Raw genomic sequence first — 63,747 nt, forward strand, 5'->3', positions numbered from 1 at the left:
CTCTGGGCCTGGGCGCTGTCCCTCAGCTCTTCAGCTCAAGGCTAGCGCTCTACCACTTGAGCCACAGCGCCACTTCCGGTTTTTCTTTTTGCTTATGTGGTGCTGAGGAATCGAACCCAGGGCGTCATGCATGCAAGGCAAGCACTCTACCACTGAGCCACCTTCCCAGCCCGATCCGATCCGGTCTTTCTTAGGTGGATGCTGGAGGCAGGCCCAGGCCTCAGGGCCCCGGGCCCGGCCCCTCCCCCTCCCGGACCGTGCGGTCGCCTTGTGTCGCGTGTCGCGGCTCCGCACCAGACTTCGGCCACCAGCCTAGCCGGGCTTCAGGTGCCACCACCCAGGGCGCCCGGGGTCCCGGACCTCAGAGCCGGGCAGGGAGGGGGGAGGGGAAGGGGCGCGCTCCCGGGGAGGGGAGGGGCGCGCTCCCTGGGAGGGGAGGGGCGCGCTCCCTGGGAGGGGAGGGGGGAGCGCGCGCCCGGGGAGGGGAGAGGGAGGGGTGCGCGCGCCCGGGGAGGGGGAGGGTGCGCGCGCCCGGCCGGGGCCGAGGGGAGCTCCGGGTCTGCGGAGCCACTCGTGGGGCCGCGGCGACCCCTCCCCGGGCCCGGCTGCCGGCCCCGTCTCCGCGCGGCGCGGGGCACCAGCGAGTCGTCCCGCGGCACCGGCCCGAGGACCGAGGCGGAACTGGGGATGAATGAAGGAGTGAGCGGCGGGCGGGGTCCGGTCCCGCGCTTCCCTGCCCCGAGGGCGGGGCCAGGCCGGGGCGTGGCCACCCGGGCCCCGCCCCCGCGCCGCGCCGCGCGGGCTCGCGGGTTCGCAGCCGCCGGCTGAGGTCAGAGGAGGCGGGCGGCGCGTCCGAGCCGGGCGCCTGCGCGAGCCGGGGCCGCGCCGGACGCAGCAGCCGCGGGCCGGGCGCCGGGAGCCCGGGGAGGCGAGCGAGCCAGCGGCGGCCGAGCCGGCGACAGCCGCGGCCCCGCGCCGCGCGGCCCGGCCGGCATGGAGCCGGAGTGCCGCGTGCTCTCCATCCAGAGCCACGTCGTCCGCGGCTACGTGGGCAACCGGGCGGCCACGTTCCCGCTGCAGGTACGCGCGCCGCGCCTTACGTAACCCGCCCCGGCCCGAGCCGTGACCTTGGCGCGGCCCCGCGCTCCCGCCGGGCCGCCGACCCCGGGGTGGGGGTGGGGGCGCAGACCCCGGGGGGGTGGGGGTGGGCGCAGACCCCGGGGTGGGGGTGGGGGCGCAGACCCCGGGGGGGTGGGGGGCGCAGACCCCGGGGTGGGGGTGGGGGGCGCAGACCCCGGGGGGGGTGGGGGTGGGCGCAGACCCCGGGGTGGGGGGTGGGCGCAGACCCCGGGGTGGGGGGTGGGGGGCGCAGACCCCGGGGGGGGTGGGGGTGGGCGCAGACCCCGGGGTGGGGGTGGGGGCGCAGACCCCGGGGGGGGGTGGGGGGCGCAGACCCCGGGGTGGGGGGGTGGGGGGCGCAGACCCCGGGGGGGGTGGGGGTGGGCGCAGACCCCGGGGTGGGGGTGGGCGCAGACCCCGGGGTGGGGGTGGGGGCGCAGACCCCGGGGTGGGGGTGGGGGGGCGCAGACCCCGGGGGGGGTGGGGGGCGCAGACCCCGGGGGGGGGTGGGGGGGCGCAGACCCCGGGGGGAGGTGGGGGGCGCAGACCCCGGGGGGGGGCGCAGACCCCGGGGGGGGGCGCAGACCCCGGGGGGGTGGGGGGCGCAGACCCCGGAGGGGTGGGGGGGCGCAGACCCCGGGGGGGGGCGCAGACCCCGGGGGGGTGGGGGGCGCAGACCCCGGGGGGGGTGGGGGGGGCGCAGACCCCGGGGTGGGGGGTGGGCGCAGACCCCGGGGGGGGTGGGGGACGCAGACCCCGGGGGGGGTGGGGGGGACGCAGACCCGGGGGGGGGGGGGACGGAGCCGGGCCGGCGACCCCGAGGGGGGGGGTGTCGAGGCGCCCGGGCGGAGCGGCGCGGGCTCGCGGACCCCGCCCCGCGGCCCGGGGAGGACCCGAGGTCGGCCCGGCGCGCTCACCTGCGGGGCCCAGGTTCGGCCGCGTCCCTCCCACCCGGGGGCGGGAGGTGGGGGGACCCGCTCGGCCGACGGTTCTTGGGGGCGGTCGGTGGGGGCGACGGCGCAGCCCCCAGCATCCTGCCAGGTGGCTCCATCCTTTCCGGGCCGCGGATCCTCCCTCCTGCCCACGGCTGGGGGCCCGGGCGGGGCCGAGGCTGGCTGGGGCTCGTGGGCCTTGAGGCCAGGAGAGGACCTGGGTAGGCGGTGTCCGGCCGGAGGCGGTGTCCCTTGCCTGGCTGGCTAGCGGGAAGCCTGGCTGGGCCTGGCTAGCAGGTGGCAGGGTCCTCCAGCAGGGGAGGGGAGGCGGCCGGTGTGGCAGGGCCTGGACCCCTGTTCCACGTGCCCCGTTGCTGAGCCGCGCCCAGGAGAGGTGAAGAGGGGCCACCTGGCACGGTGGGCCCGCCAGACACCTGCGGGTGGAAGGAAGGAGGAAGGACGGGGGCTGAGTCTGAGCAGAGTCTGAGGGCTTGTCCTGTGGCTGACACACCTGGCAGTAGAGCACAGAGGTGTGGGTGGAAAGTCCAAAGGTGCAGGGGACAGGGAGGGGGTGGGGAGCGTCTGGCAGGGTCACTAAGGTGAGGGTCCAGGGGTCCCGGAGCAGTACAGCCTGAGCGGCCTCCTGTCTTGGGCCGAGGCACAGTGCTCCTGAGGCCTCTGTCCTGGCCCTCCTCCCCACACCACTCCTGCGGCTCCTCTTCCTCCTTCACTGGATAAACTGTCCCCTCCTCCACTTCCCTGGAAGCTCCCGGCAGGATCCTCTGTTCCTAAATTACCAGGCAGCTGCTCTCAGCTTCCACACCAAGAATGAGGACAGGGTGTCCAGCTGTTGGAGGGAAGGGGGCTCCCCAGCCCCATCTGGGGAGGTAGGTGCCTCTTAGGACCAAGGCTTCCACGGGCTAGTGGAGGCCTCTCCTCGAAGGTCCAGAGCTTCTAGTGGGGACCTCGGTGTGGGGGTGGGTTAGTTCACTTTTTGTTGTTGTTGGTGGTGGTGGTGGTGGTCATGGGGCTTGAACTCTGGGCCTGGGCACTGTCCCTTAGCCCTTCAGCTCAAGGCTAACACTCTACCACTTGAACCACAGCACCACTTCCGGTTTTCTGGTGGTTAATAAGAGTCTCACAGACTTTTGTGCCAGGGCTGGCTTTGAACCATGACCCACAGATCTCAGCCTCCTGAGTAGCTAGGATTACAGGCATGAGTCACAGGCGCCTGGCCCCAAGCTTATATTCTTAATTTTGATTCACACTGTACACCATGGACATCGCAAGTCTTGTCCACATAGCTGAATATAAGGAAAGAAAAGTTAGAAAAGGGCCCCAAAGGTTTTTTCCTAACATTGCTCTGGGAGACCAGGGGTGAGAGGTCGCTTGTGAGGACGGTGTCCAGAGGTGATGTCATGAGGCGAGCATCCTCTTGTCCTGGAACTCCAGCTAGGGATTGGAGAGTGCAGAGGAGTCCCATCCTTAGTCCTGGGTGTGGCAGGTGCCCGTGGCTGGGGAGAGTGGTTGGCTGTGGCATGGAACAGATTTGCGCCTCAGGACAGTTGGTCCACGGTCTCCTGCTCGGTGCTCCAGCCCAGCCAGCCTCACTGTTTATTTGTTTGTTTGCTTTTTTGGGGGGGCCAGTCGTGGGGCCTGAACTCTGGGCCCAGGCACTGTCCCTCAGCTCTTCAGCTCAAGGCGAGTGCTCTACCACTTGAGCCACAGCGCCACTTCTGGCTTTTTTTCTTTTTGCTTATGTGGTGCTGGGGAGTCGAACTCAGGGCCTCAGGCATGCAAGGCGAGCGCTCTACCACTGAGCCACCTTCCCAGCCCCAGGCCTCACTGTTTTTGTGCAGCCTCCTTCCCTGGGCCAAGAAAAATGTACAAAGAGAAGATTGCAGAACCTTCACACTGTTTTGGGTTTTTGTTTCTGGGCCAGAATCCAAGGAGCATTTTAGTATTGAGGGGAACCTCTGCATCTGATCAGAGCTGGCAGGCGGCCGCAGGCAGGTGGCGGGGGCGTGAGGCTGATGCGCGCGGTGGGGCATGCTGTGGTCTTCATGGCCTCCTTCCCTGTCCCACAGACGGGGCTGAGTCCAGGACACCAACTAGGCTTCTGAGTGCAAGGACCTCCAGCTGTTCCGGGCCTGCATAGTAGAGTGTAGAAAAACAGGGCTGAAGCCAAGAAGCCCTGCTGCCTCTCCTCCCAGACTCCACCAGGCTCTTGTATTTTTTTTTTTCAGTCTTTTATTTTTTGTGTTTTGGAACTAGGGCTTGAACTCAGATCAGGGCCTTTTGATCTCAAAGTCTCTCGGATCTGACTGCCGGACTTGTTCAAGTCGCTAAGATTATAGACACAAACCACTACTGCCCACATTCCCCCTTTCGTTTGTCTGCCATGCTGGAGATTAAGCCCACTGCCTCTTTGCCCTTAGCCGCACGTTCCTCTCGCCCACTTCCGGAAATGAGTCCTCCAGGACCGGGTTTTGAATGTCCTGAGTCTCGTGGGTGTCTGCAGAGCCTTGCTGGTGTGTTGACTCTGCAGCTCCTGTGTTTGCAGCCCCTGCCCGGTGGCAGAGATGGCAGGGTGCCCAGGCCAGCCCCCAGCCCTGCTTGTGCTCTGCGGCTTGCCAGGGTGGTAAAGACATGGTGTGCCAAACTCGGGACATGTTAGAATGTCACCACCGTGCTGCAGACTGGCTGCCTTCAAACACAGTTATTCTCTGCTCATCTGAGACCCCAAGTCTGGGACCTGGAGTTCAGCAGGGCCCTGCTTCCTCCAGAGGCCAATCCTTCCTGCCTCTTCCCTCTTCCGGTAGTCCCTAGCCGTCCCCAGGCTCCTAGCTGCATGGCTCCTCTCTGCCGCTTGACCTGCTCCCCTGTCTGCCTTCCTTCTGCCCTTGCTCCTAAGGCTTCTTGTCAGGAAATCCAGGGTCTACATAGAAAATCCAGGACGATCTCATCTTGAAATCTTTATTAACTTATTTGCAGCCACAAAGACCTTTTCTCCAAATACAGGCATGTTTACGAGTTCCCTGGGCAGGCCTGCCATGTCCGCTGTGGGTCAGAAGAACCTTCGGAGAAGGTCGACAGTGGCCCAGTGTAGGGTGCAGTGAGAGCCTGGGTCTGGTGACCTCAGGGTGACTATTCTGGAGGGGCGGGGCGGCCTGGCCGTCCGTCTTGCCGTGGCTCCTGGGCCTCCAGCCAAGCTGGGTCTCCGGAGGGTGGTCGTGGGCCTCCTTGCCAGCGCCTGTCCTCTGGGGCAGATGAGCCAGACCTGTGCCTTCAGCTGGGCCTGTGGACCTCTGGAGCCCTGCCCCAGGCACGGGCGTCTCAGACATGTGTGACTTCCGTGACCCTCGGGGAGTGACGGTGCCACACGCTCACCCACCGTCCTCCACCAACATTGACTTTGAGAGTCTAACCTCAAAACCGAAACAGCAGGGCCACACCGTGGGACACCCCTGCCGTACTGGCCCCCGGAGGCTATACGGTGGACAGATAGCTTGGTTGGTTTAGGGCCTGTGGTCCAGACGGTGGTCCAGGCCTGGAAACATTGATCTGGCTTAGACTCTCCTTTGAGAAGGAACAAAACTGCTTCTACCCTTGACCTTTCCAACTCTGAGCTGGAAGTGGCATTTGTCTTGTGGCTCCTTGAGTTTGGGGTGAAGTTCTGTTTGTAGTCTTTAGCTGCTAAGGAGAGTGTTTGAATCTTATTTTTCTCATCTGCTTCCCCTCCCTCTGGCCTGGACTGTGTCTGTGTGTGTAATCACAAATATGAGCACGCATGTGTGTGAGTACTGGTGAGCATGTGTACGTGCGTGGTTGTATGTAAGCGTGACTGGACATACATGTGGGTGAGCGTGTGTCCTGTGTGAGTGTGTGCAAGTATGACTGCCAGTGCATATGTGTGGTGGGCACTGTGCATGCGCCGTTGTGTGTGCAAGCCTGAGTGTGGGCACGCTTCACGTCAGCGTGCGTGAGCATTGTACAGGTGTAGTGATGTGGTGCTTGTCACTCTGCCCAAGCTCGGCGTGCGGTGGAGGGGCTGAGGGCTACGCCTGCAGAGCCGCGTGCTCAGCCTGCTGACAGCCATGTGCAGCCGTGTGCGGCCTGCATGCACCTCGCGAAGCCTCTGGTGTGCGGTCCTGGGCCAAGAGTGGGTGGGGGCGTCCACCCCCCCTCTCCAGGAAGTAGAGGCGGCGAGGAGGCCAGCCACAGCACAGTGCCGAGGCCTCCGGCCCCTCCCTGCCCACCCACAGCGGCCTCCCCATTCCCGGCTACCCCGGGCCCCATGGGATTCCAAGCTGGGGCCAGCCTGTGCACCCTGCGCCTGTCCTTCCCTCGAGGGCTGTCCTCGCCCTCCTGTCCCATCCCCTTTCTCGGGAAAGCCATCTCCTCGACAACTCCACCGAGGAAGCTGTGGAGGGGTCAGGCCAGCCCTCCTGGCCAGCTTCTGAGGTGGCGAGGCTCAGGGGACCCCAGCTCCTGGCGGGATGCCTGCCGAGGGACAGGAGGGGGACTCACATGGGGGTGGCTCCCCGCCCCGCAGCCCCCACGCAGCTGTTTGCCCTGAAGCACAGGACCCAGGACAGGAGCTGGATGGGCAGCTGACCAGCCTGGCTGTCCGTGACCCTCCATAGCCTGGAGAGTCTGCAGAAGGCCTGACTGTGGTCACAGCTGCCCACGGCCGGGAGCGGGGCAGGACCCCCTCTCCTAGGCATGGCGGAGCAGACCACGCAGCTCTGCTCAGCAGCTGGGAACGGCCTGCCTGGCCCTGCCTCCTGACAGCGAGTGCGTGGGTCAGAAGAGGCCCGGGTGCACCCTTGGGGTGCTGTGGGGCTTGGGGTGAGCCATGCGTGGGGGCCGTGTCTAGGTGGAAGTGCGCCTTGGAGCTCAGGTGTGGGAAGAGGCGGATCGCAGAGCTGCCGGGTGCTGTGGCTGGAGGCAGCGGGAGGGGCTGGGGCCCTGAGCTTGCCTGCGGTGCTGCCCAGCACATCCCAAATGCTGACTGGCCTCCTGTGGAGGAGACTAAAGCGGAAGCCAGGGTGCGGATGCTTCCGGGTGGGGACCCCTCTGGGGTCATGTCCAGACCTTCTCTCTGCCCCTGGATGCTTCGAGCAAGGGTGGCCTGGCTGGGTGGAGGAACCATACTGGAATATTCCAGAGCTCTCCCACTCCAGCTGTTGAGTCACTCGGCCTCCCCCAGTTGGGAGGATCCTCAGCCTCGGATGCTCGGATGCTCTGCGCAGGGGCTGATGATGCTCAAGGCAGGCGGGCGGGCAGGCTCCGCTGGGGACGGGAGAGGGGGCCGCGGTGGCTGCAGGGCGTGCGGGAGGAAGGGGGTGGCAGGAGAAGGAGGGGTGGAGAGCTTCCCGCGTCCCTGCTTCTGCTCCCACCGCTGGGCCTCCTGCTTCCCTGGGCTCCTCCTGCACAAAGGCAGGGGCCAGGAGCTTTTCCTGTGGTCACTCTGCCTCTGCTTTGACCACCTGGGGTGCTGCAGTCTGAGCAGCTTCCTTCCTCTGAGAGGTGTTTTCTAGGTGCATTCTCCTAGGGGTCTGACTCCCCCCACACCGCCACCCCCAACTCATGCCTCTTGCCAGGCAATCTTCACGGGGGAGGCACAGGCCAAGACCCAGGAATGGCTCCCAGTTCACGGCTATCACCCAGCAGCGCCTGGCCCTGAGGGGTGCACCTCTCAGCAGGGCAGCCTCTGGCTGTCACGGACAGCTGAGATTTACCTAGCCCACGTGGGGCCTGAACTCCGGGCCTGGGCACTGTCGCTGAGCTCTTCAGCTCAAGGTCAGCTCAAGGCTAGTGCTCTTGAGCCACACTGCCACTTCTGTTTTTCTGATGGTTAATTGGAGGTTAAGAGTGGGGAGGGCTGGTGCTGGGAAGGTGGCTCAGTGGTAGAGCGCTTGCCTCGCATGCATGAGGCCCTGGGTTTGATTCCTCATCACCACATAAACAGAAAAAAGCTGTAAGTGGTGCTGTGGCTCAAGTAGTAGAGTGCTAGCCTTGAGCTAAAGAGCTGAGGGACAGTGCCCAGGCCAGAGTTCAGGCCCCATGACCAAAAAAAAAGGTCTCATGGCCGTTCCTGCCAGGGCTGGCTTTGACCCACCCTGGCTTTGATCTCAGCCTCCTGTGCTGCTAGGATTACAGGCGTGAGCCAACCGCATCTGGCTCCAGCAGACTTCTTGACTGGGGCACCCATTGTTCTGTAGTAAGTGTGGTCTGAGGGTCTTAGCCGGGCTTGGCATGCATTCAGGCCTGTGGGCAGTGGGGAGCCCTGAGCCCCAAGAACCCTACACAGGGCCAGGAACAGTACAGCGGAAGTCAGAGGCAAGGTTTCCTTTCCTCCCTCTCTTCTGCTCCCACTTCCATTTTTTCTGAGACCGGGTCTCAGAATGTAACCCAGGCTGACTCTGAATTCATGATCCTGCTGCCCCCATCTCCTGAGCATTGGCATTATAGGCGAGCACCACCACACCCAGCTCCAAGACAAAGTGTTTAGTAGGGTGTGGAGCTCTGAAAGGATGCAGTGCCCCTGGGCCTGTAGGGAATGTGAAGAACAGGATCCAAGATGCCAGGCAGATGAGAAGGGAGGCTCTCCTGAGAGCATCGAGACAGGTGTTAGTGGTCTGGGAGCCTGACTGACTGCAGATAGCGACCCCGTGGAGATGAGAGTGGACAGCTGCCTCCTGGGCTGAGAGGAGGAGCGGGGAGGGCCAGCTTTTGGGAGGTGTAGGAAGTGAGTAGCAAGCCGGGCGCCGGTGGCTCACGCCTGTCACCCTAGCTACTCAGGAGACTGAGATCTGAGGATCGAGGTTCAAAGCCAGCCCAGGCAGGAAAGTCCACGAAACTCTTACCTCCAATAAACCACTAGAAAACCGGAAGTGGTGCTGTGGCTCAAGTGGTAGAGCACTCGCCTTGAGCTGAAGAGCTGAGGGACAGCGCCCAGACCCAGCGTTCAAGCCCCATGACAGACAAAAAAAAAAAAAGAAAGTGAGCAGCCGCTCACTTGGGATTCGTGCTCAGGGTGCTGTGCTGTTAGTGGGCGTGGACAGGGGTCTGGGCCTCATCGCACGGGGTGATGGTAGCATGAAGGCCAGCTACGGAAGGGGGGTAAAGTCAACCGGCAACAGGAAGATCAGCCCACAGGCAGGGGCACGGGACGGGTGGCATATTTACCTGTCCTCTTGGCAGAACTCTGTCCTGGCCAAGACAACCAGTTCTTTTTCCTTTTTTTTTTTAATTATTTTTTTTTGGTGCTGGTGCTGGAACTTGGACTCAATGCCTGAGCTTTATGCCTTAGCTTCTTCACTCAAAGCTGGTCCTTTGAGTGAAACGCTGCTCCACCTCTGTCTTTTTGGTCAGTAATTGAAGATCAGTCTCACAGACTTTCCTGCCCAGGCTGGCTTTGAACCATGATCCTCACACCTCAGCCTCCTGAGTAGCTAGGATTACAAAGCTACTAGTACCCAGCTTTCCCTTTTTTTTTCTTTCTTTTTCTTTCTCTTTCTCTTTTCCTTTTAGTTTTTTTTTTTTTTTTTTTTTGTGGTTCATGGGCCTTGAACTCTGGGCCTGGGCGCTGTCCCTCAGCTCTTCAGCTCAGTGCAAGCACTCTACCACTTGAGCTACAGTGCCACTTCCAGTTTTCTGAGTGGTTTATTGGAGATAAAGAGTCTCACATACTTTCCTGCTCCAGCTGGCTTTGAACCAGGATCCTCAGACCTCAGCCTCCTGAGTAGCTAGGATTACAGGTGTGAGTCACCAGCACCCAGCTTTCTTTTTCTTTTTGGTTGGTTGTGGGGGTTGAACTCAGGGCATGGGTGCTATCCTTGAGGTTTTTTGTTCAAGGTTAATGCTCTACCACTTTGACACAGCAGCATTTCCAGTTATCTGATGGCTAACTGGAGATAAGTCTCACAGAGGTTTTGAAACATGATCCTCAGATCTCAGCCTCCTGAGTAGCTAGGATTATAGGCGTGAGCCACAGTGCTGGGCTTCTGTCTCTGCTTCTTGAGTGCTGACGTCTTGCTTACAGATGTGTACTGCGTGTCTGGTTATGTAGCTTTGGACCAAGAGCCTGTGGTGTGCTGGTTGTTGGGGGCAGCATGAGGGAGGGGTGTCTGGTACTTGTGCCAGTTTCTCTGGCGTGGACACTTTCACTGTGGCAGGACGGCGCTGTTGGCTTGGAGGCAATGTTCTGTCACCGCCACCATGCAGTGTCCCACCACACAGTCAGACAGAACCCTCAAGGACATAGAGAATGGAGAGGCTAGTAATTAGGAGATGGCAGGTTGGACTACTAATGATATTTCCTTTTGAAGTAATTAGAACTGTGAGTTTTATGGCTCGGTGACGCATGTTAAATTGGCCGCACGATTGCCTTCCTCACGCGGTCTCCTCCATTTTCAAGCAGCTGCCGTTCATGAGCCCTGCTTCCCTTTCCCCTTTCCAATGTCCTCTTTTGCCCACAGCCCGAGCAGAGGCTGCTCTCAGAGGCTCCCAGGTGGAACGCATGGGGATAACCCCGTAGGCCGGCGTGTGCTCACACCCTAGGTTTTACCCTACTGGAAGGGGCACAAAGTGAGCAAGGACCCAGGGGACTACTCAGAGTCCTGCCTGCCACCGGGCCCCCAGGGCACTTCAGGTGATTCTCCTGCAAGACAATACACAGACTGAGCTCCTGCCCAGGTGGCCCAAGAGTGGCTCGTGACTGCCAAGGGGCAGGGAGGTCTCTGCCCTGGCTACTGGGCGGCTGCTCTCTCTCTCTCTCTCTCTCTCTCTCTCTCTCTCTCTCTCTCTCATGTGTGAGTGTGTGTGTGTGTGTGTGTGTCCGTGTCCGACCCGAGCCACCACTCTAGTTTGTCTCTTTGTCCCTGGGGGCGAGGGCAGGGGACAAGGTGTGTGAGGCAGCAGAGTGCTGGCCAAAGCTGGACTGGGTCATTAGGAAGCAGCTAGTTAATGGAGTTTGGCTGTTCAGCCAGGTGTGGGAGGAGAGACGAGGCCGTGTAAGAACACAAAGGTATTTTTGGAGGTGGTAACGGATGGATCCAAGTGCCGGCTTTGACAGGTACCCATGGATGAAGGAGAGGAGGCGGGCTCCACAGGCCTGTCAGGTGTGATGCAGGATTCTGGGAGGACCGGCCCACCGTAAAGAGGGTTCACCTGCCATGAGGGAGGCCCCATCCCTGCCCGGGTTCTGAAGAAGGGCACAGGGTGGGGGAAGAGGCGTTCTTCCCAGGGGAGAAGTGATTGGGAGCACCCGGAGCCTTCCCTTCCCCCACCCTCCTCCCTCCACCCCCCCCCCCCACTCCCCCCCACCGGTGCCCTGAGGGAGCTGCTGGTGGGCAGACAAGCCCGTCCTGCTACCGAGTACAGGAGTGTGGGTTTTGCTAGGGACGAGAGTTCAGGGACAGCAGGCTCCTTCTGGGGCCCAGGGGCCCACCGCGGAGCTCAGCCCGGCCATGCCTTGCAAATGCAGCTTGGTGGATAAGTGGATGCTAGAAATGCTGAAACTAGCATGTGACACTTATTAATCAGCCAGGATTTGAAATGGAGATGCCGGCCCAGAGGCTCTGCGCCGTCATTTAAAAGCAGAAAATAGCAACTTCCTCCTCGGGTACACTTGCCAGTTTCAGAGGATTAATTATCTACCCAAGCAGAAAGAGCAGAGCACAATATCTTGGCAGGATTTCCAAGATTTGTGCCATCATTGCTTTATAGACCTGTTTCATCAGACTTGAGTGGAGTTGAAGGAGTTTATGATATTGTGAGTGGTATGGGGTGGAGAAATAAGGCAAAAACCGTTTGTACACGTTTGGCTTCAGAGCTAGTTTGCGTTCTGTTACTATGGTCATAATACCGCTGTAACATTTTTGAATACAAATCCTAAGCAAACAGCTCCATTGAAGTAGCACAGAGTAGACACCACCATGAGGCAGAGTCCAATGTGACCAGCTCTGGGTCAGCTGCCTTCCTGCCACCACGCCAGATTTTGTGTGTGTGTGTGTGTGTCTGTCTGTCTGTCTGTCTGTGTGTCGCGGGGGGAGGGGGGGGAAGGTGGCCCTGGGGCTGGGGCTCAGGGCCTCGGCTCTGTCTCGGGAGCGTGGGGGACCCTGGGGCCGGGGCTCAGGGCCTCAGTGCTGTGTCTGTGCATTTTGCTTAAGACTTGCACTGCCATCTGGCTTTTTGGTGTCTCACAGGCTGGCTGATGCTCAGATCTCAGCCTCCTGAGCAGCTGGGATGCAGGCGTAGGTGCTGGCGCCCGGCCTGCCGTACCACATGCCATCTTGTCGTCCCTGTGCCTCGCTCTGTCCCGTGACCTCCGGCCCTGCCGCGTCTTGCTCTGCCTCTCTGCCCCCTCTGGGAAGTGTGGGGGTGAGGTGGCTCACTTCCTCTCCGCCCCTGGGTAGGCCTCCAGAACTGTGTGCTGTGAGGCCTCTTTTCTGCTTCCCAGAGCTCCTTGCCGTCTCTCACCTTGCTTCCTTGCTTCCTGTCCCGGGTTTTCAGGGGAGGGTCTCAGTTCCTTCCTGCCTCCTGGCGGTCCTGGCGTTGGTCCTACCAGACTTTCTAGCTCCTCCCTTCCTCCCCGCCCCACACCCTGTGGGCAGGTCTTCTCTAGGCCAGCAGTGGATGGAGTGAGTGACCGTTGGACCCTGGGACCCTGGCTCCCACGCCGTGCCTGCCGGTGCCTGTCACACACGGTTGAGCTCTGCGCTGCTGCCCTTGGACGGCCCAGGCTGTGCGAGTGAACTTTGTCGGTTCACCTGAGGCCTTGCTGGGGGAGGCAGGGACAGAGGGGCGACCCTTCAGCCCCCAGGGGAGGGTTGGGCTTGGGCATGGCCGTTGGCAGAATGGGGAGCAGAGCAGATGGAGAAAGGAGGTCCTCCCTGGCAGATGCCAGCCGGGACGGAGCCGGGTGAGGGGCCAGCTTCCAGGAAGGCGGTGGGAGCAGGGGGTCCCTCGCGGGCAGGACGTCACTGTGGCGATGGTGGCAGCAACTCCGGGGGAGGATGGCAGGACAGCCGTGAGTGGAGGGGGGCCCGGGAGGTGGCTGGCTGGTTCACACCGGTCCAGGTGGCCGGGCCGCGTACGGGGCAGCCCTCAGTGAATTCCACGCCCCGCCCAGTCTCCCCAGGGCGCTCGGTCCCCAGTCAGGTCCCATGTGGGGCCTTGCCCGTGGCTCTCGGCGGGGGGCGGGTCTGGACTCAGTGTCCGGACAGATCCTGGGGGAGCCCACTGAGGGCCCCCGGCCTCGTGCGGGGCGATGGCGGCCTCCAGGGCTTGGGCGCTCCCTCCTGCATCGCCAGCCGTCCTCCATTCTCCTGAGAGTGCACGAGCGCGCCGCCCTCTGGCTTCCGAAGAGCCCTCCTGACCTTGGGCCCTCACACGAGGCCCAGGACCCGGGGCTGGAGGTTTGGCTCTGGGCTGTGGGGGTCTGGGGGCTGCTGGAGTGGCTCCCTGGGCCGTGTGGCGGGCCTCGTACCCCTGGTCCCCACCGCGCTGTCCTGGTGGAATGGGCCAGTGGCCGGCCCGCAGCCTCCCAGGGGCAGTGGGAGCAGCTGCCCCCGACGGAGGGGTGCGAGGATCGGGGCGAGAGCTGCCACGCTCCAGCCGCGCCACGGAAGGAAGGCGATAGGATCTGTAGCTCTGAATCTCGTCCTGTCCGTTGCCTTGCACTGAGTGAACAGCTGAAGCTGGGGCTCCCCAGCGGCGGAGTCCCCCCTCCCGCACCCCCGGCCGCCCACCAGGGCCACTGAGAGGCTGGCTCAGTGGCAGGCCTTTGGCAGCCCTGCTGGTTTCCAGGGAGACCTCGGGCCCTGGAGTGGGGCCGGCTTCCTCCCAGCTGACCCAGGAGGAGGTGGAGCTGGCCGCCTGCTGCCCAGCAGCGCGCTGCAACCCGGTGTGGGGCTTGCAACATCTACGGCCCGAGGCCCGGCTCAGGGAGTCTCAACAATCATGGCGTTATTTCCTGGAGCACTTCAACTCGGTGGGGTCTCCAGAACCATCCATGAGCCCTCAGTGAATCCCAGAAAGCTGGGCCAGGGCTCTGTATGGCCCCTTGGGCTGGTTCTTCCTTACATAAAGAACAGGGGGGACACCCAGCAAGTACAAGTGTCCAGTGGCCTGTTTCAGTGTGCCGGCCAGGAGCCTGCTGCCCCTCCCCCAGCTGGTGCCCAGGCATCTCTGGGCACCTGCAGTGAGTTTGTGGGGCAGCAGATCAGAGCTCTTAATCCTGTCCCTGCCATTTGTCTGCAGGTTTTGGGATTTGAAATCGATGCTGTGAACTCTGTCCAGTTTTCAAACCACACAGGTAAGGCCTTGGGGCAGCAGTAGGGCAGGACTGAGGTGGCGTTGGGAGCCGTGCTGCCGGCAGCCGGAAGCCAGGGATTTGACACTGCATGCCGCGGTGCGTGGCTCTGGGTCACCTGTGGGGCATGGACTCTGGGGTGTGGCTCTGCTGCGCTGCTCTGGAGCTGTGTGACTCAGGACAAGTTTCAGGACCGCTCTGCCTCCGTTTCCTCTTGGGCAAAGCAGAGTGGACACCCCCACACCTGTGGAAGGTCGTGGGTTCAGCAGGCAGACCTCACAGAGTGCTGGCGATGCCGAGCTGCATCCCATGGTGACGCGCCCGCCACACCCAGGGTGACACGTGGGCCTGGGCAGAGTCCCCCGCAGTCATCCCCTGGTGAGCTGGCAGCTGGAGCCTGACACCAGTGCCACGGGGAGGGGGCTTGCATGTGACCGTCTGGCCCCTAGGGACCCCAGGACCTGCTGCTCAGCGCTGAGGGCAAGGGACTCAGAAGCCCTGGAGTTTTCCAAGGCGAGGATTGGTTCCCTTGCCTGCCCACGGCCTTCGGAGCCCACTGCACGTGGACTGCAGCCAGGCCCCCTGTGGCAGGAGAGCAAAGCCCCTGGTTCCTTTGAAGCTCCCTGCAGCCCTGTCCTGTCCTGACATTCTCCCGAACCTGAGGAATCAGGGAGCAGCCACAGCCTGCTGCGGGCCTTCCAGTGGTTTCTTGGAGGAGGCTACGCGTGGCATGCGTGAGGAGGGTGCAGGTGGCCCTGTGCGGGTTCGGGGTGCTCTGATGAAAAGTGCCAGGAGGCAGAGTCTGCAGCCACCAGAACTGCTGTCTTTTGCCACCATGGGTTTTTCTTTTTCTTTTTCTTTTTTTCTGGTCAGTCGTGAGGCTTGATCTCTGGACCTAGGTGCTGTCCCTGAGCGCTTCAGCTCAAGGCTAGTGCTCTACCACTTCACAGCACCACTTCCGGTTTTCTGGTGGTTCATTGGAGATAAGAGTCTCATGGACTTTCCTGGATGTTCTGTCTGGGCTGGCTTTGAACCGTGATCCTCAGATCTCAGCCTCCCAATTAGCTAGGATGACAGGCGTGAGTCACCAGCGCCTGGCTACCACCCTGGGTTTTAGAAACATTTGTTTACATTCAAGTAAGCAGCACGCCAGTGGCTTGAGCACTAAGTGGTGGGTCGCGCGTATTTCTGAGGACTGTATCTGCTCACCGCACTCCAGGACGGGTGTGGCTTCCAGGCATTGCCTTTCGGCCCCATGTGGTCTTCTCTCTGGCTCAAGCTTTGATCTGTGACTTGCTGTTACTGCACGTTAATGAGCTTGTTGGGGAGAGGGGTGGGTCAGGGACGGGATGAGGCTCTACCTGCTGGGGCACAGTGACCTCCTTCCCCACGACCCGTCCTGAGGACACAGGCTCCCCAGAGGTGCTGAGTACCCACTGAACTGGATTAATCCATCAGGAGGTTGCATGGAAGGTGTAAGCCTCTGGTCCCCCCAGTGCCCTAGGGCAGGTCCGCTTAGACAGGTTGGAGGCCACTGAAGCACATTCCTGAATGACCTCGTGCATGCCTTGGCCAGCCCAGGAAGAAAGCCATCCACCTGCCAGCCTCAGGAGCGGGCAGTGTCACCGGGAGCCTGTGGCCATGCGTAGCAAGGCCTGCATGACCTGTTTCCCGACAGGCTATGCTCACTGGAAGGGCCACGTGCTGAACTCCCAGGAGCTCCACGATCTGTACGAAGGTCTGAAGCTGAACAACGTGAATAAGTATGACTACGTGCTCACAGGTGAGGGGCCCGGGCCCCAGGCCCTGAGACCTCTCAGCCTGGGTGGGGTCAGAGCCCCCTCCCTGGTCAGTGCCCGGTCCCTGCCTCCTGTGGGAAGAGGCTGCGTGTGCCACCCCTGGTGGTCTGGAGGCCTGTCACAGGGTGCCAGGCTTAGACCACGGGTGTTCCAGGGCTGCAGCCCTGAGAGGGGCAGGTGGAAAGGGCTCAAGACGGGTGACCCATTATCACTGGCACATGAGTTTCATTTGTCATATTTCTGTGTGATCTGTGGTGTGTGTCCTGAGACTTGAACTCAGAGCCTAAGTGCTGTCCTGGGCATGTTTGCTCAAGACTAGCACTCTACCACTTGAGCTACAACTCCACTTCCGGAGTTGTTGGAGATAAGAGTCTCATGAGCTGGGTGCTGCTGGCTCACGCCTGTCATCCTAGCTACTTAGGAGACAGAGATCTGAGGATCATGGTTCAAAGCCAGCCCAGGCAGGAAAATCTGTGAGACTCTTATCTCCAATTAACCACCTGAAATCCAGAAGTTGTGCTGTGACTTGAGTATAGTGCTCACCTTGAGCTGAAGAGCTGAGGAACAGCACCCACGCCCAGAGTTCAAGCCCCACAACTCCCCCCAGAGTTCAAGCCCCACAACTCCCCCCCCCAAAAAAAAAAAAAAAAAAAAAAGTCTCATGGACTTACTTGCCCAGGCTGGATATTTTTTTTCTTTTTTTTTGGGTCCGGTTGTGGGGCCTGAACTCTGGGCCTGGGCGCTGTCCCTCAGCTCTTCAGCTCAAGGCTAGCACTCTACCACTTGAGCCACAGTGCCACTTCCCAGCTTTTTTTCTTTTTGCTTATGTGGTGCTGAGGAATTGAACCCAAGGCCTCATGCATGCAAGGCAAGCGCTCTACCACTGAGCCACCTTCCCAGCCCCAGGCTGGATATTCTTATTTGAAAACTTTTGTTTTTATTCTTTGTTCCAGTACTGGGGCTTGGACCAGGGCCTGGGTGTTATCCCTGAGCTGCTTTTGCTCAAGCTAGTGCTCTACTACTTGAGCCACAACTCTAGTCTGGCTTTTTCCTGTAGTTTAGTGGAATAAGAGTCTCATGGAAGCCAGGCGCCGGTGGCTTATGCTTGTAATCCTAGCTGTCTATTTAGGAGACTGAGATATGAGGATCGTGGTTCAAAGCCAGCCTGGGCAGGAAAGGCCATGAGACTCTTATCTCCAATGAACCACCAGAAAACCGGAAGTGGTGCTGTGGCTCAAGTGGTAGAGCCTTCACCTTGAGCTAAATAGCTGAGGGACAGCGCTCAGGCCCAGAGTTCAAGCCCTATGACCAACAACAACAAGAAGTCTCATGGACTTTCCTGCCCAGACTGGCTTTGAACAGTGATCCTCACATCTCAGCCTCCTGAGTAGCTAGGACTGCAGGTGTGAGCTACTAGCGCCCAGATAAAAACAATCTCTATGGAAAAATAAAGAAAAAACAGACCCTTTACCAATCACTCATGAGTTCATTCCTTGGGAACCACTGGTCACGTGTCACAACTGTAGACTGGTTGGGCAGGCCTGCCTTGGCAGCTGGTGTCTGTCCATCTGTGTCCCTCACCTGGGCAGCCGGGTGCTGTTGCTGCTGTGGCTGTAGGAGGTGGGTGAAGACCCGTTTGGAACATGCCTGGGTTTCTCTCCCCAAGGTTACACAAGGGACAAGTCCTTCCTGGCCACTGTGGTGGACATTGTGCGGGAGCTGAAGCAGCAGAACTCCAGGCTGGTGTACGGTGAGTCCTGGACTGCTCTGGGCCCAAGGAGGGGCGGCTCCGCCCCTTCCTGTCCTGGTCACCTCCCACCTTCCTGCTCCGCCCCCCCTGACTGGGCCTCCAGGGAGGAGCCTTCCAGGCTCCACAAGGAGCTCACATGGGTGTGTGAGATGTAGGCTGCAGGTGCTGACCACATGGGCCCTTAGGGCAGGGCCGGCGTGGGGAGGAGCACGGGTCTGGGTTAGCTATACGTGCCAACTCTAGGGCACTGGAGCAGCAGCAGCATTGGCAGTTCTGCACACCCAGGCCCTCACCTGGCACAGGTCTCCTGAGCATGCACACAGAGTCCCGGCCTGCTGGCCAGTGGCAGACCCGACCCACCCTCTGGGGACTCACACCCGACCCACCCTCTGGGGGACTCACACCCGACCCACCCTCTGGGGGATTCACACCTGACCCACCCTCTGGGGACTCACACCCGATCCACCCTCTGGAGGACTCACACCCGGCCCACCCTCTGGGGGACTCACACCTGACCCACCCTCTGGGGGACTCACACCCAGCCCACCCTCTGGAGGACTCACACCCAGCCCACCCTCTGGAGGACTCACACCCAACCCACCCTCTGGGGACTCACACCCGGCCCACCCTCTGGGGACTTACACCCAGCTCACCTTCTGGGGACTCACACCCGGCCCACCCTCTGGGGACTCACACCCGACCCACCCTCTGGGGACTCACACCCGGCCCACCCTCTGGGGACTCACACCTGACTCACCCTCTGGGGGACTCACACCCGACCCACCCTTTGGGGACTCACACCCGAACCACCCTCTGGGGACTCACACCCGATCCACCCTCTGGGGACTCACACCCGATCCACCCTCTGGAGGACTCACACCCGGCCCACCCTCTGGGGGACTCACACCCGACCCACCCTCTGGGGACTCACACCCGGCCCACCCTCTGGGGGACTCACACCTGACCCACCCTCTGGGGGACTCACACCCGACCCACCCTCTTGGGGACTCACACCCGAACCACCCTCTGGGGGACTCACACCCGACCCACCCTCTGGGGGACTCACACCTGACCCACCCTCTGGGGACTCACACCCGGCTCACCTTCTGGGGACTCACACCCGGCCCACCCTCTGGGGGAATCACACCCGGCCCACCCTCTGGGGGAATCACACCCGGCTCACCCTCTGGGGACTCACACCCGGCCCACCCTCTGGGGACTCACACCCGGCTCACCTTCTGGGGACTCACACCCAGCCCACCCTCTGGGGACTCACACCAGGCCCACCCTCTGGGGGAATCACACCCGGCTCACCCTCTGGGGACTCACACCTGGCCCACCCTCTGGGGACCCACACCCGGCTCACCCTCTGGGGACTCACACCCGGCTCACCCTCTAGGGACTTACACCTGACCCACCCTCTGGGGGAATCACACCCTGCCCACCCTCTGGGGACTCACACCTGGTCTACCCTTGGGACTCACACCCTTTGGGGGACATATACCTTCTGGGGGGCTCACACCTGAAGGAATGTGCTTGCACCATGGTAGACACTGAGGCCTGGCTTTGGTGTGTGTTCAGCGAGGCCTGAGCAGCCTGGCTTGCTTGGGCGACCTGGGACGTGCCATTTCAGACACAGGCATGAGCGCTAAGTCCACAGAAAGCAACCAGGAGAACCAGTCACCTTAGAGAAAGAAATGCACGTGGCCGGGAATGAGACCAAGGAAAATGGCTTGCCATTTGTTCTCTGCTCTGTATGTGGTGATCAAAGCCAGTGGCTCACACCTGCAGTCCCAGCCAGAGCTTCTGCCTGGGGAGAAGAAGACATTTGGCTATGAATGGTAGTGCTGGTTATATGGCATGGGAGTACTGGGTTCATGTGCATAAGAAAGACTCAAATGAGCTGGGGCTGGCAGCTCACACCCGTCAGCTACTCAGGAGGCTGAGAGCTGAGGATCATAGTTCAAAGCCAGCCCAGGCAGGAAAGACCATGAGACTTATTTTTTTCGGTCATGGGGCTTGAACTCTGGGCCTGGGCACTGTCCCTCAGCTCTTCAGCTCAAGGCTAGCGCTCTACTGCTTGAGCCATTTCCAGTTTTCTGGTGGTTTATTGGAATAAGAGTCTCACAGACTTTCCTGCCCAGGTTGGCTTTGAACCACAATCCTCAGATCTCAGCCTCTGAGTAACTAGGATTACAGGTGTGAGCCACCAGCACCCGGCTTCCATGAGACTCATCTCCCAAGAAAACTGGAAGTTGCACTGTGGCTCAAGTGGTAGAGCACTAGCCTTGAGCTGAAGAGCTGAAGAGCTGAGGGACAGCGCCCAGAGTTTATGCCCCACGACTGGCAACAAAAAAAAAAAGGCTGAAATGGCCAAGTTCCTGTTGCCTGTTCTGCACGTCACGTGGAGGTCGGCGGGAGGGCCGCTGCTGACCAGGCCTTGTGTCTCTGCAGTGTGTGATCCCGTGATGGGGGACAAGTGGAGCGGCGAAGGATACATGGTGAGTCTTCCCTGCTGTCGTGACTCGCACGCACAGCTGTGCTGGACCCCGGAAGTAGGGCCCTCCCCCGCTTGCCGGCCAGGCTCCCGCCGGGGCTGGCCAGCTCCTCTGGTAGGAAGGGGAGGCCGGCCTCGCCAGGCCTTGTGCAGCTGTGCCATGGACACAGACAGTGGGTCCGTGGGTATGACCGTGTCAGCAACATTTCTGCGTGGAATTTGCAATCATTTTCACGTTACCTTTGGTCTGATGGTTTCCTTCCTGACTACTTAGACATGCGAAAATCGCAACGAGCTCACAAGAACAGCCTTCCAAGTTCAAGACCCAAACGGCTCTAGCGTGTACCTCCATTGGTGTTGTGTGACCTGTCCGATCGCTCGCTGTGAATGCCTGGGTGTGGAAGGTGGCGGGGCTTGGGGTACCCCAGCGCTGGACAGGCCCGGGCCCTCTGCCCTGCTTGGTCAGCATCTGAGGCTGGTGGCAGTGGACGCCCACCCATGCCAGATGGCTGGCTTCCTCAGAGGCTACCTTCCCATCCGCTTTCTTTTTTTTCTTTTCATTTTTGTCGGTCGTGAGGCTTGAACTCTGGGCCTGGGCACTGTCCCTGAGCTCTTCAAGAGCTCTTGAAGAGCTCAGGGAGAGCCCTCTGCCACTTGAGCCACAGCACCACTTCTGGCTTTCTGGTGGTTTATTGGAGATAAGTCTCCTGGACTTTCCTGCCTGGGCTGGCTTTGAGCCTCAATCCTCAGCTCTCAGCCTCCTGAGTGGCTAGGCTGACGGGCATGGGCCGCCGGCGCCCGGCTTCCGTCCACCCACTTTCTCTGTTTGCTGGAAGGCACTTTTCATAGGCCCACCCCTCCTTTCTTGCTGTTGCTCACTGCAGCGTGCTCAACTGACCCAAGCAGAAGATCTGAGGCTCTGTCCACGTGAGGGTGTTAGCAGGCCCGTCCTGGTTTTCTTCAGGTTGCTTTAGTCCTGGGAGCCCAGGCCAGTTTGGACCTGAGATAATGTGCTGGACTCTGGTGACAGAAACGCTGCCTCTTGGGGCTCTAGGAAAAAGCATGACTGGCTCCTCCCTCCAGACAAGCGTGGATTTCACGCTTGCAATGCTGGAGGTCACACCAGAGCCCTACAGTGCTAGGCAAGCATGCTGCCGCTGACGCCCCAGCCCCCAAAGTCAGTCCTGGGGCTTGAACTCAAGGCCTGAGCGCTGTCCCTAATGCTTCTTTTTGCTCAAGGCTAGCGCTCTACCCCTTGAGCCACTGCTCCACTTCTGGCTTTTTCTGTGTATGTGATACTGAGGAATCGAACCCAGGGCTTCATGCGTGCTAAGCAAGCGATCTACCACTGAGCCGCCTTCCCAGATTTTTTTTTAGTGTATGTTAGTGCTGTCCTAGAGCTCAGAGCTTCCTGCCCGAGGGTGGCTTTTTCACTTAAGGCTAGTTCTCATCACCTGCTCCTCCCGTCCAGTCTTGGATACACTGGCACATAGCCCTGACCTGGGTAGAGAGAGGAAGTCACCTGCGAGTCAGATTCCTAGAGCCAGATGGGCACCCAGCACCCCCGGCCGGGGATGCGCCCTCTGTCCCGGTCACTTCCCCCGCTTCCTGACTGCCGCCCTCCCTCCCTCCCTCCCTTGGTCTTCCAGTCTGTTGACCCACGAACTGAGGTTTTTGATCTCAAACACCCTTCTGCCCGGGCCTGAGTGAAGCCTTGTGCCATCCCTTCCCCCATCTCCACCTCAGGACCCGTGGTGACCCCTGGGCTCCCGTGCCTGCCCCAGTTGTCCCCACAGACCCTAGCTGGGATCCGCCCCGAGTGCTTTGGGTCGAGCCTCCTCTGCCCTTGCTGTGTGGTGACCTTTCCTGCCTTCTCCTCTGCTCTCCAGTACGTTCCAGAGGACCTCCTTCCAGTGTACAGGGAGAAAGTGGTGCCGGTGGCAGACATCATAACTCCCAACCAGTTCGAGGCTGAGTAAGTAACTCAGCACCCGCGCATCAGCCTGGCACCCACATTCTCCACCTGTCCCCACCCCCACCAGGCCTCAGCCAGGCTGCGGGGGGCTGGCCTCGCCTCTAGGAGGCAGCAGAGCTGACAGCTGGCTGGGACTTGTGAGGACTGGGCACGCGAGGGAGAAGGAGGCGTCCTGGCCCTCCAGGGCATGCGGGGCCGGAGCGCCTGGCGACAGGCTGCCATGCTGTGGCTGGGGAAGCCCTGGGAAACGGGGGCGCAGAGCAGGAGGTCGCCCTGCCGCTCAGCACGAGAGGTGCACGCCGTGCGGGCCCCAGACTCTAGGCTTTTTGGCAGCTGGGATTCCTTGAACTGGGTCCATCTCAACTTGGGGACCCTGAGCCGTTGGTGGCCTCCTGGGCGAATGGCACGTATTCACAGTCCTCGGAATTCTGTGGCACGCTCAATTGGCTGGTGCTGGGTGCTGCGGTGTGGGTGGCAGATTCTGCCCTGCTGTTCTCCACCCTTCTCACCACAATTTAGGCCTCCCCAACCCCTGTCCTGTGCAACATTTCCCTTTAAACCCACTCTTACCCCCCCCCCCCCCAGGTCCCCTGGGCCCCTGTGGCGGCCGCGGAGGCTGAGCTGGTTCCCTGGGGAGGCGGCCAGGCCAGGCAGCGGCTCACCTTGTGTCCTTTCGTCTGTCTTCCAGGTTGCTGAGCGGCAGAAAGATCCACAGCCAGGAAGAAGCGCTAGTGGTAAGGAGACCTTTGAGAGCTGCTCCCTAGTTTGGGGGGCAGCCACATACATGTTTGGGGAAGTCGAGGCTGGCACAGCAGTAGCTGCTTTCCCGCTGCTCCACGGGCACCTCTGACACTCCATCCCCAGCGGCCCAGCGGCCTTGGTCTGCTCCGCTCATCCCTGCAGCACTGAGGTGATGTCCTGAGCGGCTGGGACGTATCCCCACGAGCGCTGTTCTCTAAGGTCTCAGTCCCCCCAGGAGGACAGCGTCCTAGCGATGGGACAGTGGACATGGTCCCTCCGCTGTGGCCTTGTCTGAGTCGCGTCTGAGGGGCTGGGTCAGCCTCTGCAGCCACGCATCTGCAGAGGCCTTCTGTGTGCTGGGCGCTGTGGAGCTCCGCATCGTCTCCACAGAATCCTAGGGCCCACTGTATGTCATGTCGTGCGTGACACTGTGTGTGTGAGGGAGGGGTGGAGAAAGAGAGTCACATCTTGGGCTCGGCCTGTGGCCCCTGTGCCCACTTAGGGGCCCTACTCTGAATGGCTTCAGGAAGGACACGGGCTTCCAAGAGGGTGGCCAAAGCCAGCTGATAGAGAAGTTGTCTCTGTTGCGGTGGCTGGGCAGCCGGCCTGCCCTGCTGTGAGGGGGTGTCCTCCGGCCCATGGGGCCCTGTGTGGCCTGTCCAGGCTGGCAGGGGCTCCTGGCTTCTTCACCTTCACTGTTTCAGTGACCCCAACAGAAGATGGGGCCTTGGTTGTCCTGGGTGGGCTTGGCCGGGGGTGGTTTTCTGAGTACTCCCCCCGGTCCTGTCTCGGGCCTGCCCCGGGCTGCTGTGTCTGGTGGCCTCGCCCGGCCCCCCTTGCGGCGGGTGACCAGGCCAGCCACAGGGAGCTGTGGAGGCGGAGGGGGCGTGGCCGCGGTGTGATAGGCCCTGCGTCCCCGCAGGTGATGGACATGCTGCACTCTATGGGCCCCGACACAGTGGTCATCACCAGCTCTGACCTGCCCGCCCCCCGGGGCAGTGACTACCTGATCGCCCTGGGCAGCCAGAGGATGCGTAAGTACCACCCCGGGCCGGCGCCCGCCCCGCGGCCCGGACCGCTGACCTCTGAGCTCCAGGGTTGGTTTGGGGCTTGGCAAAGGGAAGTCGTGTCTTTCTCAGTAGATGGCTAATTTCACAGGAGTTGGAGGTCGGGTCAGAGGTCAGAGCAGGTCCTGCAGGGAACCCTGCAGGGCACCCTGCGCTGAGCCTGGGGGTGCTGGTGCTGCCAGGGTTGCGTCGTCTCCATGCGGGCTCCTGACTGCCCGTCCTGTCCTGTGCCAGGGAGGCAGCACAGACCGGCTCAGGTGGACCAGGCCTCAGGGCTGGGCCTGTGCCCCGCCCACAGGAAGCAGCCTTACGCTTGGCTGGGTAGCTTGATTGCACAAAAGCCACCTGGATGGGGCTGGGAAGGTGGCTCAGAGGTGGAGGAGTGCTCGCCCAGCATGCATGAAGCCCTGGGTTCCATTCCTCAGTACCACACACACAGGATAAGCCGGAGCTGGTGCTGCGGTCCAAGGGGTGGGGCATTAGCCTTAAGTTAAAGAAGCTTAGGGACTACACCCAGCCCTGAGTTCAAGTCCAGAACTGGCCAAAAATAGACCATTTGGACTGCTTTTCACTGAATGATGTTAGTGGCAAGGAAGGACAGCGGGTCTTGTGGTAAGACAGTGCCCTCCAGGTTGTACCCACTGGCCCTGGTGGGCACTGCAGCTGTGATCTCCCTGCTCTGCAGCTGTCACGTGTGTGTGCACACACGTATGTGCCCAGGCACGCGCGCACACACTTGAGTACATCCAGGCAGCAGTCCACCCGCTCCAGTTCCAGGCTTTCCCATCCTCTCAGGCCACACGTGGCAGTTGGGGGTCCAGGACTCTGAAGGAGGTTGCCCCGGGCCCCCCGTGCTACCGCGGCTGTGGGGGAGGGGGCAAGTCACAGCCAGTGACCTGCTGCCTTGTCCTCAGGGAGGCCCGACGGCTCCACGGCCACCCAGCGGATCCGCATGGAGATGCGCAAGGTGGATGCCGTCTTCGTGGGCACCGGGGACCTCTTTGCCGCCATGCTTCTTGCGTGGACGCACAAGCACCCGGACAACCTGAAGGTCAGCCTACTCGCAGCTCCTGAGCGGCCCCGGCCACCCTGGGCAAGAAGGGGGACAGGCTTGGCTCGACCCCTGAGTCCAAGCACTGGCCCCAGAGAGGGTGAGGAGACCGGCCCGGTGGACTGCGCTCTCTCCCCTCCCGTTGGGGAAGCAGGGACGTGAGAAGCCTGCTGGGCCGGGGTAAGCCAGTGTTGGGGACCCACGGGGCCCAAAGATGTGGTTTGGTGATAGAGCGCCTGCCTGACAAGTGCAGAGCCCTGGATTCGTCCACAGTGCCTCTGGAAAAAGCTCAGAACCGGCCACTGGTGTCTCATGCCTGTGACCTAGCTAGACAGAAGGCTGAGGTCTGATACCTCAGTTCAAAGCCAGCCTGAACAGAAAATTCCATGAGGCTTATCTTCAATTAACTACTAAAAAGCCAAAAGTGGAGCTGGGCTCCAGTGCTAAAGCGCCAGCCTTGAGTGAAAGAGTCAGGTAAGAACGTGGGGTCCTGAGTTCAAGCCCCAGTACCACACTCACACACAAAAAGCCAGTCAGGGAGGAGCCCAACCGAGCCTGGTGCGGTTCCCCTGCTTCATCCCTAGTGACCCGGGACACACACCCGGAAAGGCATCCAATCCCAGTGTGTTCGCTGGCAGCCGGCCCGAGGGTGGGGGTGGGCAGACAGGGCGTGTGGCCTTAGCATGGAGCTGTCTGTCCACACAGTGCACGCGCTTCCACAGACACAGAGGCTTTGCTTAGGCGCAGACTGGGCCAGCTGCGCCGTGGCCGGGAGGGGCAGCCCAGGTAAGCTCCTGGCGCTGGGATGCTTGCTGCTGTGCCCCTTGGTTCTTTGACTCCTGCAGAGCAGTGGTGTCCTGACCGCTTATCAGGTGGTTTGTGAGGGAGGCGCCGTCAGCTGACAGGGGATGGTTGATAACAGGATTGGACTGGCCCAGGGTGTGGTAGAGTGTGCAATTGTGCACCTGTGCCCTGTTCCATTCACTGTCCCTGCTCACTCTAGGAGGGACGAATCAGAAGTGGGGGCCTGAAAGTGGTCCCTGGCCCTGCCCTTGTGTGGCGCTCCCTTCCCGGCAGGTAGACCAGCTGTCTTTGGCTCCTTATTTGTAAAATGAAGGAGTCACTGTGGTCTTTGTGCACCAGGCCCACTGCAGTCCTGACCGGGAGGCTGGAATGTGGGATTTCCTCACCATACCGCCCCTCCTTCCTCCCTCGGGCAGAGGCTGAGCCACACCTGTGGGGTGTAGCTGGCTGCCAGGGCTAGCGGAGGCTTGCCCAGAGGAGTTCTTACTTCACAGTCCCAAGCCTTTGACTCAGGTTCAGTGTTGTGCACTTGCTGAGCCTCCTAAGCCTTGAGTTGCTAGGTCTTTCCCATACAGAACCTTTCCTTTGAGGGTCTGGGGGTTTGAACGGAGTGCTCTGGCTGGCAGGTCACACTCCTTGCTGAGCGTCTTTGTAAACAGTTAATCCTGGGAACTTTTTGTTTGTTTTCTGTCGGTCATGGGGCTTGAACTCTGGGCCTGGGCACTGTCCCTTTGCTCTTCAGCTCAAGGCGAGCACTCTACCACTTGAGCCATAGCACCACTTCTGGTTTTCTGTGGTTAATTGGAGCTAAGACTCTCATGCATTTTCCTGCCCAGGCTGAGGATCTTTGAACCAAGATCCTCAGATCTCAGCCTCCTGAGTAGCCATGATGACAGGAGTGAGCCACCAGCTCCTGGCGCTTTATTTATTTCTTTGTACTGAGGTTTGAATGCAGGACCCTGTGCTTGTCAGACTTGTCAGGTGCTCTTCCATTTGAGCCATGCCTCCAGTCTGGCTTTTTTTTTAAACCTGGGACTCTGCAAGGTTAACAAAGTCCTGAGATAACAGCTTTTTCCTGTGAGGCGCGTGTGGTCTGGAGGGAGGTGGTGACTTCACTGCTGCACACCTGCCCAGCACTCACACTTGCCCGGTGCTCACACCTGCCTGGCATGCACACCTGCCTGGCGTGCACACCTGCCTGGCACATACACACCTGCCTGGCGTGCACACCTGCCTGGTGCACACACCTGCCTGGCGCATACACCTGCCCAGTGCTCACACCTGCCTGGCGCGCACACCTGCCCAGCACTCACACTTGCCCAGTGCTCACACCTGCCTGGCGCGCACACCTGCCTGGTGCACACACCTGCCTGGCGCACACACCTGCCCAGCACTCACACTTGCATGGTGCGCACACCTGTCCGGCACTCACACCTGTCCAGCACTCACACTTGCCCGGTGCTCACACCTGCCTGGCGCTCACACCTGCCTGGCCCGCACACCTGCCCAGCACTCACAATTGCCCGGTGCTCACACCTGCCTGGCGCGCACACCTGCCTGGCGTGCATACCTGCCTGGTGTGCACACCTGCCTGGCGCATACACACTTGCCTGGCGTGCACACCTGCCTGGCACGCACACCTGCCTGGCACATACACCTGCCCAGTGTTCACACCTCCCTGGCGCTCACACCTGCCCAGTGCTCACACCTGCCTGGCGCACACACACCTGCCTGGTGCTCAGCGTGTGGTGCTCACACCTGCCCGGCGCGCACACCTGCCCGGTGCTCAGGGTGTGGTGCGCACACCTGCCCGGCGCTCACACCTGCCCGGTGCTCTGCGTGTGGTGTTCACACCTGCCCGGCGCGCACACCTGCCCGGTGCTCAGCGTGTGGTGCTCACACCTGCCCGGCACACACACCTGCCCGGTGCTCAGCGTGTGGTGCTCACACCTGCCCGGCGCGCACACCTGCCCGGTGCTCTGCGTGTGGTGCTCACACCTGCCCGGCGCACACACCTGCCCGGTGCTCAGCGTGTGGTGCTCACACCTGCCCGGCGTGCACACCTGCCCGGTGCTCTGCATGTGGTGCTCACACCTGCCTGGTGCTCTGCGTGTGGTGCACACACCTGCCCGGCGCTCACACCAGCCCGGTGCTCTGCGTGTGGTGCTCACACCAGCCCGGTGCCCAGGGTGTGGTGCGCACACCTGCCCGGCGCTCACACCTGCCCGGCGCTCTGCGTGTGGTGCTCACACCTGCCCGGCGCTCTGCGTGTGGTGCACACACCTGCCCGGCGCTCACACCTGCCCGGTGCTCTGCGTGTGGTGCTCACACCTGCCGGGTGCTCAGGGTGTGGTGCGCACACCTGCCCGGCGCTCACACCTGCCCGGTGCTCTGCGTGTGGTGCTCACATCTGCCCGGCGCTCAGCGTGTGGTGCTCACACCTGCCCGGCACACACACCTGCCCGGTGCTCAGCGTGTGGTGTTCACACCTGCCCGGCGCGCACACCTGCCCGGTGCTCTGCATGTGGTGCTCACACCTGCCCGGTGCGCACACCTGCCCGGTGCTCAGCGTGTGGTGCTCACACCTGCCCGGCGCGCACACCTGCCCGGTGCTCTGCGTGTGGTGCTCACACCTGCCCGGTGCTCTGCGTGTGGTGCACACACCTGCCCGGCGCTCACACCTGCCCGGTGCTCTGCGTGTGGTGCTCACACCTGCCCGGTGCTCAGGGTGTGGTGCGCACACCTGCCTGGCACTCACACCTGCCCGGCGCTCTGCGTGTGGTGCTCACACCTGCCCGGCGCTCTGCGTGTGGTGCACACACCTGCCCGGCGCTCACCCCTGCCCGGTGCTCTGCGTGTGGTGCACACACCTGCCCGGCGCTCACACCTGCCCGGCGCTCTGCGTATGGTGCTCACACCTGCCCGGCACACACACCTGCCCGGTGCTCAGCGTGTGGTGCTCACACCTGCCCGGCACGCACACCTGCCCGGCGCTCTGCGTGTGGTGCTCACACCTGCCCGGCGCTCTGCGTGTGGTGCTCACACCTGCCCGGCGCTCTGCGTGTGGTGCTCACACCTGCCCGGCGCTCTGCGTGTGGTGCTCACACCTGCCCGGCGCTCTGCGTGTGGTGCTCACACCTGCCCGGCGCTCTGCGTGTGGTGCACACACCTGCCCGGCGCTCACACCTGCTCGGCGCTCTGCGTGTGGTGCACACACCTGCCCGGCGCTCACACCTGCCCGGTGCTCTGCGTGTGGTGCTCACACCTGCCCGGTGCTCAGGGTGTGGTGCGCACACCTGCCCGGCGCTCACACCTGCCCGGCGCTCTGCGTGTGGTGCTCACACCTGCCCGGCGCTCTGCGTGTGGTGCACACACCTGCCCGGCGCTCACACCTGCCCGGCGCTCTGCGTGTGGTGCACACACCTGCCCGGCGCTCACACCTGCCCGGTGCTCTGCGTGTGGTGCTCACACCTGCCGGGTGCTCAGGGTGTGGTGCGCACACCTGCCCGGCGCTCACACCTGCCCGGTGCTCTGCGTGTGGTGCTCACACCTGCCCGGTGCTCAGGGTGTGGTGCGCACACCTGCCCGGCGCGCACACCTGCCCGGCGCTCTGCGTGTGGTGCTCACACCTGCCCGGCGTGCACACCTGCCCGGTGCTCTGCGTGTGGTGCTCACACCTGCCCGGCGTGCACACCTGCCCGGCGCTCTGCGTGTGGTGCTCACACCTGCCCGGTGCTCAGGGTGTGGTGCTCACACCTGCCCGGCGTGCACACCTGCCCGGCGCTCTGCGTGTGGTGCTCACACCTGCCCGGCGTGCACACCTGCCCGGTGCTCTGCGTGTGGTGCACACACCTGCCCGGCGCTCACACCTGCCGGGTGCTCAGGGTGTGGTGCGCACACCTGCCCGGCACTCACACCTGCCCGGTGCTCAGCATGCGGTGCTCACACCTGCCCGGCACACATACCTGCCCAGTGCTTAACATGGCACTTAGCTCTCTGTTACTGGAACAGAATAAATACCCGAGATAATGTGCTTGAAGAAGGGCAGGGTTTGGCCAGTCCTCGCTGTCCCTGTTGCTTTGGGGCAGTGTGTTATGGCATGGACACATGGGACAGGAAGCTGTTCACCTTTGGGTGGTCAGGAAACAGGAAACCCCTTAGAGGGTACTTGCCCCAATGACCTGAGGGCTAAGACTTGTGGACCTCAGGGTACATTCTACATCAAAACTAGCTACTCAGGAGGCCGAGATCTGAGGATCTAGGTTTGAAAAAAGCCAGCCTTGGGGCTGGGAAGGTGGCTCAGTGGTAGAGTGCTTGCCTTGCATGCATGAGGCCCTGGGTTCGATTCCTCAGCACCACATAAGAAAAAAGCCAGAAGTGGCGCTGTGGCTCAAGTGGTAGAACACTAGCTTTGAGTACTAAGAAGCTCAGGGACAGTGCTCAGGCCCTGAGTTCAAGTCCCACAACTGACCCTCCCCACAAAAGCAACAACAACAACAAAAGTCCTATAGCAGCCGGCATCTTTGTGGAGGACTGTCCTGTGGCGGCCATCCCCGGCCCTGGCACAGTGTGACCGTGGACGGCTCCTCCTCGGCCCCCTGGCTGGCATCCAGGAGCAGAGCAGGTAGGCCGGCGCACAGCGTCTCTCCTCCTGCAGGTGGCCTGTGAGAAGACTGTATCTGCCATGCACCACGTTCTGCAGAGGACCATGCAGTATGCACAAGGTACCGCCCAGGCCCTGCCCTCCCCCGCCCTTGGCCCTCTGCCCTCCCCCCTGCTGTTAGGGTTGTGTGGGGGAGGTGTAGAGCCCTTCCAGTTGGGGAGTTCAGGGAGAAGGGGCTTGACGGGAAGGGAGGAGGGCTGATGTCCCACCGGCTTCCCAGCGGTGCCCTCTACTCCTTGTGCACCCTGAAGCTCAGGCTGGGGAAGGGCAGAAGCCCAGGCCGGCGGAGCTGGAGCTGAGAATGGTCCAGAGCAAGAAGGACATCGAGGACCCCGAGATCGTTGTGCAGGCCACGGTGCTGTGAGGGCTGCGCTCGGACGCACAGCGCGGCCGTGTCTTCATGTTCATCCCTGTGAAAAACACCTGACGTCTGCCTTAGAGCCACGACCTAAACTTGACATTGTTCCTTCATGAGTGTCGGGTCTCCGCTAGTCCCAATTGTGAAAACGTGCCGCTGTGCTCTTCCAAAAACCCACAAAGCTGTCATAGAAATTTGTGATTTGGAAACCTGTCTCTGCCCCAGCCGTGTGTGGACCAGCTCAGGGTCCCGCGGGCACCCACGCCTGCCGTCCGGGGGGCCTTGTGTTGGGCCGTTGGCTCTGAGATCGCCAGATACCTGTATTGTCACCCCGGTCTCCTGTCCTGTGCCCGCTGCAATTCTCGCGTCTTCATTGCTGCTCCCCGGGTCTCTGGGACGTGCGGTCCGCCAGGCGGGCCCTGTGAGGACAGGTTGGTCAGTGCGTCCGCCTTCGCACACCCCGTGCACAGGGTGCTGCTGCTGCTCAGGTGGTTTGAGACGTGAGGAGCCACGTTTGGTTTTTGTCCAAACGCTCCCAGTCTGCCTTGCGGTTGTCGAGTGGAGGCGCTGCGTGTGTAGACCGCAGGGAGGCGGAGGAGGCGTCTGCCCGCGTGGCGGACTTCACTCCCAGCCCGTGTGTGTCCTGTGCCGGGCCAGCGGCCCTCACTGCCAACTCCTCCCCTCAGGAGTCTTCCAAGGGCACATGTGTCACCCTGGGGTGGGGCAGCGCCAGACCCCAGAGTAGGCTGTGACATTGAAGGCTATAGTGTACACTGAACACAAGTCCAGCTGTCCACTGCTCAGTGGGACCAGGCATGGCCACAAGTGGGACTTCCTGGCTCTGGCCTGCCCCCACCCCACAGCCCTATGCCCGGGTCCTAGGAAATCTGCTTCCTTCAGAAGTATCCTTCCCACTGGAGTCGGCCTCACCAGGTGAAGAACGGAGCAGGCTGGGTATGGCTCGGCCCAGGGCAGGGTTCAGTGAGGGCCTGGGTTCTGTTTGCAGCACTGCAAGAACGGAGAATCTTATCTGGCATCTGAAGTGGCACACGCAAGGAGGCGCTGGTCCCTGGGGGCCCGGCCCCACTCCTCCCCCCATGACCGCGCCCCCTGGGCGTCTGAATGCACAGGGTCCACACTTCTTGGCTGCGGCTGGCTGGTTCCCTGCTGCCAAGCAGAGCAGACCTGTGTTTCCTGCCCGCAGTCACCTGCGCCTCCGTGGGGCCTTCCACCACCACGCAGTGGCCAGGGTGGCATGTGGCCACTGGTGATGGGTGAGGGACATCCCCTACCCCAAGCACAGGCCTGGGGGCAGTGCCTGTGTACATCTCCAGGGAGGTGGGGAAGGGTCCCGGGCCGTGCCGCGCGGCGCGGTTTCCTGACTCAAGCCGGGGACGGCGCTGCAGCGAGGGGAAGTGGGAGGCACTGTGCTGAACGTTCGTCCCGTGTGTGTGAGGTCCTAAGTCCCTGCCCAGAAAGCAGACCTGAGCTGTGCAGGTCTCGGGACCCTGGTGCCCCAGCCTGGGGTCGAGGGTCCCTTGAAGGTGGCTGTGGACCTGGCGTGGCTCCAGATGGGTGCGGTAACACAAGCTAGCAAGTCAGAGAAGCTCCAGGAGGCGAGGGCGCGGGCAGCCGCTTCCTTAGCGGAAAGCACTCCATCCTTCCTTAACCAGCTGTTGAAACTGAGAAGGCCTACTTTAAAGAAGATCCATGAGTCTTGCTTAGTCCTCAAGGTAACTCGTGCCTCTTATTTTTGTAGTGTAAGTTAGGGATTGTGCGGAGAGTGCTTTGCTTTGTGTCCTTTTCTTAAGCTTGTCAGAGCCAGGTTTTAAACTTGGTTGTGGTGGAGGCCACCGAGCTGAGTGGGGCCTGGGGCTGCCGGGGTCCACAGGCCCCTGTGTCACCAGGCTGGACTGCGGAGGAGGAGCCCCTCCCCCTCCCGCTCCCAGCCATTCTGGCAGCCTCCTTGCCCAGCAGGGACCTGCTCAGAACCCTAAGCACGTGCTTAGCCCCAGAGGGGGGCTCTGGAGTTTGAGACATGACTGGGGTAGTGTCTTGGGAAGCCCTGGCGGGGCCCACGGCCCCCGCCCACTGCCGTCCGCAGGGTGCGGCTGCTGGGGCCTCCACCCCGGCTTCTTTGCTGCCAGGCCCCAGGGCCTCCCTCCTGCCCTTCCCTGCAGCTGTGTGCGAGTCCCAGGAAGCCTTTCTGTCAAAGGAGCATGTCAGGCTGTGGATACCACAGGCCAGCTGCCCAGGAGCACTGCCCGAGGGCCTTCTTAAGCCCTGAGTCCCCTAGCGGAGGGCCGGGTCGGGGAGCGCTGTTTGGCTCCGCAGGTGGCGGTGGAGGGCGTTGGGGCTGTGGTGGGACTCGGTGTGCCTGCTTCAGTGTGGAGAGGTGTCCAACAGGCCACGCTGGCCTGCAGGCTCTGGTGCTTCTGCCACCAGCGGTGCAGTTCTGGCCCCCACCAGCAGAGGTCGCGGTGAGGCCAGTCCCTGTGGTCCTCCAGGCCGATGAGTAAAACAGCAGAGCCCCTCTGGAGGGAGAACCTGTTACCACTTGTTCTTCGGAGCACAATCTTTCTCCGTTGGGTGGGAGCTAGGCTTGCGGTCTCGCCCTGCCCCCCGTGAAGAGGCCGGGCCTCCGTCTTCCTCCGTGGCAGCTGGGTGTGGGGCTTGGTGGTGTGTGTGGGTTTCGCTGTTGGCTGCAGTCTGTTCTTGGTGAAGATATTTCTGTTCTAAATGTGCAAAGACCAACTAAAAGTAATGTCTTCTACTCGATAGTTCGCCTTCAGGACAACTCTGTTTATTTGTTCAAAACTATTATGAGTTACTTTAGCATTTCAAAGTTGTTGTTTTTTTTTTTTACTAACTGAAAGCTGTTTCCAGATTCGGGCACACACCCCTGTAATCCCAGTGCTTGGGAGACCAAGGGAGGAGGATTCAACATTCAAGGCCCGCTTTGGCTACATACTCAAAAGAGTCGTTTTCCCTGTTGCTTTTCATTTTAGCGTCTGGCAGAACGGGCAGGGTTTTAGTGTTCTCCACAGTCTGTGCCAGGCTGTGTTCCTAGAACAGGTTCTGGTTCCATCTCAGCCCTGGCCTGGGCTGTGAGGAAGGGGCGGGCCCCCAATGCAGAGTCATGATGAAGCCTGGAGCCGTGCCGTGCCCCTCCCCGCACCCCCCCACAGGGCACTTCCCCATCTTCCTGGAATAGGCCACCCACTTGGGGTAGGAAATTCTGGAGGCCCTGGGGCCAGTGCCCTGGCTGGAGGTGCGTCACCACCCCGCAGGCCGCTTCTGAAATAGCAGTGAAGGCAGAAGGAGAGGTGGGTGGGAACAGAGGACAGCGTGGCCCCAGCCCAGCCGCACTGCTCTGTCTGCCCACGGAGCTGCGCTGTCCTGGGCGGGCGGCGGTGCCCTCGCGCTCCGCTGGGAGACCGGAGCTCCCCGTGCCTGATCCGGGGCTGGGGAGGGGCAGCTTGGGGCCAGCGGAACAGAAAAATGATTCACTGGGCCAGCAGCGTCCCAGGGTGTCTGAGTGGCAGGAAGGCAGAGACAAAGCCACCCCCAGCTGTGGTCAGGGAGACACCAAGTTCCTGAAGCCACGGTCCCGATGAGCTCAGCCGCTCTGGCAGGGGAGTGAATTCTCCTTGTGTTTCGCACAGCCCCCAGAAGCGTGAAGTGTGCAAGGACACTGACTGCTTCGGGCCTCATAGCTGCTTCATTCCTAGTGTAGACCTGTAGTTGGAGTTTAGTCCAATTATTGCACAACTAAACCAGCGGGAAGCTGGCGCTGCTGCCACAGGCCCGGGTGCTGGCAGGTCTTGGCGGGCCTCCTGGGAGGGGCGCCAGGCCCTGCCCCCCTGTGGGCGCACGCAGGTGGCCTCTGCGCCAGTGTCTCCCAACTCTGTGCGCTGTCCTGTGTGGGGTTCGTAAACTCGGGCGCTGTGAGCCCGTGGAGATCGTGTCTGTTTTGTGATGGTCCTGTTGACTTTCGTGATTATCCACAAATAAATATTTTCATGGCAGTTGTGTTGGCATGGTGATTTTTTTGTTGTTGTTGTTGATCGTGGGGCTTGAACTTGACCTAGGCGCTGTCCCTCAGCTCTTCAGCTCAAGGCTAGCACTCTACCACTTGACTCACAGCGCCACTTTGGGTTTTTGACTGGTTTATTGGAGATAAGAGTCTCATGGCGTTCCTGCCGGGGCTGGCTTTGAACTGTGATCCTCAGACCTCAGCCTCCTGAGTGGCTAGGATGACAGGCATGAATCACCAGTGCTCAGCTAGGCATGGTGATTTCTTGCTCCCTTGGAACTCTCTCCAAACCAGCCATTGTTACCACCATGAGGGAAGAGGGTGGGTCTCCCGGATGTGGGAGAGCCTGGGCGCTGGGGGTGGGGAGGTAACGGGGATGAGAGAAGTGGGGCACCTTCCCAGCCCCACCCTGCGAGGTTCTGAGGGCCAGCCTCCTGTCGTGTGCGCACGCACGCGCACGTGTGTACACACGCGTGTGCCAGTTGGGGCTTGACGTCAGGGCCTGGGCACTGTCCCTGAGCTTCTGTGCTCAAGATTAGTGCTCTATCACTTGAGCCACAGCTCCATGTCCTGCTCTAGGTAGTTCATTGGAGATAAGAGTCTCACAGACTTTCCTGCCCAGGCTGGCTTCAAACTATGATGCTCAGATCTCATGCTTGTGAGTAGCTAGGGTTTCAGAGTTGCAGCATGACTGGGTGGCGACATTGTGTTGCTCTTGGCTGTGGATACATGGTCTGAGAACTCACCCACGCCTTCCTGCGGGAAGCCTCAGCAGTCCAACAGCATGGCTGCTAGGCAGGGACGCTGGCGCTCAGCGGGGGTGCTGGGTGCCCTGCGTGAGGACGGATGGACCCGATGGATGGATGGATGGATGGGCGGGCGGGGTGTGGCTGCTGCCTAGCCACTTGCAGTGCTACTGGACACAGCAGTTGCAGTAGCCTGGCTGCAGCCACCACCCTCACAGGTAAGGGTCCTGTGGCAGCTGTGCAGACTCATACAATTCCAGATGGACTGGGGGGGCGGGCACAGCAGCCCTTGGCACCTGGCTGCCGCCTGCGCTCCTTGGCGCACACTAGGCTCCCCTGCAGCCCGCCTCCCTCTGTGGCGCCCCCGGTCCCCGGCTGGACTCAATCCAAAGGAACGTGGAACTTGATGGGAGGCAGGTCACAGGCTCCACTGGTGACCGACGATGCCCCGGACAGGACGCTGCCCGCCTGACCTGCGAGCCTGGACGAGGGCTGCTCCACAGGCCTCTGACCCAGCGGTTCCTGGACGTGGCCGTCAGCTGCCAGTGAGGGCGTCTACAGCACCTGCCGGTGCCGGGTGTCTCCTAGCCGAGCCCCAGCCTCGTCCCGCCAGGGCCCAGCAGCCTTCCCGGGGCCCTGAGGCCCCTGGGTGTGCTCCAGCGGGCCTGTGCATTTGGGCTGCGTCCACTGGGCTGCATTCCTGGCCCCAGAGCCCAGGGTGGTGCCAGGCAAGAGTGGCCTGGGCACCCCTGCTCTTTGATGACTTGGTCCTGGGGGGGAGGGCGGCGCCCACTGCCAAGGGGGGAGGGGGGCAGCTCCTCTTGGCCCCTTCCCATACTAGGCCAGGCAGCTGCCCCCCAGAAGTGGGGAGCTTGCCTGTCCTGTACAGAGGCACAGGGGTGCCGTACACGGCACGCCACAGGTGAGCGGACCTGCTGGCACCCCTGCCGGGCCCACTCCCCGGGGTCTGGCCTGCCCAGAGCGCCACCTGGCTATATGGGCACACCTGCTGCCCACGAGGCGGGAAGCACCTCTTTGAATGGGCGTCTGACCGACGCTGGTGGATGAGCTTGCGCCTCACAGGGTGCAGGGGTCGTCACGGTGGGGAAGGAGGCACTCTGGCTCCAGCGGTGGAAGCCACGGGTGACTCGTGCAGCTCTGCTCAGCCTGGCACTCAGCTACGGGAAGGGAGGGAGCCCGGGCAGGAGAGATGGTGTCCTGAGCTATGCCCAGCCAGGGGCGGCCGGGACAGGACCAGGCCTGCAGTTTTCTCTTGCACCAAGTGCATCTGGTTCTACCGGTGACCAGCTGTGGAGAACCCAGCCTCCCCAGCCCCCCAGCCTGCCCTGCAGCAGCCCTCCCAGAGGGCGGGTAGACAGTGCCGGAGGCTGTGGTGGCCTCGCCCGGTTCTCCCCCAGCCATGAGGACACCCTTAGCTCTCTGGGCCACCTCGAGTGGCCAGAGTGGGAATGGACACACAGTGCGGGAGGTGGTGCGTGGTGGGGAGGGTGAGGCCGGGCTGGGGGCCTGGGCCCGCCGCCCGGCGGTGCCAGCCTGAGGAGCCTGGGCAGCCCCTGACTGGCACTTGCTCCTGCCAGGGACGGCCTCCTCCTTCCCAGGCAGCAGAGGCCGCTGGCAGGCCTTGGGCGGTGCCAGGGGCCACCCCGACTTCAGATGAAGGCAAAAAGAAATTCCAAGATAAAGAAGACAGGCTGGGCACTGGTGGCTCACGCCTGTAATCCAAGCTACTGGAGCGGCGAGACCTGAGAATGGTGGTTCAGAACCAGCCCAGGAAGGAAAGTATCCAACTAACCACCAAAAAGCTGGAAGTAGACCTGTGGCTTAGTGGTGGAGCTCTAGCTTTGAGCAGAAAAGCTCAGAGACAGCACCCAGACCCTGAGTTCAAGCCCTGTGCAGACTCCTACTCCACTCCCCCCAAGAAAAGGCAGTATTGACTTTAAAAAATATATTTGACTTTGAAAATAACGATCGTTAACTGTGAGAAAGAAAATCAATAGTGAAATTGAGGACAGGACAGAAGTAAGAGACGCTGCTCAGCCAGGTGCCCGCACCCCAGAGGTCAACCCTGACACTTCCTTCTGGTCCCCTGGCGTGGTGGCACTAGAAATAGGCCAGCTCATCCTGCTGGCTCTTGTTGCTCTGGTAGGCAGACAAGGCTGGGGGCTTGTTTTCATGAGGCAGGCTCTGGAACACCTTCAAGTGCACAAATTCTTCACCCCCCACGTCAACCTGGTGGGAGACAGGTGCAGAGGAGTCTCAGTCCTGGGAGGGCTGAGGCCGCTGCCACAGACCTCTGCTCAGCTGTAACGGCACTCCTGCCCGGGAAGCCGGTGCGCTGTGCAGCGCAGCTCACCCACCCCGGGCCCAGCGGGGCCCAGCAACGCCCAGCTCCTCCTGTAAGGACAGTGCCTATGGGCACCAGGCCTGGAGCACCACACTCCAGGGCAGGCCAGAACCCCAGACCCACCTTGATGAAGTAGTTCGTCCCTGACACCACCTGGCTTTTGAAAGACAGAGCTTTGAAAACGGAGAACTTGCGGTTTTCTTTCTCTTCCAGCTCTTGTTTCACCTGGGGGGCGTGGAAGGACAAGGACTGGGACTCAGTGTCCCCGCAGCGACAGCAACGGAGGACAAACAGGCCCCTCCCAGTTCCACCTCCACAGGCGCTGGCCCTGCGCTTTGCTCTCAAGGCTGGCACTGCCACTTGAGCTACTGCTCCACTTTGGCTTTTTGGTGGTTAACTGGGGATAGTCTCACGGTCTTTCTTGCCCTGGCTGGCTTCCAACAGCGATCCTCAATCTCCACATCCTCAGTAGCTATGATTACAGGCGTGAGCCACAGATGTCTGTTCTACCCAAGTTTAGTGCCACTAGTTCTTCACCCTTTCTCTTACACTATCACTGTACAACTGGTGTTTTTTCACTTACCATGCAGTTTATTTGGAACTGTGTACCACTTTTTGAGCCACAGCGCCACTTCCGGCCTTTTCTATGAATGTGGTACTGAGGAATTGAACCCAGGGCTTCATGCATGCTAGGCAAGCACTCTACTACTAAGCCACTTTCCCAGCCCACTGAGTATCATTTTTAACTCATCTTTTGTGTGAATGTGTGGTGCCAGTTTGAACTCAGGGCTCAGGTGCTGTTCCTGAGCTTTTCTTGCTTAAGGCTAATGCTCTACCACTTGAGCTACTGTTCCACCTCTAGCTTTTTTGGGAGTTTATTGGAGAGTTTCATAGACTTTGCTGCTGAGGCTGGCTTTGAACCATGATCCTCAAATCTCAGCCTCCTAAGTAGGGAGGGTATAGATGTGAGCTATTGGTGTCCAGCTTAGGTTTTTTGTGTCAGGGATTGAATCCAAACCCTTGTACATTCAAAGCACATGCTCTACCACTGACCTACACTCTTAGCTTTCACCTTTCAAAGCTGCATCTCAAGCTGGGTGCTGGTGGCCCACACCGATAATCCTAGTTATTCATGAGGCTGCGATCTAAGGATCTTGGTTCAAAGCCAGCCTAGGTAGGAAAGTCTGTGAGACTCTTACCTCCAATGACACAGTGTGCAGGTTGATCTTTGTGGGCAGGATGTGTAGGGGTGGGAGGGGTGGCTTCTTTACAACAGAGAGGCTGACTCACTCTGAATCAAACAGTAAACTTATTTTTGACCCAGTTCTGTTTTCTAGAATCTTTGTCTTTGAGGAGATGATCAACTTCAAGATCCTCAGGTCTCAGCCTCCTGAGTAGCTGCTATAGGCCACTGGTGGGCCTGGCTTTCGTTTTTTACATTTAATTTTATTTTTTGCCAGTGATGTGGCTTGAACTCAGGGTGTGGGCACTGTCCCTGAGCCTCTTTTGCTCAAAGCTAGCACTCTACCACTTGAGCCACAGTGCCACTTCTGGCTTTTTCTGTGTAGTACTGAGGAATGGAACCCAGGGCTTCATGCATGCTAGACAAGCGCTCTACCACTAAGCCACCTTCCCAGCCTGAGAATCTCAACCTTGTTAATCAACAGTATCACAGGGAGTGTGGTATGCTGACTCTGGGAACTCTTGCTAGCCCCTTCCACTTATCCAACCTGTAAGGACACTGTGTTGCAAATGGGGAAACTGAGGCAGAACCTGGTTCTGCAGTCTGGCCTGGTTTTGTCTTTTCAGTTATTTGTTTTTAACTCTGTGAAAGCAGACGTTCCTCCACGCTGCCACACACCCAGCCTGTCCTATCTTTCTTACTCATCTTGATTTTTTTTTGTCGTGGGGCTTGAACTCTGGGCCTGGGCGCTGTCCCTCAGCTCTTCAGCTCAAGGCGAGCTCCACCACTTGAGCCACAGCGCCACTTCCAGTTTTCTAGCGGTTTATTGGAGATAAGAGTCTCGCGAACTTTCCTGCCCGGGCTGGCTTTGAACCGCGATCCTCAGATCTCAGCCTCCTGCGTAGCTAGGCTGACAGGCGTGAGCCACCTGCCCGGCCTTCTTACTCATCTAGAGACAAGGTCTCTCCTGTAGCTCGGCTGCCCTGGGTTTCTGGATCTCCCGCGTCAGATTCCCAGGTGCTGGGGTTCAGGCTTGCGTTTGGAGGGGATTTGTAGAGTAAGCACAGCAGAGGACTCCCGCGATACCTCTGCCTGAGACCGACCGTCCGTCCGTCCGTCCTCTCCCTCCCCCACCCCGTCTCCCGGGCCCTTGGCGCAGCCGGGCCACGGGAGCCCCGCGTGCGGAGCCGGGGCCCCACCGACCCCGGCGGAGGCGCCGGGCGGAGCGGCTTCCCGGCCGGCGCGGGCCGGGAGCGCAGGGCGAGCGTCCGCCCCGGCCTCGCTCACCTGGTCGGCGAGCTTCTGGGTCTCGGCGGTGGCCGGCCGGGTGGCGGAGGGCGCTCCGCACATCATCATGGCGGCGGCGGGCGGCGGCGCGGACTCAGACCCGGGCGGAGCAGAACCCGTGACAGGGGCGCGGGGACGCGGTGCCACAAGACCCCTGCCGGCCGCGCCCCGGGGCGGGGCTTCCGTGGGGGCGGGCCGTCTGCGGCCGCCCCGGAAGGGGCGTGGCCCGCCCGCGCATCCGGCCCCGGGCGGCTCCCCGCTGGGGCGGCTCCCCGCTGGGGCGGCGGCCCTCGGTGTGCCCGGGCCCAGGGCGGGCCTCCCTCGCTCGGCGAGCCCCGCACGGCCCAGCAGACGTGGCTTTCGGGGAGCATGACCCACGGTCCCGCGCAGGCGTACTCCGCATCCACAGCCGACCACGGTTAGCAGCGGGCGCGGGGGGCCGGGGGCCGGGGCCGGCCTGCTGTCCTCTTACCCGTGAGCGCCTGTAGCTTGCCTCCCCCCCCCCCCCCCCCCCCCCCCCCCCCCCCGCCTCCGACCCCTGCTGGTTTCCAGCGGCTGTGGGTGGACGCTGGGCAGGGAAGCTGCTTCGAAACTCCGTGATGGTCATTCTGACACACATCTGTCCGGGCATTCATTTTCCTTAAGGTAACTTGGAGCCGGGCACCGGTGGCTCACGCCTGTTAGCCCAGCTACTCAGGAGGCTGAGATCTGAGGATCGCGGTTCAAAGCCAGCTCAGGCAGGAGAGACCGTGAAGACTCCGATCTCCAATAAACCACCAGAAAACCGGAAGTGGTGCTGTGGCTCAAGTGGTGGAGCTCACCTTGAGCTGAAGGGCCGAGGGACAGCGCCCAGGCCCAGAGTTCAAGCCCCACGACTGACCAACCAAAAAAAAAAAAAAAAAAAGATCCTTGAATTGACCATTTATTTATTTTTGCCAGTCTCGGGGCTTGAACTCAGGGCCTGGGCGCTGTCCCCAGGCTGCCTTTCGCTCAAGGCCAGCACTCTACCACTTGAGCCCCAGCTCCATTTCCAGCCTTTTCTGTGTATGTGGTACTGAGGAATCCAACCTGGGCTTCATGCATGCTAGGCACGCGCCCTGCCGTTGGCAGCCTGGCCGTTTTACTTTTGAAGTCTTGGCCCGGGACGAGAGCTGGCAGGCAGCTTCCCCTCCCCTGCCCGTCTCAGCTTTTGCCCACAGCTAGCCCGCAGTAAACAGCCTTGCCCATTCTTACTGAGGTGGCCTTTGTCTGCCTCCACAGGTGTTCCCCTCCTACAGCTCCAACAAGCAGCAACCTGACTTCCAGGGACTTTCCACCCAGGGCGTTAGAAGATATGGCCACACAGCCTGAGTCAGGATCTTGTATAGCAGGTGTACCCAGAAATCAACTGCCCCAGTGTGGCACAAAAAACTGCTGGATGAACATGGCTGAGGTGTTCCCCTTTTTGTTTTCTTTTTCTTTTGGTTGGTTGTGGGGCTTGAACTCTGGACTATTCCTGCGTTCTTCAGCTCAAGGCGAGCACTCTACCTCTTGAGCCACAGCACCACTTCTGGTTTTCTGGTGGTTAATTCGAGATACCCTGCCCGGGCTGGCTTTGAACCGAGATCCTCAGATCTCAGCCTCCTGAGTAGCTAGGATGACAGACGTGAGCCACCGGCGCCCGGCAGCTGAAGTGTTTTCATGTGTGAAAATGCCTTATACCTATTGAAATTGTTTTAGGAGCTAGGTGCTGGTGGCTTAGACCTGTGACCCTGGCTACATAGGAAGCTGAGATCTAAGGATCACGGTTCCAAGCCAGCCTGGGAAGGAAAGACTCTTATCTCCAAGAAACTACTCAAAAAGCCAGGAGTGGTGCTGTGGTAGAACACTTGCTTTGAGCAAAAGAAGCTCAGGTACTGCACCCAGGCCTATAGTTCAAACCCCAGGACCAGAAAAAAAAAAAAAAAAAAAAAGATTTAGAAAGTGAAAGAGGGGCTGGGAAGGTGGTTCAGTGGTAGAGCGCTTGCCTTGCATGCCTGAGGCCCTGGGTTTGATTCCTCAGCACCACATAAGCAAAAAGAAAAAAGCCGGAAGTGGCGCTGTGGCTCAAGTGGTAGAGCACTGGCCTTGAGCTGAAGAGCTGAGGGACAGCGCCCAGGCCCAGAGTTCAGGCCCCATGACCGGACCCAAAAAAGAAAGTGAAAGTAGAATAGGGAACATGATAGAGATTGGTTGGAATACATTGTATACGTGGATGAAAACATCCCAATGACTCACTATCCCGTAACTCACTAGACACTACGTTGAAAATAAACTATACAACTTGTAGGTTGGGATGGGAGAGAAAAGCTGGGAGAAAGCAAGGGAAGGGGTGACGTTGTCCACAAAGAAATTACTCATTAACCCGGCACCGGTGCCTCACGCCTGTCGATCTAGCTACTCAGGAGGCTGAGATTTGAGGATCATGGTTCAAAGCCAGCCCGCTCAGGAAATGCCGTGAGACTCTGATCTCCAATAAACCACCAGAAAACCAGAAGTGATGCTGTGGCCCAAGTGGTAGAGCGCTGGCCTTGAGCTGAGGTACAGCGCTCAGTCCCAGAGTTCAAGCCCCATGACCGACCAAAAAAAAAAACAAAAAACCAACAAACGTTATCTTGACTTACATAACTTGTCTGAACATCACCTTTATAATAACAAAAATAAAAATTTAAAAACTACACGAGTTAACAGCAGCTACTTTTCTATTTCCCCCTCATCTGCTTCTGATATGCAGAAATGAAAACTGGAAAATTGTGTTATGACTAATAATGAGCCTTAAGATTTCCAGAACTGACAATTCCTGAATTGAAAAGCCTCTCCTGACAAGCTGATTAGGATCAGATTTGCTCATTTGGCCACAAGCCACGGTCACCCATCTTCCACCCACGAATCTGTCCTCCGTCTCCCGTCGCCTGCCCCGGCCGGAGGCCAGCGGGGTCCAGTAACAAAGAGCCTGTGGGCACTTCTGGCAGCTCAGCAAGCCCGGGGCCGTCCTCAACAGGCCCACGCCGCCCGAGCTCCGTGCCTCACCGTCTCGCCTCTCCTCGCTACGTCCCCCAGCGACTCTCACGGCGGGGCACGCGGCGCGGAGCTCCGTCTGCCCGCGCTCTGTGCGTGGGTCGCGCATCTCTCCCCTCCCTCTCCCCGCCGCTCCCATCGGCCGCGGGGCCGGAACTCCGGGCCTGGCGCCGTCCCCCAGCGCTTCAGCTCCGGGCGAGCGCTCCACCACTTGAGCCACGGCGCCACTTCCGGTTTTCTGGTGGTTCGGTGAGGAGTCTCACGGCGTTTCCTGCCCGGGCTGGCTTTGAACCGCGATCCTCCGCTCTCAGGCGCAGCGAGGCCGCCGTCCGTAAGGAGGTGTGCAGGCCGGGCCGCGGCCTCTCCGCTCCGAGGAGCAAGGCCATTCCTGGCGGCTAGACGAGGGCCGCGGCGGGCGGGCGGCGGCTTCGGGCGGGCGGCGGCGCCCCGAGGCGGCCTCAGCCGCGCGCCTCCCCGCGGGGGGCGGTGGCGCGCACGCCGGCGGCGTCGCGGGCCTGTGACGCCGCGCGCGTGACGTCACCGGCGCGCCGGAGCGTCGGCTCCCGTTGGCCCCGCGCCGACGCCATGGTGTCGCGAGTGCAGCTCCCGCCCGAGATCCAGCTGGCGCAGCGCCTGGCGGGGAACGAGCAGGTGACCCGGGACCGCGCGGTGCGCAAGCTTCGGAAGTACATCGTCGCCCGGACCCAGCGGGCCGCAGGTAGGCCGAGGCCGGAGCCGGAGCCGGGCCGGCGGGCGGGTCCTACTGCCCGGCGGCCCGCGCGCGCACGCCTCCCTCCGCCGCGCGCGCACGCCTCCCTCCGCCCTGCGCGCGCACGCCTCCCTCCGCCGCGCGCGCGCGCGCCTCCCTCCGCCCCGCGCGCGCCTCCCTCCGCCCCGCGCGCGCCTCCCTCCGCCCTGCGCGCGCACGCCTCCCTCCGCCGCGCGCACACGCACGCCTCCCTCCGCCGCGCGCGCGCACGCCTCCCTCCCCCGCGCGCGCGCGCCTCCCTCCGCCGCGCGCGCGCACGCCTCCCTCCGCCGCGCGCACACGCACGCCTCCCTCCGCCGCCCGCGCGCGCCTCCCTCCGCCCTGCCCGCACGCCTCCCTCCGCCGCGCGCGCACGCACGCCTCCCTCCGCCGCGCGCGCACGCACGCCTCCCTCCCGCGCGCACGCACGCCTCCCTCCCCCCGGGCGCGCGCACGCCTCCCTCCCCCGCGCACGCACGCACGCACGCACGCCTGCCTCCCTCCGCCGCGCGCGCGCGCGTGCTGCCCTCCTCCCGCCCCTCAGCCCGCACCCCCGCAGTCCGCCCTGGCCCCCAGCAGCCCTCACCGCCGTTGGTAACTTGGCGCTAGCTCTCGAATTCGCCCGAGCCCCACGCGGGCCGAGAACGGGCTCCGTGCCCCGTGCTCATTGCGCCCTCGGTTCTGCACGTTCTCGCCGCACGCAGTCGGGTCCAAGCCCCTGGGAACAGCTCAGCAGGGATCTCGGCTACTCCCTCCTTTGCTAGCCTAGCTGATGGGCCAGTTACCACCGCCTTCGCTGCCCTGCTCACTCACCCCGCCTGGGCTCTGCCTATTGCCGGCGGTGTGAAGGCATGGGGAAGAACTGCAGGCCTGCGGGTCGCAGTGTCCCCCGCGCCCTGCCAGGTCCAGAGTCCCCCGGTCACGCTCAGGAGTCCGCTAGTCTCACGTCGCTGTTACCCTGCAGGTGGCTTCACACACGACGAGTTGCTGAAGATATGGAAGGGGCTGTTCTACTGCATGTGGATGCAGGACAAGCCGCTCTTGCAGGTGAGCATCGGGGAAGAGTGGCTGGAGGGCTCGAGCACATGGCTGACCACATAGCAGGGCCAGAGGTGCTGGAGAGGGCCGCGCAGCAGAACCTGCCGGTTCTGGCAGCTGCCAGGGTCCTGGCCTTTGGTGGCACTGGCCGAGGACTAGCATGGCTTGTTACCATGGTGACACTGGCAGTAGGCCCTGCAGGTCAGATGGGTTTCATGTGTGTCCTGATTTGGTTGAAATCCAGTTGTGTGTGCGTGCCTGCCTGTGTGCATGCTGTTACTGGGACTTGAACTCAGGATCCCTCTCTTGTTTGGCTTTTTCTGCATAAGGCTGGCGCTCTACTACATGAGCCGTACCTTTTCTTCTGGCTTTCTGCTGGTTAACTGGACATAGAGTTTCATGGATTTAGCTGCCTGGACAGGCTCCAGACTGTGGTCTTCAGATCTCAGCCACCTGAGTAGCAAGGGTTACAGGCATGGAGATTATAGAACCCGGAGAAAACAGTCTTGAAATAATAGAATTCAAGGGACAGAATAAAAGGCTCCTGGGGAGCTTATATACAAAGAGAGGCCATATTCTAGGCCTGCTAAACAACTGTCTCAAGAGGAGGTTCTGGAGCCTTCCTCGTAGCAAATGTTTCCAGTGATGCTTGATATCAGGAGGCATGCACACCTGGATGTGGTTGGCCTTGCTTCCTGATGGCAAGGTGGCTGTGTCCCATGGCTTCCCTTTCTCCCATGCCCCTGCTATCCCACAGCTCCTGGGACAGGACACAGCCTGAGTGACCCGGGATGGTGGTGACTGCTGTTGTTTATGGGGTGGTCATTGTCCTGGCTTCAGTGGAGAAGCAGAAAACTGGTCCCTTAGGCCGAGCCCTGAGAGGCCAGTTCTCTTTGCTGAGTGAATGAACAGTGGTGTGTTGACCCACTGTGTGCAACGTGCTTCAGGATCTGAGGGAGTTTTTGTTCTTTCTTGCACAGGAAGAACTGGGAAAGACCATTGCCCAGCTCATTCATGCATTTCAGACCACTGAGGCACGTGAGTACACACAGCTGAAATTAAGCAAGCTCCTTTGTGAGTGGCCAGAGTCTCCTAGGCTCAAAGGTACACAACACAGACCTTTATGTTCCAAGACCTGGAGTTGCACATCCTGGGTAGAATGTGCTCCCAGTGCTCTGCCTGTGCTCGCTTATATGTAGATTCAGCTTTGGAATGACAGGCGGGGTCCTGCATTCTACAGTGCAAAGGAAAAGCTAGTGTGGTAGTGTAGAATTAGACTGCATTTTGGACCTGGTAGCCGTGAGTATTGGGCATAACTCCTTCGTTTCTTTCTGACCAAGATGAGTAGTTCTCACCTTGCCCACTCATTGGACTCCTCTGGCAGCCTTTAAATGTCCTGATGTCCATACGCTGGTCCAGTGAAGCCCAGCTGTGGGGCTGCAGCCTGGGTGTCCGCATCTTGGGCTGAGGGCAGCCCTGATGTGGGACAGTAGGGCCCGTGCTGTGGGCAGTGCCTGTGGTTGTGGCTTCTCTTTGCATTGTAGTCAGCAAGACAGTGGTGAACACACAGTTTGTGAGAATCTGTCTTAGTCTCTCTTTTTGGGTGTTTGAGATGTGAGGGATAGAAACTGGGGCCTTGCACAGGCCCCTGTGGTCTTTGTCTGATTGTTGATTCTGTATCTGGGGTAGGAGCAATCAGTCGTGCTGCCTCCATGACCCCTCCTGCCAGTCCTGCTGCAGCCGAGGCCCTCAGCCCAGCCCGCCGGGCCAGACGGCCCCGTTCCCACTTCTCTTGCTGTCCATATTGTTCCCTCTGTGCCTTTTTTTTTGTCAGTGGTCCTGAACTCTGGGCCTGGGCACTGCTCCTGAGCTCTTCAGCTCAAGGCGAGCGTTCTACCACTTGAGCCACAGCGCCACTTCCAGATTTCTGGTGATTAATTGGAGATAAGAGTCTCATGGTGGGGCTGGGAAGGTGGCTCAGTGGTAGAGCGCTTGCCTTGCATACATGAGGCCCTGGGTTCGATTCCTCAGCACCACATAAGCAAAAAGAAAAAAGCCGGAAGTGGCACTGTGGCTCAAGTGGTAGAGCGCTAGCCTTGAACTGAAGAGCTGAGGGACAGCGCCCAGGCCCAGAGTTCAAGCCCCACGACCAGACCCAAAAAAAAAAAAAGAGTCTCATGGATTTTACTACTCAGGCTGGCATTGAAGTGGGATCCTCAGATCTCAACCTTCTGAGCAGCTAGGATGACAGGTGCCTAGCTCCGCTGAGCCTTTTTTGGGAAAACACCGTGGCAGTTTTGCCGAGCTATGCTGTGTTCTCTCTGCAATGCCTAAAGCAAGACTTTGGTTACTGATTTTTTACTTGAAGTACTAGAGGTTGAACCCAGAGCCTTGTGCGTGCTAGGGGGAGTGCTGTGCCGTTAATCCCCAGCCCCAGCCCCATTGCTAGCCTCATGTCTTAGCGCAGTGCACAAGCTGGGAAAGGCCAGAGAAGTTGGGACTTCCTGGGGAAGGTTGCCCCCATCCCATCGGCAACTGCACCGTAGCACCACGCCCATCTCCCCCCACCACCCGCCCACTATGGTGTTAACTGGGCTCTCTTTCTAGGGCACCTGTTCTTACAGGCCTTTTGGCAGACCATGAACCGAGAGTGGGCTGGCATCGACAGACTGCGCCTGGACAAGTTCTACATGGTGAGGGTGTACACCCAGCCCTGAGCTCAGTGGTCTGGGATTGACCCTGTCCAAGCCCAGCAGGGGTCATCCCCAAAGTGCATAAGTGGAGTTGACAGCGCCTCCTGGTGGAGTTGGCAGTGAACCTTGGGGACGATGCCTGAGGGGCTGTGGCCAGCAGCACCAGGGCACAAGGTGCCTCCCCAGACCAGGCCTGGGTGGCCAGGGTGGGTGCACGGGTACACTCACTCTCAGAGTAAGGCCTGCATGGTGTGAGAGGCACAGGCTGTGGAGTGTCAGGGGGACACGAGGTGGGCCCAGCCAGGTGCCACCTTCATGCGTGTCATTCTGCAAGACGTGGTCCTGAGCAAAGTCCCCATGCTGAGATGGCATAGCTGGGTGAATGCTGGGGTCCAGCAAAAGCTGTTGGTCTGCAAAGCCTGTCCCTGTCCCTCTGTAGCCCAGTCCAGCCACTCGGCCTAGTTCTGGGTTGACCCTCTGAGGAACATGACGGGGCACACTGCAGGCCCACAGGGTGCCCAGGAGAGGGGCTCCGGCTGCGCACGAGCTCCTACACAGGCTGCCAGGCTGCATGTCCTCGTTGTTCCTCGTTGTCCCTTTTTCCTGTGATCTGACGTACAGTGGACACGTGGTGTTTATCTGTGGAGGAAGGAAAACCCCTCCCCTCCACTTCACTTCCTTCCCCTTCTCTCCACTCTACTTCCCTCCCCTCCCCTTCCCTCCCCTCCCCTCCCTTCCCCCCCTCTATTCCACTTCCCTCCCCTCCCCTCCCCTTCCCTCCCAAAGGCTTTGGTGGGCTGTGCTGTGCTTCTGCTAACTGAGTCCTTCTGTGCCCAAGCTCATGCGGATGGTCCTGAATGAGTCCTTCAAGGCTGTGAAGAGTGGAGGATGGGAAGAGCGGTGAGTCACCCAGCGAGGGGCTCAGGCAGCGCAGAAGCACACCCTTTCTCTTGTAGGGAGATGTTGTACCTCTAAAGATACTGGAAGTGAAAGCGTTTGTTTCTTTTTGTGTCGGCACTGGGGCTTGAACTCAGGGCTTTTTGCTCTCACTTGGGTTTTTCTACTGAAGGCTGGTGTTCTACCATGTGAGGTGTACTTCCATTTTCAGCTTTTTGCTGGTTAATTGGAAATGAGAGTCTCGTGGACTTTTCTGCCCCAGGCTGGCTTCAAACTGTTATCCTTAGATCTCAGCCTTCTGAATAGCTAAGGTGTAGCTGTGAGCACCAGTGCAGGGCAGTGAATGCTTTTTTTGTTGTTGTTTTGGTCGGTCGTGGGGCTTGAACTCTGGGTCTGAGCGCTGTGCCTGCGCTCTTCAGCTCAAGGCGAGTTACTCTACCACTTGAGCTACAGCACCACTTCTGGTTTTCTATGGTTTATTGGAGATAAGAGTTTAATGGACTTTTCTGCCTGGGCTGGCTTTGAACCGTGACCCATTAGAACTCAGCCTCCTGAGTAGCTGCCGTGAGAGTCTTGGGAAGACCCTTTGTCTCTTCCCTCCCCCTGGGGTGCCTCCTGCTGGCCTTTGTGCATCTGTCTCTTGGTTTTGCACCAGATTTGGCCTCTGTTCTTTCTTTCTGAGGCTGATAGCACCTCGGTGTTTTCTTTTTTTCTTTTTTTTTTTTCACCTTGGTGTTTTCTGTTGTAGATGCTGTTGAGGGGCTTTAGGAAAAGCCCTTCCCAGTCCCAGGTGGGAGTTTGCACTGTCAGCACTCTAGTTTGGGGTGCACCTGGATTGCTTCCTATCTAGTGCTCTCTGGGCTCTGACCTAGCCCTGGGTGCCCAGAAGAGCAGTGGCGTACCTCTACTGCCTGCATGGAGTGGAGCCAGTGCTCCGTGCAGTGGTCCTGGGACATGTCAGGTGGCCTGTGGCATCAACCCTGCTGGACACTGTCCTCACCCAACACGTCTGCCCAGGCGGTACTCGCCCCCAGGGACAGCGAGGACCACTTGCAGGGGGTGGACCTTTCTCCAAGGGACGGGCAAACTGTGTGATTGCGCAGGGTGCAGTGTGGCCTCATAAGCCTGTGGCTACGGGACTTTGTGCTGCAAGGACGATCCGCGGGGTTCACCTGCAGTGTGGAAGGGGCGGTGTGTTCTCACCGGGCCTGGGCCCCGGGGACCTGTGTCCCCCCACGCCTGCTGCTGTACTTGCCCTCTCTCTTCCTCAGACTGGTTGAGCAGCTGCTCGATCTGCTGACCACCGAAATCCTGCACCCGGACAGCGAGGCCCCCAATGGGGTGAAGAGCCACTTCCTTGAGATCTTCCTGGAGGAGCTGAGCAAAGTGGGCGCTGCAGAGGTGAGGTGCCGACCGCGGCCGGCGGGCCCCGTGCTTGTGCCCAGGACTGGCCCCGCCCACCTCCCCTGTGTCCTTCCCCTCAGCTCACCGCGGACCAGAACCTGCAGCTCATCGACCCCTTCTGCAGGATTGCCGCCTGCACGCAGGAGTGAGTGGGGCCGCCGGGGCTGTGGGGCGTGGTGGGGTGGTGCTGCCCGGGGAGCTGAGCCCCGCGCGACGGGCCGTGTGCGCTGCCTGCCCTCAGTTCCCTGGTCTTGCATAACATCACCCGGGGCATCTTGGAGGCGATCGTGGAGCAGGCCCCGCTGGCCATCGAAGACCTGATGAGCGAGTTGGATGCGCAGAACAGAGAGGATGAGGGCTCAGCTGGCGACGACGACGATGATGATGATGATGACGACGATGATGATGATGATGGTGCCGAGGCTGAGCATGGACAGGACGCGCCATCTGGGAACCTGTCTGCAGGTGAGGACCCCAGCACACATACCGCCTCCAGGACCGGTCCGGCCAGCCCCGGAGCTCCCGATGGTGGGTCTCACTGCCTCCCGGTCCTGTGGCTCTTTCACCCACAGTCCACTGCGGCACAGAAGGGGAAGACTGCGTGCGTGTGTGTGTGTGTGTGTGTGTGTGTGTGCGCCTGCGTGTTCTGGTAATGAAGCTGTGTGTGTGTGTGTGTATGCCTGTGTGTACTGGTAATGAAGCTGCGTGTGTGTGTGTGTGTGTGTGTGTGCCTGCCTGTGTGTACTAGTAATGAAGCTGTGTGTGTGTGTGTGTGCCTGTGTGTACCTGTGTGTGCCTGTGTGTTCTGGTAATGAAGCTGTGTGTGTGTGTGTGTGTATGCCTGTGTGTACTGGTAATGAAGCTGCGTGCGTGTGTGCGTGTGTGTGTGTGCCTGCCTGTGTGTACTAGTAATGAAGCTGTGTGTGTGTGTACGCCTGTGTGTACTGGTAATGAAGCTGTGTGTGTGTGTGTGTGTGTGTGCCTGTGTGTACTGGTAATGAAGCTGTGTGTGTGTGTGTGTGTGCGCGCGCCTGTGTGTACTGGTAATGAAGCTCTGTGTGTGTGTGTGTGTACGCCTGTGTGTACACCTGTGTGTACTGGTAATGAAGCTGTGTGTGTGTGTGTGTGTGTACACCTGTGTGTACTGGTAATGAAGCTGTGTGTGTGTGTGTGTGTGTACACCTGTGTGTACTGGTAATGAAGCTGTGTGTGTGTGTGTGTGTGTGTCCGTCCGCCTGTGTGTACTGGTAATGAAGCTGTGTGTGTGTGTGTGTGTGTGTGTGTGTGTACACCTGTGTGTACTGGTAATGAAGCTGTGTGTGTGTGTGTGTGTGTGTGTGTGTCCGTCCGCCTGTGTGTGCTGGTAATGAAGCTGTGTGTGTGTGTGTGTACGCCTGTGTGTACTGGTAATGAAGCTCTGTGTGTGTGTGTGTACGCCTGTGTGTACACCTGTGTGTACTGGTAATGAAGCTGTGTGTGTGTGTGTGTGTGTGTCCGTCCGCCTGTGTGTACTGGTAATGAAGCTGTGTGTGTGTGTGTGTGTGTGTGTGTGTGTGTACGCCTGTGTGTACTGGTAATGAAGCTGTGTGTGTGTGTGTGTGTGTGTGTGTACGCCTGTGTGTACTGGTAATGAAGCTGTGTGTGTGTGTGTGTACGCCTGTGTGTACTGGTAATGAAGCTGTGTGTGTGTGTGTGTATGTGTGTATACACCTGTGTGTACTGGTATTGAAGCTGTGTGTGTGTGTGTGTACGCCTGTGTGTACTGGTAATGAAGCTGTGTGTGTGTGTGTGTGTGTACGCCTGTGTGTCTGGTATTGAAGCTTGAATGCCGGGCTTGAGATCTCGCTCTGCTTTCGTGCTTGTGGCTATGCTCTGCCACTTAGCCACACCTCCAGTCTAGCATGTTGGCTGGTTAAGTGGAGATATAATTTTGAGGACTTTTCTGCCCAGGCTGGCTTCAAACCGTGAGCCTCTAGATCTCAGCCTCTTGAGTAGCTGGGATTACAGGGGTGAGCCGCCGGTGCCTGGCCCACAGTACTTGACAGCGCACATCTCCTCTGCTCCCCTGAGCCTGTCTCATTCCCGCTGTGCGTGCTCGCCACTCGCAGCTCCCACACGTGTGCTGGCACGGCTGCTCGCGTGCCCAGCTGCCTGGGTACCTTGCCCCTGGGTCTCTGTCTCCCTGTCATTCTTTGGACACCTAACGTACATATTTCTGCTTTTGGGGCCTGGGCCTGGGCCTGGACCCCAGGGCTTTGCGCGTGCAAGGCGAGTGCTGTACCACAGCCTTCTGCCTTGCTGCCTTCCGTAAGTCACTTCCCTGGCCCTCCTTCCTGCCCCGCCCCTCTGGGATGGAAGCTGTGTCTGATGGCCGCTCTGCCCAGGCTGCGGTCTTGCCTGGCTCAGCCGCACGCACTGCTTCTAAATGGCTGTACAGGGCCGTGCCCACCGCTGTGGCTGTGTCTGGAGCCTTGACTCCGGTCCTCTGTTCACTGTTGGGTCTGGTGCCAAAAGGGTCTACCTGAGGCTGGACTTTCGGACCCCACCTCTGCTGTCTTCGTGAAGGCCTCCGATGGCACAGGCGCCTCCCAAGACATCCTGGGCCGTCTCGCCACGCTCCCCGACACGCGAGGCGCACGGGGCCTTGGGCGCCCAGGGCTGGCTCTGGAGTCGCACACACAATGCAGCTCTGGGTTCTTGGTCTCTTGTTCTAGGCTCCACCCGTAGGACTGACCCTGAGGTGGGCAAGGGGCAGACGGGAGAGGACGGGGAGAACACCGGCCCCGTACTTCAGGTAGGCCAAGGGACGGGGGGGGGGGGGGGGGGGGCGGGAGGGAGGGATCCCTGCGTCTCTTTGTCCACGGGAGCCAGGTGTTGAGGTGCACAGAAGCCAGGCCCGACTTCACCTCGTGGCATCCTGTGCTTCCTGTGGCGTCTGGTGCCTCCTCCCCTGGCATTTGGCCCCTCGTGGGCATGCTGGGCTTCAGTGAGGTGGCCGTGTTGAGTGGCCAGTATGTGACGCGGCAGGTGGGAATTGTCACGCCCGTCGAGGAAGGTTTGGTCCCTTGGCTGAAACGGTGGCATTGGGTTACCTTCCCCCTCCCTGTCGGGGTGTTATGGGGCTTTAAATGTCCCCGTGACTGCGCTGGCGCTGCCATTTCTGGCACAGGTTAGACGGGCTAAGGCCGTAGGTGCCGAGCCTCTGGGCTGGGCTGGGCTGCGCTGCGCCGCCCTGCAGCAGCGTGGCGCGTCCCGGCTGCAGTGCCATTTGTCCAGAAGAGTTGGGACAGCACATGGCATCATGGTTGAGCAGAGAAGCCAGTGCTGGTCCCAGTACCTTCCCACCTGAGAGGCCTGCATGGTCATGGTCTGGGGAGGCGGCTGACCTTGCGCCCCGCGCCCCCCCCCCCCATCCCATCCCATCCCATCCCACGTCTCTCTGAAACAGTTTGACTACGAGGCAGTTGCTAACAGACTGTTCGAGCTGGCCAGTCAGGAGAGCATCCCTTCCCAGAACAGGAAGCGGCTCTACAAAGTGATCCGGAAGTGAGTTGAAGCCGGTGCAGGCCGGCTGCCTGTGCTTGGCACGCTCTCTGGGCGCCGTCCTCCAGTGGCCGCGGCGGGGTGGGCGGGAGCGGAGGCTGCCTGCCCCTGCAGGGGTGTTTGCAGGCCCCTCGCTGGCCCCGCAGCTCTGTCCCCCGCAGAGCCGGGGCTCCGCGTCTGCTCACAGCGCCTGTCCTCTCTTACAGGTTTCAGGAGCTGGCTGGAGGTGAGGATCGGGTTGGACACTGCGTGTGGGTGTGTGTGCGCGCGCGCACGTGCGAATGCACGTCCTATCATGGTGTGAATGGTCTCTGGGGGAGCAGGGTGGGGCTGAGGGATGCCACCACTTCTCCATTTGCACAGAGGTGTCACAGGCATGAATCCATCACAGGCCTGGGGGTGGGGAGGGAAGGTGTCGAGGCTCCGGTGTGGTGTATACTTACTTGACCTGCACGAGCTCCCTGGAGGTTTTGGCAGGTTTTGCAGCCAAGCCGAAGGGCGTTTATGCAGCAGCTGCAGATGCCATGGGTGACACCTTGTCTGTTACGCACTGGCCTGGGGAACTGTTCCCACCCCCCAGCTCACCTGTCCTGATGCCTAAAATACATGTATGATGCCGGCTGCCAGTCGCGCACGCCTGTAAGCGTAGCTACTCGGCAGGCTGAGATCTGAGGAGGCCTGTTCAAAGCCAGCATGACAGAGAAGCCTGGAATTCTTAGCCACAATCACACAAGGCAACCATCAGCATCTGTGGGTGCAGGTGGTCGCACAAGCGCTTGGCCTGGCTTCTCAGGGCACAGGGCCCTGCCAGGGTGTGGCCTCATTCCTGCCCACATCTCCTCATACCCAGCCCAGGCCGTTGCAGACCTTGGCCTTATATAGCTCCAGGAATTGGCCTTGGGGTGGCGAGGGTGTGAAGGATGGGTACTGGACGGGTTGGTTCTGGCCTGGGTCACCCTATGCAGTGCTGCAGCCCTGTGCACATGCGCCCAGCCCACCTTGCCTTCCCAGGCAGCTTCCCTGAGGACGACGTCCCGGAGAGAGCCTACAAGAAGCTACTAGAAGGGAGGCGCAAGGGAAAGCAGAAGAAGAAGAAGAAGAAGAGTTTGCCCATATCACCCCCGGAGGGAGGTAGGCCTGGAGGCATGAGGAGGCAGAAGCTGCCTCGCTGTCCCCCTGGTGGGCACCAGCCTGGGTGCCCGCTGTGCTGGGCACCACTCATGGGTTGAAGGCTGCCACCCGCTGGAACTGCCCTGCAGGGGCCTGTGCTCTGCCTGGCGGTGTCCCGCCCTCTGCGTGGAGGCCACAGGAGCGTGGCCGGTGTGTGACGCCACGGCCGGGCTTGGGGTGTGTTCTGCCCAGGTGGTGGGGGTGTGGGGGTTGGTGCCCCTGGCCGGGTCGGAAAGCCTTCCTTGCAACCTGCAACCCGTGCATGCTACATGCCCCCCCCCCCCCACCTGCCCTGTGGAGAGCTGCTGGGTCCCTTTGGGGGCCTGGGAGTCAGCGCCTGGGCTCTGGCCAGTCACCTCAGCAACTCCCTGGACCACACTGGTTCCACGCCCCCCCCCCCCCCCCCCCCCCCCCGTCTGTCCTCTTTCTGGAGTCTCAGTCCTCCCTGGGGCCTGGGCTTGGGGGCACAGCACTGTCCACGTTGTTCACACTGGCGTGAGCACCCTTGCCCACTGCTGTGGCTGTCTGGGGGCTGGCGTGCGCTCACAGCTGGGCTGCTTCACCAGGGGAAGGAGAGGAGGAGGCTCTGAGTCCTGACCCAGGCATGGAGACCAAGAGGAAGAGGAGCAGAAAGAGGAGCAGGCCTGCAGAGCAGGCAGAGACTGGCCGCCAGAGAGGGGCTCACGGGAAAAGGAGGAAGAAGCCTCAGCAGCTGCTAGGTGCCAGGGCGAAGAAAGCCGGAGTGCAGCAGCCAGAGAGGAAGAGGAAGCGGACACTGGAAGGCAAGGAGTGACCAGGCCACCAGGCCAGTCCTGGACAAGCTGGAGCCGGGCTGCACGGCTCATCTGCATTGGGTTGAATAAAGGCAGAGTACCTGGGCACGCTCCTGCGCTCTCTGCTAGCTTTGAGAGTTTTCCTTCTTTGAGCTAAGGCCTGTGTGTGATGACTGTTCGATCAGAAATTGACAGTCCTGAGGTCGAATTCTACCCACAGTGGGTGTGGTGATGCACGCCTGTAATCCCAGCTACATGAGACAGAAGGATCATGAGTTCAAGGTCAGCCTGGACCACATAGACCCTGTCTCACACAGAAAGAACGGCCTACATGGAGATCACCCACCTTGAGCTCCCCACAAAATAAACGCCTTACAAGAGCAGCATTGCTTCTGCTGTTTGTGGAGTGTGCATGAGGCGGCGGGCGTCTCCGGAGCAGAGCCTATGCTGTGTCTGGCTTTGTGGGAGTGGAGTGTGCGCCTTCGGGCCGGCCTGGCCTGGTCCCTCCGTGGGCCGGCTGGGGATCTGAGGTGGAGGGTTCCCGGGCTTGTTGCTGGAGGGTGTAGCTGCTGCTGATCTGTTCTCTTGGGGCCGTGGCTGAGGTTGGGGGTCCGGTGGGCACCAGAGCACGAGGTGGGCTCTGCTGTCACTCCAGTCGGTGGGGCTGGGTCCCTGCGCCCTGCTGCTATCCCCTCGTCTCCCCTGGGTATAGACCAGAGGCCAAGGGGAGGAGGGTCGTGCCATGTCCCGAGGTTACAGATGACCCAGTGCAACTTGTAAGAACTCTGGTCCACCCTACCTGCCGAAGCAAAGTGCCGTGAGTGCGGCCTGCCCCGGTCCTGCGGGGGCTGCCCCCTGCCCACCCCGGACGGCCGCTCTTGGGGCACTCACACTGGGACAGTGACCTGTGTCAGAAAGTGAGGAGGTGGGGTGGGAAGGTGGCTCAGTGGTACGGTGCTTTGCGTGAAGCCCTGGGTTCGATTCCTCAGTCCCACGTACACGATAAAGGCAGGAAGTGGCGCTGCTGCTCAGGTGGTGGAGCGCCAGCCTCGAGCGGCAGAAGCTCAGGGACAGCGCTCAGGCCGAGTTCAAGCCGCAGGAGTGGAGAAAAGCAGGTGGCCAAGGCAGTGCATGCCCGCCACCCCTGCCACTGGGTGCAGACAGATGACAGGTTGCCGGGCGCCGGTGCTCACACCTGTAACTCTAGCTGCTCAGGAGGCTGCGCCGAGAAGCGCGGTTCGAGGCTTGGCGCCATGACTGGAGTGCCAGGCCCTTGGTGCCTCTGCTGACTGTCCCGGCTGTGCCATGCACGTGTCTTCTCTGTACAGAACCTCTCCAGCAGCTGTGGTGCCTGGGAGACACGTGGCCTGTCCCCTCTGTTGGGCTGGTGGACTGTGGCTCACTGGTCACCATTGCTCGCGGCTTTGGGCAGCCTGGTGACCGACAGCCGCCTGAAGAGCGGGACCAGCCAGCCCGTGGGCACGCGGGCGAGGTGGGCGCACCCCCCCTCCCCCCGACTGGCTCACTGGCGGCCTTCAGTGGCCAGTGCTTGAGCGTCCCGGACATTTTCAGGAGTGCGCAGCCGCCGCCACGGTCCACTCTGGGACATTTTACCCCAGAAGCCGCCCGCAGCCTCTCGTCTGTCCCTCCCGCAGCTCCCGCTCTGCTGGTGGCGGTCACAGTGTCATCCAGGATGTGGCTCCGCCCGGCGTGGTAAAGCCTCATCCCTGGCCGCCTCCGCGGCACGGTGGCGTTTCCTCACTGCCCGTCCAGACACAGGGTAAGCTGTGTCCGCTGGAGGCTCTCAGGAGTCTGAGTATGGACATTCGTTTTCCAGGGGTGGAATTGCTTGGAACAGTTTCACTAAAGAACTCCCTGACAGCGGCTGCCCTGGACACAGCTGTCCAGCTGTGACCCGCAGGCCAGCAGTAGGCAGGGCCACAGCTGTGAGTGCTCCACTGCGACGGAGCAGCTGGGCCGGGGCACCGGGACCGGCGGGACGGGACCTCGGGATGGGGGCAAGGAGTCGGCGAAGTGACAGACACAGACTCAAAAGTTGCATCGGAGTGAGTGCATCTTCACTGAGGAGAGTTAACATTTTTATACACCGTGTGATTGCGACATAGATTCTTTAAGCACATAATTTTTAAGAAAAGCAAAGCATTAATGGGTTACATGGAAATGATGACTATCCCACCAACTGTTTGAGCTAAGTGGTGCGAGACAAGTCTAGCACATTGTTTAATACAATGCATCATCTATTCAGCCTTTTATGTTTAATAATTAACAAACACAAGACAGGGCTGTACTTATATTGTACTCTATTTTTTCCATAAGTTTTCAAGTCCCTTTGAAACCATCCTAAAAACCACTTTCAGGTTGAGCCAGGCATTCTCCGTTTCCTATGATTTTGATCCCAAGATTTTTTCACATGAATTTCTAATTGTTATTTTAAACTATCTTGTTGTTGTTTTGATAACAAACACCACAATGGTCTAGATCTACCTAATCTTTACATAAAATCTAATGAGTACCAAGATAGTCTTTTTTTTTTTTTTTTGTTGGTCGTGAGGCTTGAACTCTGGGCCTGGGCGCCTGTCCCTCAGCTCTTCAGCTCAAGGCGAGCACTCTACCACTTGAGCTACAGCGCCACTTCTGGTTTTCTGGTGGTTTATTGGAGATAGGAGTCTCATGGTCTCTCCTGCCTGGGCTGGCTTTGAACCGTGATCCTCAGATCTCAGCCTCCTGAGTAGCTAGGATTACAGGCGTGAGCCACCAGCGCCCGGCTGTCTTTTTTTCTTTTACATTAATCTATCTATTTCCATGTTTATAAACGCCTGTATAAGGCAAAGGTTCATCGGTCGGCTCAGGAAATGTGATGTCACTAACTTTATATCTTATGGGAAACCACCAATTCCCTATAACGTAAGCTGGACCAAACTTAGTCGTAACTGTTGGAATCTTTCTTTTCCTTTTATTATTAGGGGTCCCTTTTTCTAGAACTCTGTGCTTCTGGGATAACTCCTTCTGGTGGTTTAATTCATTAATGCTGCCTGTTGTAACGTATCTGGAAATTTCAAATTTCTATATTTACTATGAGTGAGCCGCAAAGCGGCTTGTGAAATCGCAGGAGCTTCTGGAGGCAGCGTCACATCAGGTGATAGATTGATTGGGGCATTGTCCACATCTAATCTTCAGTCCTGGTCTTTATTATTCAGAGAAGCCTTCTCTGGACTGAAAGGAGTGCCCTGTTTGCGGGTCAGTACAAGAATAGCCAGAATGAGAATAAAGGCGGCAACGGATGTACAGCCAAGAAGCGGACAGTAAGGGTGAAGCTGGAGGCGGTGAAGGTGCAGCCGGGTGTGTAGGCGGCCTCGAGCCAACACCCTTGCGGCAGGCATGCTTCCTTGAAGCTTGCGCCTTGCCTGGCGCCATCTCTTGCTCACACTGCCTATCTTCAGGGACTCCTGTTCTTTCTCTGACAGTCTCTTGCCACACTTGGCTAAGGGTGTACTGACGTGCACCTCGGCTCTAAGTGTCTTCCAGAAACCACTGGGGTTTGCCAGAACCTGGTGCCACGGCCTACGCAGGTGGACACAAAATGCGTAGTCACTGTGACTTAGGGTCTGTCTGTTTCTGTGGTCCGAGTTCGTGTGCCCACGGAGGGTGCCTACGCTGTTCCTGGCACTCAGATGCTGGCGTGGTTCCCATAAACTCTTCTGTGGGTCTCCTGGAGCCAAGGCCCCTCCCCAGTGCTGTGCCCGCCCTGGCTTCTCGCCTCCCTCTCCATCCCTGGTCTCTGTGGCCCTCTTGTCTGTGGCTTCCCTTCCTGGGCTGGGACTCTCTACCTGCTCTGATTCCTGGCCTGCCTCCCCCCCAGCAGGGACGCCACCCCCACCGACTGTCCCAGTCTGAGGGCCCCTATGGGAGGGGAATGGGGCCTGGCCCCTGCATTCATCCAGGATCCAGACCTCTCACACTGCCAGTCAGCTGTGGAGAGCTGTGTGCCAGGAGCCCTTGGGGAGGGACAAGTGGGGCCCTGGCCTGCGTGGTGGGGTGGGGCAGCCGGGCCCTCTGCCCCCTCCCCCCAGCCTTCTGCCCTCTGCATTGCGGCCTGTCGTTTCCAGGGAAACCACGGGGACCCCCCCCCACCCCCGTGCCCTCGCGCGGCACACGCACCAGCTGTGCTGCCTCACTCTGCTCTGCTCTGCCCAGGCCGCGATCTCCTCCCTGGGAGAGAAGACGGGGTGGAGCGGCACGCCCGCTGCCTGGCCACGTTGGTCTGCGTGCTGGTGGTTTGAGAGGGGCCGGCAGCCCCACATCGCCGCCTTCCCAGCAGCCCAGCACAGGCGGGGGCCTGCTTTATCACCATAGCCACGGTTGCGGCCAAGCCTGCCCTAATGTGCTAGATGTGCCAGGATCTTCAAGACCCAGGGTCCAGGGACAGAGGGAGTTTACCGCCTCCAGGGGTGTAGGTGAGCTCTGCCAAACTGCTCATGGGGTCTCCCTCCTGAGCCGCAGCCCCAGGCTCACCCACTGAGGAGCAGCTGTGCACCCCAGACCAAAGTCCAGGCCCCTGGCTGGTGCCCCTGGCATGGCCTGACTGCAGAGCAGGTGGAGGTCACGGGTGGGCCGCGGTGGGAAGGTGGCTGCCGCCTCTCTCCTCAGCGCTACCGTGTGTGTGTGTGTGCGTACGTGTGTGGTGTGTGCGTGTGCGCACACATGCATGTGTGCACACATGTGTGCATGTGTGCGTGCACGCATGTGTGTGTGTGTAGGCAGGGGGGCTTCTGTGTCCCGCGGTGGAGTTCTGGCGGAAGTGTGTGTGTGCACGCGCGTGTGCATGTGTGCGTGCGTGTATGTGCGTGTGTGTGTGCATGTGCGCGTGTGTGCATGTGCATGTGTATGTGCGTGTGTGCGCGCATTGTGTGTGCATGTATGCGCACATGTGTGTGTGCGTGTGCCTGTGGGTGTGTGTGCATGTGTGCGTGTGTGTGGGTGTGTGCGTGCGCGCGCGCGTGTGTATACGCGCGCACACATGTGTGTGCATGCATGTGTGCGTGCACGCGTGTGTGTGTGAGCGTGCATGTGCGTGTGTGTGTGTGCGCGCGCACATGTGTGTGCGTGTGCATGTGTGTGTGTGTAGGCAGGGGGGCTTCTGTGTCCTGCGGTGGAGTTCTGGCGGAAGTGTGTATGTGCACGTGTGTGTGTGCGTGCATATGTGCATGTGCGTGTGTGCGTGCACGCATGTGTGTGTGTGCGTGCGTGCACGTGTGTGTGTGCGTGCGTGCGCGCGTGCGTGCGTGTGCGCGCGCATGTGGGGGGGCAGGGGGGCTTCTGTGTCCCGCGGTGGAGTTCTGGCGGAAGTGTGACTGGAAGCTGAGAGGCTGACAGATGGCCCTCACAGCCTGGAAGTCCTTTCTCTCTGCCCATGGTTCCCTAGGTTTTGTCCAGCAGCTTCCCCCTGCAGATCTGCCTCCTTTTCTTGCTCAGGATGAGGACAGAGGCACTGGAACCATGGCCAGGCTGTGGCCGAAAGCCAAGCTCAGATCACAGCATTTGGGGAGTGGGCAGCAGCCAGAGGCCCACTGGGGCTCTACTGCTGTTCCTCCTTTTGAAATAATTCCTTCCAGAAAGTTCTGAGTGAGAGGCACACATTGCTGTCACACCTCAGATCCTCAGATCTCAGCCTCCTAAGTAGCTAGAATTGCAGGTGTGAGTCACCAGCTCCAGGCAGCAATCTTGTGTGTGTGGTGGGGGTGGAGGTGGAGGTGGGGCTGGCCTTAGGGCTTGAACTCAGGGCCTGGGTGCTATCCTGAGCTTTTTGCCCCAAGATTGGTGTTCTATCACTTGAGACATAGCTCTACTTTTGACTGTTTGGTGGTATATTAGAGATGAGAGTCTCAGGGATCCAGGTGCTGGTGGCTCACTCCTGTAATCCTAGCTAGTCAGGAAGCTGAGACCTGAGGATCACAGTGGGCAGCCAGTCCAGGCAAAAATTCCATGAGACTCTTATCTCCATCAGACTACTCAGAAAAAGCTGGAAGTGGCGCTGTGGCTCAAGCAGTAGAGTACTAACTTTGAGCAAAAGAATCTTAGGGACAGTGCCCAGGCCCAGAGTTCAAGCCCAGGACCAGGGGAAAAAAAACAATTTCAGGGATTTTTCTGCCTCGGTTGGCTTTGAGATTCAATCCCCAGATCTCAGCCTCCTGACTAGCTAGGACGACAAGGCATCAGCCACTGGCGCCTGGCAGCAATCTTCTTCTTTTTTTTATTTTTTTTATTTTGGGTCTGGTCGTGAGGCCTGAACTCTGGGCCTGGGCACTGTCCCTCAGTTCTTCAGCTCAAGGCTACCACTTGAGCCACAGCACCACTTCCGGCTTGTTTTTTGCTTATGGGTGCTGAGGAATCGAACCCAGGGCCTCAAGCATGCAAGGCAAGCGCTTTACCACTGAGCCACCTTCCCAGCCCAGCAATCTTCTTCTCCTCATCCTCATCCACTTCCTTCTCCTCCTGCTCCTCCTCCTCCTCCTGCTCCTCCTGCTCCTCCTGCTCCTCCTCCTCCTCCTGCTCCTCCTGCTCCTCCTCCTCCTCCTCCTCCTCCTCCTCCTTCTCCTCTTCCTTCTCCTCCTGCTCCTCCTCCTCCTCCTTCTTCTTTTTCAACCACTTGTTTTCACTCTGAACACAGACCAGCCTCTAAGCTTTGGGGCATAGGGAGGTAGACAGGAAATGACTTAGAGCCACACGAGGAAGTCCTGGATAGAGTGTGGAGAGGCGGCCTTTCTTTCCCTGTTGACAGGCGGATCAGGGGAGAGGAAAATGTGCATCTTCTTAGGGAAGTGCAGTTGCGGCTTATTTAAGGGAAGTTATGTTTTCGGAGAGGCCCCTTGCTATGTGAAAGTGCACTCATCGCTTAAGAGAGGGAGGCAGAGTGACTGCCAACCACCAGAGAGAAGTTCATTGGCCATGGATCAGCTAGTTGTCTTCTTCAGTGTCCTCTTGAAATCTAGGCGCCATGTTACAATAGTAATTTGTGTCTCTGGCAGCTATACATAGGGGGCCAGCCAGGCTTCCAGTGCAGGGATGTGGGAGGCGCTCAGAATGGCAACCTCCCTGAAGGCCGGGAGAGTGAGCCTGGAGTGATGGCCGCTGGGAGGAGAAAAGTCTGTGACCTCAGCCAGCCTGGCGGCCGCAGCAGCAGCAACAGCACTCACCAGCCTGGGGGCTGCAGAGCCTGCACTGGAAGACTCTGCCCCAGCCAGCCTGGTGGGCATTCTGCTCTTGGTACGCAGGGCACAGCGGTGCCTGGAGCCATGGGGTCACCGCGTGGCCCTTGGGAGTCTGGCAGAGACCGCGGTCCATCCTGACATGCCAGGCTCTGGGCAGTGCGCAGGTGCAGGACAGAGATACTGCACTAGCGGGCTTGCCCCCTCCCCCCCACCCCGGGACACCTGTGCGCTGGCCGCGCGTGCGTGTGTGCATGCGTGTGCATGTGCGTGCGTGCACGTGTGTGCGTGCGTGCATGTGTGTATGTGCGTGTGTGTGCACGTGCACATTCCCAGCGCTGTGCTGCAGGGTGTTGGGGCCCCGTTCACAGGCCGTGGTCCAGATGGGCAGGGGTGTGGGTGAGTCGTGCGCAGGGGTGACGTCACCAGGGGTCAGGACAGCCAAGCCAAGAACGGGTGCACGGGGTGGGTACGCCACCAAAGGCCAGAGCCCCAAGTCCTCTCAACACAAGCGCCGCGGCCCC

The 63,747-nt window shown here is 60.3% G+C and overlaps 3 protein-coding genes across 4 annotated transcripts; 2 read left to right on the plus strand and 1 right to left on the minus strand.

The window, feature by feature from the left end:
* Positions 1-933: 933 nt before the first annotated feature.
* Positions 934-35,106, plus strand: Pdxk (pyridoxal kinase). Of its 2 annotated transcripts, none has more exons than XM_042687220.1 (11): positions 934-1,080; positions 14,322-14,376; positions 16,052-16,156; positions 17,839-17,922; positions 20,377-20,423; positions 22,309-22,394; positions 23,083-23,128; positions 24,058-24,169; positions 25,117-25,253; positions 30,715-30,781; positions 30,972-35,106. In XM_042687220.1, exons 1-11 carry the CDS (start codon positions 994-996, stop codon positions 31,082-31,084), a joined length of 939 nt encoding a protein of 312 aa, XP_042543154.1. In that variant the 5' UTR covers positions 934-993; the 3' UTR covers positions 31,085-35,106. The 2 variants fall into 2 exon arrangements, with proteins under 2 accessions (XP_042543154.1, XP_042543155.1); XM_042687221.1 differs by lacking the exon at positions 934-1,080 and adding an exon at positions 13,036-13,089.
* A 2,705-nt stretch (positions 35,107-37,811) lies between these two features.
* Positions 37,812-40,843, minus strand: Cstb (cystatin B). The gene is made up of 3 exons (XM_042687291.1): positions 40,696-40,843; positions 38,349-38,450; positions 37,812-38,110 (listed from the first exon to the last, which is right to left on the minus strand). Exons 1-3 carry the CDS (start codon positions 40,762-40,764, stop codon positions 37,982-37,984), a joined length of 300 nt encoding a protein of 99 aa, XP_042543225.1. The 5' UTR covers positions 40,765-40,843; the 3' UTR covers positions 37,812-37,981.
* A 3,439-nt stretch (positions 40,844-44,282) lies between these two features.
* On the plus strand, positions 44,283-56,383 carry Rrp1 (ribosomal RNA processing 1). The gene is made up of 13 exons (XM_042687337.1): positions 44,283-44,449; positions 45,444-45,526; positions 46,498-46,555; positions 48,125-48,210; positions 49,049-49,110; positions 50,379-50,508; positions 50,592-50,656; positions 50,753-50,976; positions 53,226-53,305; positions 53,960-54,057; positions 54,261-54,280; positions 55,066-55,185; positions 55,791-56,383. Exons 1-13 carry the CDS (start codon positions 44,317-44,319, stop codon positions 56,015-56,017), a joined length of 1,386 nt encoding a protein of 461 aa, XP_042543271.1. The 5' UTR covers positions 44,283-44,316; the 3' UTR covers positions 56,018-56,383.
* The last annotated feature ends 7,364 nt before the right edge of the window (positions 56,384-63,747 follow it).

Source organism: Dipodomys spectabilis, unplaced genomic scaffold (assembly GCF_019054845.1).
Source record: "Dipodomys spectabilis isolate Male_0828 unplaced genomic scaffold, ASM1905484v1 ptg000107l, whole genome shotgun sequence".
In the NCBI taxonomy this organism is placed as follows: domain Eukaryota; kingdom Metazoa; phylum Chordata; class Mammalia; order Rodentia; family Heteromyidae; genus Dipodomys; species Dipodomys spectabilis.

Coding starts and splice junctions, on each gene's coding strand:
- Rrp1 (XM_042687337.1), top strand. CDS start 44,317: ATGGTGTCGCGAGTGCAGCTCCCGCCCGAGATCCAGCTGGCGCAGCGC. Junction 50,509..50,591: donor GCAAAGTGGGCGCTGCAGAG/GTGAGGTGCCGA, acceptor CCTTCCCCTCAG/CTCACCGCGGACCAGAACCT. Junction 50,657..50,752: donor ATTGCCGCCTGCACGCAGGA/GTGAGTGGGGCC, acceptor GCCTGCCCTCAG/TTCCCTGGTCTTGCATAACA.
- Pdxk (XM_042687220.1), top strand. CDS start 994: ATGGAGCCGGAGTGCCGCGTGCTCTCCATCCAGAGCCACGTCGTCCGC. Junction 16,157..17,838: donor GTATGACTACGTGCTCACAG/GTGAGGGGCCCG, acceptor TCTCTCCCCAAG/GTTACACAAGGGACAAGTCC. Junction 23,129..24,057: donor GCCAGGAAGAAGCGCTAGTG/GTAAGGAGACCT, acceptor GCGTCCCCGCAG/GTGATGGACATGCTGCACTC.
- Cstb (XM_042687291.1), bottom strand. CDS start 40,764: ATGATGATGTGCGGAGCGCCCTCCGCCACCCGGCCGGCCACCGCCGAG. Junction 38,451..40,695: donor CCCAGAAGCTCGCCGACCAG/GTGAGCGAGGCC, acceptor CACGCCCCCCAG/GTGAAACAAGAGCTGGAAGA. Junction 38,111..38,348: donor GGACGAACTACTTCATCAAG/GTGGGTCTGGGG, acceptor GTCTCCCACCAG/GTTGACGTGGGGGGTGAAGA.